Genomic DNA, 72,089 nt, shown 5'->3' on the forward strand with positions numbered 1-72,089 from the left:
CAAACGACGCATCCGTCATTTCACTGGATCCATCGCACACGTTTTCCACTATTTTCATGATGTCCATCGATATGTCATTTCACTGCACAACAACAGAAACCAGAAAACGCAAGTGTGAAAGTAGCCTTAGCGATCAGATTGCGCCAGATGGCCACACGTTTCATCCGTTTTTTGCTGGATCCGTAAAAAAAAAACAACTTTCCGCCGGACGGAGATAACATACAGAGGAAAGTTTTTTCTGTCCGGTGAAAAAAAGCGCAGCGACGCATCTGGCAAAAAATGTATGAAACAGATGTGAAAAGATGAATCCGGCCTCCGAATCTGGTTTTTCATTAATTTTTTCCATTGAAATCATGCACATTTTCCGTTCTCTCTAAAAAACAGATCAGTTGCATCCGTTTTTCCACAAATTCACCGGATCCTGCCTGACGGAAACAATCTGATGTGTGAAAGTAGCCTAGCTATCCATATATCTATCTACATCTATCCATCAGGCAGGATCCGGCAAATTTTTGAAAAAACGGATCCGTTGCAAATAGTGAAAAACTGATGCAACTGATCCGTTTTTTAGAGACAGAGAGAATGATTTCAATGGAAAAAATTCATGAAAAACCGAATTCGGAGGCCGGATTCATCATTTCACATCTCAGTTTCATACATTTTTCACCGGATGAAACGTGTGGCCATCAGGCGCAATCCGGCGCCAATACAACTCTATGAGACAAAACGGCTCCGGCGTAAAAAGCCGGATCTGTTTTTTTCAAAACTCGCCGGATTGTGCCTGACGGCAAAAACCTGATGTGTGAAAGCAGCAAGATATATGGATAGATACATCTATGCATCTATAGATATATCTATCTATAAATATATCTATAGATATAGCCATAGATATATAATAGAAAGGCCGATGTTCCGGCACTTAGCCCCTCTCTTCCCACTCCCGAGTAGCGGTGGGATATGGGGTAATAAGGGGTTAGTGTCACCTTGCTATTGTGAGGTGACATTAAGCCGGGTTAATAACGGAGAGGCGTCAATAAGACGCCTATCCATTATTAATCCTAGAGTAGTGAAAGAGTTAAAAACAAGACACAGCCAGAAAAAAGTATTTTATTCTTAATTTAACCATACTTCAGCGCCTGCAAAAAAACGTAAATAAACCGTATACTCCCTGTTCGACGCAGTCCAATTAATAACGAGTGTCCCACGATGATCTCCCCTATAGAACAGTGACACCCCTATAGAACAGTGACATCGGGTGATGTCACTGCTCTATAGGACCTCCAGTGACACACTGACAGGAGACAATGGCTCCTGCAGTGCATCACTGAGAGGTTACTGTAGTTCACTGGTCTCACTTTATGGCATTTGCTGCGTGGGAACTTTCTCACACAGCAGTGCCAAAAGTGAGACTAGGGTCTATTTTTTACAGTGGCGGAGGAATACAGTGCAGAAGGATACCTCCCTCCCGTCATTGTATTCCTGGAGCCCCTAGAGAGCGGTCGCATCAGCTGATGCTCTCCACGGGAGATCGTCGTGGGACACTCGTTTGGATTTCTGCAGATCAGGGAGTATATTGTTTGTTATTTTAATATTTTTTACAGGTGACACTGGCTTCGGGGATCAAAGTGACAAGTGATGGTAAGTATGTACTCTATGTTATATGTATGTATTGTATGAATGTATTGTATATGTATGTATGTATTATGCTGTATGTATGTAGTATGTATGTATGTTGTATGTATGTAGTATGTTTGTTGTATGTATGTAGTATGTATTTATGTTTGTGGGTTTTTTTTCACATTCAACACATTAGCCGGATGATGGGACTACTACTGTCCCATCATTGTCTAATGTGTCAATCACTGTCATTGTAGCAGGCATAGCCCGATGGGACTTGTAGTCCCATTGGACGATGCCTGCACACACCGGCACAGACCGACAGGCTCCCGAGAGGCCCGCACAGACCCCGCCCGCACACATAGATACGCACAGTCTCCGCCCACACTCTTCCCCCCTCCCGATCCGCAGCGTTTCACCACAGCTAAACCGCAGATCTTTTTTATATCTGCGGTTTTCCTGCGGAATTGCCCGACTCAATGCAAGTCAATGGGTGCAGAAACGCTGCAGATCCGCACAAAGAATTGACATGCTGCGGAAAAAACGCTGCGTTTCCGCGCGTTTTTTCCACAGCATGTGCACAGCGGATTTGGTTTTTCATAGGTTTACATGGTACTGTAGACCTCATGGAAAACTGCTGCAGATCCGCAGCGTAAAAAAACGCAACGTGTGCACATGGCCTAAACCTCCGAGCACTAAAAAAAATACTCGGCAGTCACCCGAGCGTGCTCGGGAAATCTCGAGTAACGAATATATTTGCTCATCATTATTAAACACCAGCGATCGACACTAGCACTGATCATGGGCATTACTGCATGGTGTCCGCTAAGATCATATAGTTGACATACTGATAATTGCGCCAGCTCTGTCAGTGAGCAGACAATTGTCATGCTGTACATGTACGCCGGTTTATGGGAGCGTACTTCCCGCTGCGCTGTCTTTGTAAGGTGGCTGTTGTGAAGGGGGTTAAACTGGCTGTCCGGGCATAGGTATTTAACTATCAGATAGATCATTAATGGCGATTGGAAACCTGTGCACCCCAACTGATCAGCTATATTTTACTCTAGCAGCCAGATGTTAAAGGGAACCTGTCACGCCTTTTTTTCGATTTGAGGAAAAAATATGGTTCAATTGTGCCTGAGCTCTGCTTTACAGCAGTACCTTTCATATTCCACGATTCCCAACCTTTGTAATCTCTCCGTTTTCCTATGTAAATTACCCCGGTCCAATGGGCGGGGCCTATTCACTGTTTCTCCTCATCTCCTGCCTTGCTCTACGCATTCATTTTTCTTCTTTCCTGCGTTAGCACTGTTTTCCTGCGCTTGCGCACTGAAGTGGCCTCTCGCGCGTGCGCAGTATGTTTTGCCCAACAGTGGGCAAAGCATAAAAATCATTATTGCACATGCGCCATTTTACATTACGTTCTGTGCCCTGGAAGTCTTGCCATGCAAGGGGGCATAGAACGTAATAAAAAATGCGGGCACATGCACAATAGTGATTTTATGCTTTGACCACAGTTGGTCAAAGCACACTGCGCAGGCGCTAGAGGCCAATTCAAAGCGCACGCGCAGAAACTATACGGGATCTGTGCTATTCACAGATCTCGTTACGTCGAGAATGCAGAGGAGCGGGGGCAGAGACAGTGAATAGGCCCCCCCTGGCGGAGGTAATTTACATAGGAAAACGGAGAGATTACAAAGGTATTTTCTCAGCAAAGGTGGGGAATCAGGGGATACGAAAGGTACTGCTGTAATGCAGAGCTCAGGCACAATTGAACCATATTTTTATCTCAAATAGAAAAAAAGGGGTGACAGGTTCCCTTTAACACTTTGAACAGAGCCAAGCTCAGCTCCATTATAAATGAAGGGGCTGCTACAAATGGTCACTGGGTATTGCAGCACAGCTTCTTATACAAAACAACAGGAGCGGTTCAGTAGTAGTCGGCAATAGTCGCTGCACTGACTGAACAGAGCAGCTGAGCACAGCTCCAAAGTGTTTACATCTGGCTGCAAGTGGAAGAAAAACCAGAGGGGGCGTGCGTCATGGCATACCATCGCTGCTCGGCTGTTGATAACCTATTCAAATACTTATGCCCGAACAATCCTTCAACAATTTTCAACATTCTTTAGTTAAAATACATATTTATAACAACAAAAAATGTTTATCCACAGTCCAGGCATAGCTCAGCACACAACATCAGTTGTTAACTTTTGTGGGTAGGAAATTAAAACTATTTTAAATTTCATCTGAAACATCAGAAATACAAACTTAATCTTTAGTTGTATGGATGGTGTACTTAAAGGTTCGAGATTTAAATGTGGGAAAATAAAACCTAAATAAAATTAATTGCTACAACTTAAAGAAGCACTCCTCCCATCAAAGTTTTTACCCACTTAAAGGGAACTTGTCACCCCCAAAATCGTTGGTGAGGTAAGCTCACCATCATCAGGGGCTTATTTACAGCATTCTGTAATACTCTAGATAAGCCCCCGATGTATCCTGAAAGAGGAGAAAAAGAGGTTAGATTATACTCACCCAGGGGCGGTCCTGCTGCAGTCTGGTCCGGAGCCTGCCATCTTCATTCAGGCCTCTGACGTTTCCCTGCGCCTGCGCACTGCAATACTTTGCTCTGCCTTCAACAGGGCAGACAAAATACGCCTGCACTGCTGAGACCAGAAGAGGACGTCATGGAATGAAGATGGGAGGCCCCGGACCGGACCGCAGCGGGACCGCCCCTGGGGGAGTATAATCTAACCTCTTTTTCTCCTCTTTCAGGATACATCGGGGGGGGGTGTTTATCTACAGCATTACAGAATGCTGCAGATAAGCCCCTGATGACAGTGAGCTTACCTCACCATCGATTTTGGGGGTGACAGGATCCCTTTAATATATTGCAGTCATATTATATAGCACTGTGTACCTACACAATTGCTCATTTTGCCTTTTTTCTATACCCAGTGAATTCTTCTCTTTGCCATTAGGTCTATGACCTCATGTGAGTAAAAACTGACTAACTGAATCCTTCTAAGCTCTATGTACAAACAGGAAGTCTCTTTTCTCTGCAGGAGTTATAACTGCATAAATCCCTGGCATGGGGGAGGTGGGAAAAGCTTGGTCAGGAGTTAATGACCGGGCCAATTTTTACAATTCTGACCACTGTCCCATTATGAGGTAATAACTCTGGAATGCTTCCATGGATCCCGGTGATTCTGACATTGTTTTCTTGCGACATATTGTACTTCATGATAGTGGTAAAATTACTTTGACATGACTTGCGATTATTTGTGAAAAAACAGAAATTTGGCAAAAAGTTCGTAGTTTTCCAACTTTGAATTTTCATGCCCTTAAATCACATAGATATGTCACACAAAATACTTAAGTAACATTTCCCACATGTCAAAATTTTTTTTGTTAGGAAGTTAGAGTTAAAAGTTAAACTCTTTTACAACACCATTTTTTGTTTTCGGGACCACATCACATTTGAAGTCACTTTGAGGGGTCTACACGATAGAAAATAACCAAAAGTGACACCATTCTAAAAACTGCAACCCTCAAGGTGCTCAAAACCACATTCAAGAAGTTTATTAACCCTTCAGGTGCTTCACAGGAATTTTTGGAGTGTTTATAAAAAAAAAAAAAAAAAAAAGAACATTTAACTTTTTTCACAAAAAATGTACTTCAGATCCAATTTTTTTTTTATTTTCCCAAGGATAACAGGAGAAATTGGACCCAAAAGTTGTACAATTTGTCCTGAGTACGCCAATACCCCATATATGCAGATAAACCACTGGTTGGGAGCATGGCAGAGCTCGGAAGGGAAGGAGCGCAGTTTGACTTTTCAATGCAAAATTGGCTGGAATGGAGATTGGATGCTATGTCACGTTTGGAGAGCCCCTGATGTGCCTCAACAGTGGAAACCCCCCACAAGTGACACCATTTTGGAAACTAGACCCCCCAAAGAGCTTATCTAGATGTGTGGTGATCACTTTGAATTCCCAAGTGCTTCACAGACTTTTATAACGTACAGCAGTAAAAATAAAAAATCATTTTATTTTATTTACAAAAATGATCTTTACGCCGATTTTTTATTTTCACAAGGTTTGCAGGAGAAATTGGACCCCAAAAGTTGTTGTCCAATTTGTCCTGAGTACGCTGATGCCCCATATGTGGTGGTAAATCACTGTGTGGACGCACAGAAGAGCTCGGAAGGGAAGGAGCACCATATGACTTTTTCAATGCAGAATTGGCTGGAATTGAGATCGGACGCCATATCGCGTTTGGAGAGCCCCTGATGTGCCTAAACATTGAAACAGTGGAAACCCCCCAATTCTAACTCCAACCCTAACCCCAACACACCCCTAACCCTAATCCCAGCCCTAACCACAAACCTAACCCCAACACACCCCTAACTTTAGCCCCAACCCTAATGGGAAAAAATGGAAATACATTTTTATTTTATCATTTTTCCCTAACTAAAGGGGGTGATAAAGGGGGGTTTGATTTACTATTTATAGCGGGTTTTTATGTTTGGTAGCTGTCACATGCTAAAATAGTTTTTGCATCACCACATTTTGAGAGCTATAATTTTTTCATATTTTGGCCCACAGAGTCATGTGAGGTCTTGTTTTTTGCAGGACGAGTTGACGTTTTTATTGGTACCATTTTCGGGCACGTGACATTTTTTGATCGCTTATTATTACGATTTTTGGGAGGCAGAATGAACAAAAAACAGAAATTCATGAATTTCTTTTGGGGGGGCATTTATACCGTTCCGCGTGTGGTAAAATTGATAAAGCAGTTTTCTTCTTCGGGTCGGTACGATTACAGCGATACCTCATTTATATCATTTTTATGTTTTGGCGCTTTTATACAATAAAAACTATTTTATATAAAATTATTTTTGCATCGCTTTATTCTGAGAGCTATAACTTATTTTTCGCTGATAACGGCGTATGTTCGCTCGTTTTTTGCGGGACAAGATGACCTTTTCAGTGGTACTATGTTTATTTATATCCGGCTTTTTGATCGCGTGTCATTCCACTTTTTGCTCGGCGGTATGATGATTAAGCATTGGTTTTCTGCCTTTTTTTTTTAATGGGGTTAACCCCTTTAGTGAACTAGTGGGACAGTTTTAGGCTATGTGCACACATTGCGGATTGGTGTGTGAATTTTTCCGCACTGTTTTTGCAAAATCCAAAAGGTAAACCGCACTGCGGATTACCCGCGGATTTGCGTTTTTTGTGCGGATTCCACCTACATTTTTACACCTGTGGATTCCTATTGAGGTGCATGTGCACTGCATAAAGAAATGTATTTATTGGAAAAATACATTTTTTTTTCTTTATGTAGGAATTTAAAAAAAAAAAAATTTTTGCACATGCTTTTTTTTTTCTCTTTAACTTTTTACATTGTCCCAGGATGGGACATCAGATCGCTGATCTGACACTTTGCACTGCACTGTATCAGATCAGCGATCTGACAGGCAGTGAAGGAGGCATGCCGGTGCCTGATCACAGCAGGCACTGAGAGGCCACCTCCCTTCAGGACCCAGAAGGACCCCACGGCCATCTTGGAGCTGGGGGTCTGAAAGGAGAACCTCACGACAACGCGGTGACAAAGAGAACCTCAGGACAACACGATGACAACGCGATCACATCGTGAGGGAAGCACGCAGGGAGCTCCCTCCCTGCGCAATGCCTCTTTATGCCTCTGCTGGCACCGGAACGCTGCGTTCTTGATTGATCGCAGTGTATCTCAGGGGTTAAAGTGCCGGGAGCGGTCCGTGACCACTCCTGGCACTAAGTGCCGAGTGTCAGCTGTGAGAATCAGCCAACACCCGGCCGCACACCACCCGTGTGTGTGGCCAATGACGCACTTTCCCATCCATGGTCAGACGGGCCCATGGCACATGGACGGGATAGTACGTCAGATGGCAGAAAGGGGTTACAGATTAGAAGGATTCAGTTAGTTAGTTTTTACTCACATGAGATCATAGACCTAATGGAAAAGAGAAGAATTAACTGGGTAGAAGAGCAAAATGAGCAATAGTAAAAATGCAGTGCTATGTAATAAGACTGCAATATATTAAGATGATAAAAACTTTGATGGGAGTGTCTTTAAAATTATATAAAGTAGTGTTCCTAATATCAACCATACATTAATAAATCAAAAGAAAAAGACCAAATTTGGAAAACATACTAATTTTTTTGTTACACAAAGTGGTGCAGCCATAATAGTTTTCACTTTTGACTCAGCTATCTAGCAACTGATGGTAATCTTTTTACTGATTGACAAGCTGACAAAAGGAGTTAGAAGTTATTTAAAAAGACAATCTAAAGTTACCGAACACAACAATCAGAAACGGTGTTAATATTTCTATAAGCAAGACATAATCAAACAAACTGGAATAATTGCTTTAATTTCCTCAGATTTGCTACCACCTGCTTCAATCTCCAGCCAGTGACTACCCTGAAGCCGGCACGCTGGTAGATCACATAATTGAATAAAAAAATAGAATAAGAAAAGAAAACCCCTTTTTCTTATTCTATTTTTCATTAAGTTGGGGCCCCTTACCTAAAGTTTTGAGCTCTTTCTTCTAGAGTGCATAACTAGCAGCTGTAAACAATGATCAGCCCTGGATGGCTAGTCGGTCAACAAGAGACTTAAGAATTGATTGTTTGGGTATTTTAGTACCTTTGATGCTTTTTTCCAATTTCACTGACAACCCCATTAGGTACCACTAAATGTAAACCTGCATCAAACAAGCTTTAAGAAACTACAAAAATGTAAGTTAGGTTTTAAAAATGGAGTCAAAACAGGGCAGCTTGGTTTACCCCTTTAATAAACATAATCTCAACATCCGGCAGAATTACAGAAGAACGGGCTCATTTCCCACAGTTTAAAGTTTTTTTTTCCTTTTTTATTTAATATTCTTTATGTTACAAACTGAAGGAGAACTTACCAAGTCCCACAAAGCACAGTGCAACACTGAAAGGAAAACTAAGAGCCGAATGTTCGACAATCCCCCTCCCTTTGGTGGGTTTGCATGGGCCATGGTTGTGTAATCCCTCCAAAGTCAGACATACAGAAGACAGATCTGACACCGAGAAGACTGCCAATGGGAGAGGAAGTGACAACAGACTAAAACCTAACATATAAAGGACCTTCGCCTGGGAGTGTTCAAAATTAGATGACAGGAATATTACCAAAGGTAAAAAGTAAAAAAACAAACAAAAACCCTAAGCGGTGCTACAGTTTAACCCCCATGGGAAAAAAAATACATTGAGATGTGTGTGTAATTTATTTCTTAATACAATAAATGAAAAGAAAAACAATTTCTGCAATTAAGAATGAAAAAAGTGATTATTTTTTACACAGAGAGCAGAACTGCACTCCCAATTTCACACATTTTTAATCCTCCTCTAACAGTTTTAAGTAGAGTTTAGCGAAAGCCGCGGGTTGACGCTGCGCCTCTTTCCGTGTTCCCGCGGAGTCCTGCCTCGTGTGTATTTTCAGGGTAAAGGTGAAGGAGGGGATTCTGAACTCACTGACTCCAATTCTTCAGTTGCGCTTTTTGAATTTGTGTTTGTATTTTGTGTATGTTTCCCTCTGGCGCAAGGCCTCAATATCTAGTCCACAGGTCGCTTCTCTCCGTATTTCTTTGTAAACTCTTCAGCATTCTTACAGAATTTTTTACGGTCCTTTGAGTATTCTTCCGCTAGATCTGCACGCAGTGGGTGCTCTGGTTGGGGATCGTTGACCAGGGCAATGAGCGACTGGATGACTGTGTAAAGAAAAAGTCTGAATTTACTACCACAGAACTAATTTCTACAAATACCAATCATTATACATTGGTTATAGAAATTCTCATTCCCTTACCACCCAATAAAAAAAAAAAAAAAAGATTTTGTCCCGCCTTTAGGGGATAGGTGCACTCTGTAAAACAAACCTAAGGCCATGTGCACACGTTAAGTATTTTTCGCGTTTTTTCGCTATAAAAACGTGATAAAAACGCGAAAAAAAACCGCTAACATATGCCTCCTATTTACAGTGTATTCCGCATTTTTTGTGCAAATGTTGCATTTTTTTCCGCGAAAAAAATCGCATAGTGGAAAAAAAAGCAACATGTTCATTAAAAATGCGGAATTGCGGGGATTCCGCACACCTAGGAGTGCATTGATCTGCTTACTTCCCACACGGGGCTGTGCCCACCATGCGGGAAGTAAGCAGATTATATGCGGTTGGTACCCAGGGTGGAGGAGAGGAGACTCTCCTCCACGGACTGGGCACCGTATAATTGGTAAAGAAAAAAGAATTAAAATAAAAAATAGTCATATACTCACCTTCGATGGCCCCCGGAGTGTTCCCGCCTCTCACCGCTGCATGCTGCCGCTTCGGTTCCTATAGCTGGTGTGGTTCAGGACCTGCGATGACGTCGCTGTCTTGTGATTGGTCGCGAGACCGGTCATGTGACCGCTCACGTGACCACGACATCAACGAAGGTCCTGAACCACACCATCTACAGGAATGGACGCCGCTAAGGATATCGGCTGTCTGCAGGTGAGTATAACCATTTTTTTTAAACATTCTATCTTTTACTATAGATGCTGCATATGCAGCATCTATAGTAAAAAGTTGGTCACACTTGTCAAACACTATGTTTGACAAGTGTGACCAACCTGTCACTCAGTTTTCCAAGCGATGCTACAGATCGCTTGAAAAACTTTAGCATTCTGCAAGCTAATTACGCTTGCAAAATGCTAAAAAAAAACACGCAAAAAAAACAGGAAAAAAAAAAAATAAATGCGGATTTCTTGCAGAAAATTTCCGGTTTTCTTCAGGAAATTTCTGCAAGAAATCCTGACGTGTGCACATACCCTAAAGGTTGCATTTCAGCACACAATATATGTCTTTTAATCTCTACTCATAAGATGTTATAGACAGAAAACACACAAACATTCCTTTCACTCTTTCAAGCGCCCCTGTCAGCAGGATTGTGCACAGTAACCTACACACAGTGTCAGATCGGCACCGTTATACTGAATAACATGATACCTATCACTATTCTGTAATGTGACCAGTTTCACACACAATCTGGCGATCAGTCCTCTTTAAATAAAAAAACAAACCAAAAACAATTACACAAGTTTACCACCAGCACAATCATACTAACCCAGAGAATAAGATTTCCATAAATAAAACTGAAGCATTGTGAGAACTTTTGCATAGCGAACCGACGGTATTATTGACACAACTTAGGGTACACATGATGTTTTGATTGCTTTTTATTATATTTTTTAGGCTAGGTTCACATTGCGTTAGTGGGTGATCGCTAACAGACAGCGTTGCACGGCGAAAATGTCGCAATTAACGCCGTGCAACGGGTCCGTTAGCGCATCCATTGACAGCAATGTAAATTTCGCCTGCAGCGCATCACTAGCGCGTGCCTTTTTCGGCTCGCGCTAGTGATGTGCCGTTCTTCTGTGACGCGCCTTGGACGCTGCTTGTAGCGTCCGCGGCGCGCCCGAGGTCCGTTCCCCGCTCTCGCAGATCGGGGATCTGCGAGAGCAGGGACGTTAACGCGACCCCTGAACGCGACCCCTACAAAAACATTGCGTTAGCGCAATCCGCTAGCGCTAAACGGATTGCCCTAACGCAATGTGAACCTAGCCTTAGGGAGGAGAGGTGAATGAAACCATGCAATTCTGGACTTTCTATTTTTTTTTGGTTATTGTGTTTACAACATGGGTTAATTTTGGTAGATTGGAATGTTTAAGTAGTAAACCCATTATTTAATTTTTATCATCTTTATTTTAATGATAGAAAGGAGGTAATTAGAATTTTCATATATTTTTTTTACATTCTTAAAAACCTTTACACTTTATTTTTTAACCCCTTCACCCCCAAGGGTGGTTTGCACGTTAATGACCGGGCCAATTTTTACAATTCTGACCACTGTCCCTTTATGAGGCTATAACTCTGGAACGCTTTGACGGATCTTGGCGATTCTGACATTGTTTTCTCGTGACATATTGTACTTCATGTTAAAGGTAAAATTTATTCGATATAACTTGCGTTTATTTGTGAAAAAAATGGAAATTTGGCGAAAATTTTGAAAATTTTGCAATTTTCCAACTTTGAATTTTTGTGCCCTTAAATCACAGACATATGTCACGCAAAATACTTAATAAGTAACATTTCCCACATGTCTACTTTACATCAGTACAATTTTGGAACCAACATTTTTTTTTGTGACGGAGTTATAAGGGTTAAAAGTTGACCAGCAATTTCTCATTTTTACAACACCATTTTTTTTTTAGGGACCACATCTCATTTGAAGTCATTTTGAGGGGTCTATATGATAGAAAATACCAAAGTGTGACACCATTCTAAAAACTGCACCCCTCAAGGTGCTCAAAACCACATTCAAGAAGTTTATTAACCCTTCAGGTGTTTCACAGGAATTTTTGGAATGTTTAAATAAAAATGAACATTTAACTTTTTTTCACACAAAATTTATTTCAGATCCAATTTGTTTTATTTTACCAAGGGTAACAGGAGAAAATGGACCCCCAAAGTTGTTGTACAATTTGTCCTGAGTACGATGATACCCCATATGTGGGTGTAAACCATTGTTTAGGCGCATGGCAGAGCTTGGAAGGGAAGGAGCGCCATTTGACTTTTCAATGCAAAATTGACTGGAATTGAGATGGGACGCCATGTTGCGTTTGGAGAGCCCCTGATGTGCCTAAACATTGAAACTCCCTACAAGTGACACCATTTTGGAAAGTAGACCCCCTAAGGAACTTATCTAGATGTGTGGTGAGCACTTTGACCCACCAAGTGCTTCACAGAAGTTTATAATGCAGAGCCGTAAAAATAAAAAATCATATTTTTTCACAAAAATGATCTTTTCGCCCCCAATTTTTTATTTTCCCAAGGGTAAGAGAAGAAATTGGACCCCAAAAAATGTTGTGCAATTTGTCCTGAGTACGCTGATACCCCATATGTGGGTGTAAACCATTGTTTGGGCGCATGGCAGAGCTTGGAAGGGAAGGAGCGCCATTTGACTTTTCAATGCAAAATTGACTGGAATTGAGATGGGACGCCATGTTGCGTTTGGAGAGCCCCTGATGTGCCTAAACATTGAAACTCCCTACAAGTGACACCATTTTGGAAAGTAGACCCCCTAAGGAACTTATCTAGATGTGTGGTGAGCACTTTGACCCACCAAGTGCTTCACAGAAGTTTATAATGCAGAGCCGTAAAAATAAAAAATCATATTTTTTCACAAAAATGATCTTTTTGCCCCCAATTTTTTATTTTCCCAAGGGTAAGAGAAGAAATTGGACCCCAAAAAATGTTGTGCAATTTGTCCTGAGTACGCTGATACCCCATATGTGGGTGTAAACCATTGTTTGGGCGCATGGCAGAGCTTGGAAGGGAAGGAGCGCCATTTGACTTTTCAATGCAAAATTGACTGGAATTGAGATGGGACGCCATGTTGCGTTTGGAGAGCCCCTGATGTGCCTAAACATTGAAACTCCCTACAAGTGACACCATTTTGGAAAGTAGACCCCCTAAGGAACTTATCTAGATGTGTTTTGAGAGCTTTGAACCCCCAAGTGTTTCACTACAGATTATAACGCAGAGCCGTGAAAATAATTTTTTTTTTTTTTCTCAAAAATGATTTTTTAGCCCCCAGCTTTGTATTTTTACAAGGGTAACAGAATAAATTGGACCCCAAAATTTGTTTTCCAATTTGTCCTGAGTACGCTGATACCCCATATGTGGGGGGGAACCACTGTTTGGGCGCATGACAGAGCTCGGAAGGGAAGGAGCGCCATTTGGAATGCAGACTTAAATGGATTGGTCAGCAGTCGTCACGTTGCATTTGCAGAGCCCCTGATGTACCCAAACAGTACAAACCCCCCACAAGTGACCCCATATTGGAAACTAGACCTCCCAAGGAACTTATCTAGATGTGTTGTGAGAACTTTGAACCCCCAAGTGTTTCACTACAGTTTATAATGCAGAGCCGTGAAAATAAAACATCTTTTTTTTCCCACAAAAATGATTTTTAGCCCCCCAAATTTTTATTTTCCTAAGGATAACAAGAGAACTTGGACCCCAGAAGTTGTTGTTCAATTTGTCCCGAGTACGCTGATAACACATATGTTGGGGTAAACCCCTTTTTGGGCGCACGGGAGAGCTCGGAAGGGAAGGAGCACTGTTTTACATTTTCAACGCAGAATTGGCTGGAATTGACATTGGACGCCATGTTGCGCTTGGAGAGCCCCTGATGTGCCTGGACAGTGGAAACCCCCCAATTCTACCTGAAACCCTAACCCAAACACACCCCTAACCCTAATCCCAACGGTAACCCTAACCACACCCCTAGCCCTGACACACCCATAATTCTAATCCCAACCCTAATCCAAACGTAAATGTAATCCAAACCCTAACCCTAACTTTAGCCCCAACCCTAACTTTAGCCCCAACCCTAACTTTACCTCCAACCCTAGCCCTAACCCTAACCCTACCCCTAACCCTAAACGTGACTGAAATACGTGGCACTGAAATACGTGGCACTGAAATACGTGGCACTGAAATACGTGGCACTGAAATACTTGGCACTGAAATACGTGGCACTGAAATACGTGATACGTGGCACTGAAATACGTGGCACTGAAATACGTGGCACTGAAATACGTGGCACTGAAATACGTGGCACTGAAATACGTGATACGTGGCACTTAAATACGTGGCACTGAAACACGTGGCACTGAAATACGTGGCACTGAAATACGTGGCACTGAAATACGTGGCACTGAAATACGTGGCACTGAAATACGTGGTACTAAAATATGTGGCACTGAAATACGTGATACGTGGCACTGAAATACGTGGCACTGAAACACGTGGCACTGAAATACGTGATACGTGGCACTGAAATACATGGCACTGAAATACGTGGCACTGAAATACGTGGCACTATGACTGTCAGAAAATGTTCATTAAACGGTTAGGGGTGAGGTTAGGGGTAGAGTTAGGGTTAGGGTTTGGATCTCTATCACCTTGATGGTGGTGGGTGGCTTTTCAGTGTGTTTTCTGTTTTTTTCGATAAAAATGCATGCGTTTTTAACGCAAACAAACGCATGTGCTTAAAAACGCAAGAAAATACTGCAGGTTGTATTTCTGAAAATGAACGCATGCAGAAAAAAACCGCATGCGTTTGAAAACGCGACCAAACGCGTACAAAAAAACCGCATGCGTTTTCAATGTTAAATATAGGGAAAAAACGCATGCGTTTTTTTGTGCAAAAAACGCTGCAGACAAAAACGCAAGTGTGAAACCAGCGACGCTTTTTATAGCAAAAAAGTTTTTGCGTCTCCACATTTTGAGACCTATAATTTTTCCACATTTGCTCCACAGAGTCATGTGAGGTCTTGTTTTTTGCGGGACGAGTTGACGTTTTTATTGGTAAAATTTTCGGACACGTGACCGTTTTTGATCGCTTTTTATTCCGATTTTTGTGAGGCAGAATGACCAAAAACCTGCTATTCATGAATTTCTTTTGGGAGAGGCGTTTATACCGTTCCGGGTTTGGTAAAATTGATAAAGCAGTTTTATTCGTCGGGTCAGTATGATTACAGCGATATCTCATTTATATCATTTTTTTTATGTTTTGGCGCTTTTATACGATAAAAACTATTTTATAGAAAAAATAATTATTTTGGTATCGCTTTATTCTCAGGACTATAACTTTTTTATTTTTCTGCTGATGATGCTGTATGGTGGCTCGTTTTTTGCGGGACAAGATGACGCTTTCAGCGGTACCATGGATATTTATATCAGTCTTTTTGATCGCGTGTTATTCCACTTTTTGTTCGGCGGTATGGTAATAAAGCGTTGTTTTTTGCCTCGTTTTTTTTTTTTTTTCTTACGGTGTTTACTGAAGGGGTTAACTAGTGTGGCAGTTTTATAGGTTGGGTCGTTACGGACGTGGCGATACTAAATATGTGTACTTTTATTGTTTGTTTTTTTTTATTTAGATAAAGAAATGTATTTATGGGAATAATAATTTTTTTTTTTTTTCATTATTTTGGAATATTTTTTTTTATTTTTTTTTACACATTTGGAAATTTTTTTTTTTACTTTTTTACTTTGCCCCAGGGGGGGACAATACAGATCGGTGATCTGTCAGTTTGCATAGCACTCTGACAGATCACCGATCTGCGAGAAGTGCAGGCTGCTTCACAGTGCCTGCTCTGAGCAGGCGTCTGTGAAGCCACCTCCCTCCCTGCAGGACCCGGATCCGCGGCCATCTTGGATCCGGGTCTGGAGCAGGCAGGGAGGGAGGTAAGACCCTCGCAGCAACGCGATCACATCGCGTTGCTGCGGGGGGCTCAGGGAAGCCCGCAGGGAGCCCTCTCCCTGCGCGATGCTTCCCTGCATCGCCGGCACATCGCGATCATGTTTGATCGCGGTGTGCCGGGGGTTAATGTGCCGGGGGCGGTCCGTGACCGCTCCTGGCACATAGTGCCGGATGTCAGCTGCGATATGCAGCCGACACCCGGCCGCGATCGGCCGCGCTCCCCCCGTGAGCGCGGCCGATCGGCTATGACGTACTATCCCGTCGGCGGTCATACGGGCCCACCCCACCTCGACGGGATAGTACGTCAAATGTCGGGAAGGGGTTAATCCTAAGATCATCTGATTGCTTATACTAGTCAGCTCCTGTGACCCCGCCCACCCAAATGAACCTCCTATGCAGGACATATGGTGACGATCATATACATAAAAGTGTTAAAGATGTCGTTATTATTAGCCTAAAGGATGCAGAGTATTTTTTGAAAGCCATAAAGCATTTTTTACCTAATTTTATGTGAGGTCTTGTTTTTTTCTTTTTAAAGCAGTTTTTGTTATATATTATATAGTGTTTATTTCAGACACTATACTCATACTAAATGATCAAAGTTTTATTTCATAATTTTTTCCCCCAGTTTTCTGAAAACCTTAAATTAAGTTTCATATTCAGTTAGGTCCATAAATATTTGGACAGAGACCGAATCATCATGATTTGTGCTCTGCATGCCACCATTTGTGGTTTAAAATGAAACAAGAGATGCAATTGAAGTGTGAACTTTCAGATTTATTTAAAGGGGTTAAATAAAACTATTCTGTGAAAAGTTTAGGAATTGCAACCATTTTTCTACTAAGCCTCCTCATTTCAGGGGGTCAAAAGTACCGTATATACTCGAGTATAAGCCGAGAATTTCAGCCCATATTTTTAGGCTGAAATTGCCCCTCTCGGCTTATACTCGAGTCATTCCCAGGGGTCGGCAGGGGAGGGGGAGAGGCAGCTATCTAATCATATTCACCTGCTCCTGGTGTGGTCCCTGGTTCTCCGGGCGCTGACAGCTTCTTCCTGTAGTGAGCGGTCACATGGTACCGCTCATTACGGTAATGAATATGGACTCCACTCCCATAGGGGTGGAGCCGCATATTCATTACTGTAATGAGCGATACCGTGAGACCGCTCAATACAGGAAGAAGCTGTCAGCTCCCAGAGAACCAGGGACCGCGCCAGGAGCAGGTGAGTATAACACAGTGCGCGATATTCACCTGCTCCTCGTTCCACCCTAGGCGCTACTGCGTCTTCCCCGTCCTCTGCACTAACGCTCAGGTCAGAGGGCGCGATGACGCGATTAGTGTGCGCGCCGCCCTCTGCCTGAACAGTCAGTGCAGAGGATGGGGAAGACACAGCGGCGGTCGGCGCTGGAACGGGGAGCAGGTGAATATAGCAAGTGCCAGGGGCCTGAGAGGTGAGTATGTAATTTTTAATTTTTTTTAATCGCAGCAACAGCATATGGGGCAAATATCTATATGGAGCATCTTATGGGGCCATGTGCAGCTTTATATGGGGCAAATATCTCTATGGAGCATCTTATGGGGCCATATGCAGCATTATATGGGGCAAATATCTCTATGGAGCATCTTATGGGGCCATGTGCAGCATTATATGGGGCAAATATCTGTATAGAGCATCTTATGGGGCCATGTGCAGCATTATATGGGGCAAATATCTGTATGGGGCCATGTGCAGCATTATATGGGGCAAATATCTCTATGGAGCATCTTATGGGGCCATGTGCGGCATTATATGGGGCAAATATCTGTATGGGGCCATGTGCAGCATTATATGGGGCAAATATCTGTATGGGGCCATGTGCAGCATTATATGGGGCAAACATCTCTATGGAGCATCTTATGGGGCCATGTGCAGCATTATATGGGGCAAATATCTGTATGGAGCATCTTATGGGGCCATGTGCAGCATTATATGGGGCAAATATCTGTATGGGGCCATGTGCAGCATTATATGGGGCAAATATCTCTATGGAGCACCTTATGGGGCCATGTGCGGCATTATATGGGGCAAATATCTGTATGGGGCCATGTGCAGCATTATATGGGGCAAATATCTGTATGGGGCCATGTGCAGCATTATATGGGGCAAACATCTCTATGGAGCATCTTATGGGGCCATAATCCAATTTGTGGAGCATTATACAGGGCAAATGTGTCTATGGAGCATCTTATGGGGCCATAATCAGCATTTGTGCAGCATTGTATGGGGCAAATGTCTGTATGGAGCATCTTATGGGGTCATAATCAACATTTGTGCAGCATTATATGGGGCGTATTTTAATATGGAGCATCTTATGGAGCATTATATGGGGCGTATTTTGTATGGAGCATCTTATGGGGCCCATCATGAACTGTATGGAGCATTATATGGGGCTCCTGATTCAATATGGATATTCAAAAACACAACCTACTGATGTCTCAATTAATTTTGCTTTTATTGGTATCTATTTTATTTTTGAAATTTACCGGTAGCTGCTGCAATTTTCTACCCTAGGCTTATACTCGAGTCATTAAGTTTTCCCAGTTTTTTTGTGGCAAAATTAGGGGGGGGGGTCGGCTTATACTCGGGTCAGCTTTTACTCGAGTACATACGGTATTTGGTCAAAATAATTTTACCAGACATAAAATGTTCATTTTGTTAACACTTTGTAGAGAATCCTTTGCAGGCAATGACTGCCTTAAAGTGAACCTACTGAGCACAATCTTGCTGACAGGTTCAATCTAATTCTGGAAGCCATGAACGTCCTTTGTGATGCTTTTCCAGGCCTTTACGGCAGCTGACTTTAGTTGTTGCTTGTTTGTCAGTCTTTTTGCCTTAAGTTTGGTTTTAAGCATGTGAAATGCTGCTCGATGGAGTTGAGATCTGGGTGATGGCCATTGCAGAAGGTTCTTAAAAAACACCTGGGCTACTTTCACAGGATATTTTGGGTCATTGTCCATCTGTCCTGTGAAGCACCATCCAATCAACCTTGCTGCACTTGGTTGAATCTGAATAGAAAGTATAGCCCTGTTCACATCAGAATTCATCTGTCTGATTCTGTCAGATTAAACACTAGCCATACATGCCCATGCCATCACACTGGCCCCACCATGTTTTACAGAAGATGAGGTTTGCTTTGGATCATGATCTGTTCCAAGCCTTCTCTGTACTTTCTTCTTCCTATCATTCTAGTACAGGTTTATCTTTGTTTCTTTTGTTCTTTTGTTTCTAAAGAAACCAGCCAAGCTGTGGAAAAGTCGAGTCTGGCCTTTCTATTTTAAGGCTGATTACTAGTTTGCACCTTGTGGAGAACCCTCTGTATTTGCCCTCATGAAGTCTCTTTATGGTAGACTTAAATAATTAAAACAGCTACTTCCTGGAGAGTTTTCTTCATTTGGATAGATGTTGTGAAGGGGGTTTTCTTCACCACGGAAAAGATTCTGGGATCATCCACCACTGTTTTCTGTGGACGCCCAGGCCTTTTTTTGAGTACCCAAACTAACCACTGCACTTTTTTTTTCAAAATGCACCAATGTGTTCATTTCACCATTCATATTTCTGTATTCGTCCTGATGGATTTCTTCAGCCTAATAATTGTGTTTCTCTTCCATTGAGATATCCTTTGGCTGGATGTTATAGGTTCACAGCAACAGCTTCCAAATGCACACATGGAATCGTCTCCAGACCATTTTACCTGCTTAATTGATGATGGTTAATGAGGGAATACCCGAGGCAGCCCATGAAAGAGCTTTTCAGATAATTGTTCAATTACTTTTGGTGCCTTTAAAAAGAGCTACATATTAAAGAGCTGTAATTCATAAACCCTTACTCCAATTAGGATGTGAATACTCTCATATTAAAGCGAAGTGTGCATTTTAAACGCATATTGATTATATAACTATAGTTGATTTTTTTTTTAGATGCTTTTTATATACTATTTATATGCTAAAAGTTGTGTCACTGTCCAAAAATTTCTGCATCTAACTGCATATTAAGTTGTAACACCCCAATGCAGTTTTTAATTAATGTTAGATCTTTCTTGCCCTTTAAATTTACAGTTTTTTAGCCAGCGACATAGCAATAACAAGCTTGCAGTTTATTGTGGCAGTGAAAACCATCCTCCTAAAGCAACACAAACCACCAGTAAATCTAGACAATTCTATAAATCATTGCAGACATATACAAATACAGTGTAAGCAATACCTTGGTCAGTTTTAGTTGCTGGTTTCCAGTTTTCAGCACTGATCACCGGCAGGCATACCTGGCCTTTCTCATCAATGTTCGGGTGGTAGATTTTGGTTTTGAAGGTTATCTTGGGTGGCTTGAATGGATACTCTGCAGGAAAGTTGATTTCAATCCGAAATGCTCCTTTGTCATATGGAGGATTGTCCTGATACAATATAAAAGAATAATATTGGGAATATTGTTAGATAAACATTAAATTAGTTCTGGACCACCCATAGACGTTAAACATCTAGGTGGCCTGCACTTTAATTTGCACTGATGTTGTAAAATGTCAATGCAAAGATTATGCATCTGCAAAAGTGGAGAGTATGCTGTAGACACATTCAGACGCAACACAGAGAATGCAGACATGGTTTATTACCGTCTCTGCCTTCCTAATTACTGTGCATACAATATAGGAAGCACCAATAGCTCTGGCTGCGACAGAACTTTTTTTTTAATTTTAGCAGGATCATACCTACCCATATAAATGTAGGATATCCGCCCAAGAATGAAATTACAATAAGGCCTCTTTCACACGTCCCTGTCTCCGGTATGTGTGGTGACAGTTTTAACACATACACACATAGACCCATTCAAGTGAATGGGTCTGTGACATGTCCATTTACCGTCAGCACGGATGGCAAAACGTCCTCCACACGTATAACACACATTGATGTCCTCCGTGTGACACGCATCGGCACCGGGGAAGAAGCGCTACAGTAAGCACTGTTCCCCGGTGGCAAGTGCTGAAGCCGACTCATCATTCTCCCCTGCTCTGCCGACAAGCAGAGGAGAATGATGAGCATTATAGTAAAGTCCGAACGACAGCAGGTGGGGCTTTGGGGACTTTTACCCCCATCATCCGACACCTGCTGCTGCTAATAAGAGTGACAGCAGGAGCGGATGGTAAGGGTATTCCACAGCCGCCGGCTGCGATCTAAGGAAATGAATGAAAAGACCGACATGGGTTCCCCCTTATTTTCTTAAACCAACCACACAAAACTCACAGCTGGGGGCTGCAATCCTCGGCTTTCAGCTTCTGCAAGGTTGGTATCAAGAATAGAGAGGTCCCCACGCTATTTTATAAAATTATTTAAATGATTAAAATTAACGGCGTGGGGTCCCCCCATTATTGACAACCAGCCTTGCTAAAGCTCACAGCTGGGGGCTGCTATTCTCAGGCTGGTAAGGGGCCATTGATATAGGCCCCCCAGCCTAAAAACAGCAGCCCACAGCTGCCCAGAAAAGGCACATCTATTAGATGCGCCTTTTCTTGCGCTTTGCCCGACTCTTCCCACTTGCCCTGTAGTGGTGGCAAGTGGGGTAATATTTGTGGGGTTGATGTCACCTGAAAGGTGACATCAAGCCCACGGCTTAGTTATGGAGAGGCGTCTATAAGACACCTATTACTAATCCTATAATTGTATTGTTTGTAAATAAAGACACAGCCAGAATAAAATCCTTTATTTGAAAAAAAACAAAAAAAAAAAACAGACTCCTTTAATATTCTAAATTAAAGCATACTTACTGCAACACCTAATTCCCTGAATCCCTCGATCTCCTGTAGTAAAAGTAAAATAATCAACCATCAATATACCATACCTGTCCGTCGTTGTGTCCACGCTGTAATCCATGTCTGGGGCTAAATAGTTTTCAACCTGGACAGTGCCAAGATGCGACCATCCCGGCTGAAAACCACTGGCGAATGAGCTGCTGAGAGGGCAGCAACATTCACCAGTGGCGACATCATGAAGGCCGGGCTGAACTGCAGTGACCTCAGGACCGTGGGAAAATGTCAATGATGATGTCACCGCTGGTGAATGATGCTGCGCTCTCAGCAGCTCATTCACCAGTGGTTTTCATCTGGGACGGTCGCATCATTTGAAATTCAGATTTCAAATCCAAAATGCTTCTATCAGATGAAGGCGTTTCTGCCAGTTAGCTTCCATGGGTAGATTATTAACCCGCTCTATACCATAAAGCTTAAAAGAAAAAAAAAAAAATCTGTGTTGTCACTCTAAATATTGTACAAATATATCGCAATGTGTCTTTTCAACTTTCTAATTGTGCATCTGATCTGATGCATATTGCACTTCTTGCACTCGATACAATAATACACAGTGTGGGAATAGCAACTGATTAAATTATCTATGGTACGACCTCCACCATGCCACTGAAGGAGCAGATTTTTTTTTTCTCCACAAAAAGGACAAACATTGCAACGATCTCCTCCACAGCTGAAAAAAAAAAAGAAGCCCTTATTGGCTTAATATAAAAAATATAAGCTGGGAAATACCAAATTGCCTATAAAGAGGCCTTGTTTTTCTACACATCTACACTCATTAAGCATTTGCCTAAGAGTGGGATCCTTATTTAATATAGGCAGGTATTTGTAGAATTTGTCTTTCACCAAATTACAAGCTATAGCGTGTACTAAATTTAATAGGTTGGTCACCCGTATTAGCCCATATTTGCATTTTTTATTTTTATTGGAAAGAACATCATGTCTGGATTTTGAATTGACTATCATAAGCATGATCAACTGTATTTTTTTTTTAATTATATCTTCAATTAACAGGTCTCTAATAACCACAAAAAATTCAGTTAACGGATAGCTTGAATAGTGTAAACAGGGCAACAGCTTGATGCTTCCAGTATACTGTTACCAGCAGTGCATTTGCTATTTAGTGCTGTGTGAACAGTCCCCAAAAGAGCATCACTGCATAATTCAATGTAAAAAAATTATTATACTATATCGTGTAATTATATACACGAATATAAGTTAACGACATCAGGTTAGAAAATATCCCTCCAAACAAACAAAATTGTCAAAGGATTTAAGGCGTATGTCAAACTCTGGTCCGCAGGCCAAATCTGGCCTGGAGGGTGAGTATACATGGCCTGCGATTATACAGTATGGAAAGCACTATGTGGGGCCATTATACTATACTGAAAGCAATGCAGGTTTCCGCTATACTGTATGAAGGACTATGTGGGGATTACTGTTGAGAATCCTACTGTCATAGGGTCACCATTCTTTGTCGGGGAGATTGAAGTAGGGTATCTTACTGTGTCTGGGGGCACTTTTGCTTGCATCATACTTTATTATTTAAGGTTTTATCCTTTTTATTACACATTTAAATTAGGCCATTGGGTCATATGCTTTTTACTGCACTTACATAGAATAAAGTATTGGAATAATATAATATGTTAAGATCTGTTAATTAAAATGTACTTTGTTCATGGGACAACGCCTTTAAAGGGAACCTGTCACCAGGTTTGGCCAATATAAGATGTGGCCACTGCCTTTCAGGGCATTCTATATTGCTGTAGATAAGCCCCCAATCTGAGCTGAAAGAGAAGAAAAATAAGTTTTATTATACTCAACCGAGGGGGGTGGTCCGGTCCAATGGGTGTCGCAGGTCCGGCACCTCCCATCTTCTTATGATCGCCACCCTCTTACTTGCTTCATGGCTCCCGCGCTCTATTATCTCTGTTGAGGGCAGAGGAAAGTACTGCAGTGCGCAGGCGCCGGGAAAGGTCAGAGAGGCCCTGCGCACTGCAGTACTTTGCTCTGCCCTCAACAGAGATAACAGATAAGTACGCCTGCCCAGGAGCGCGATTGCCAGTGAGCCATGAAGCAAGCATGAATGCGGCATCACAAGAAGATGGGAGGCGCCAGACCCGGACCTGCAACACCCATGGGACCGGACCGCCCCCCCCGCCCGGGTCAATATAATAGAAAAGAAAAATAATTTTTTTCAGGTCAGATTGGGGCTTATCTACAGCATTATAGAATACTGTAGATAAGCCCTGAAAGGCAGTGCCCGTATCTTTTATTGGCCAAACCAGGTGACAGGTTCCCTTTAAGTCTGTTTCCATATGAAACAGTTTGTTATTTTTTTTATAAGGAAAAACGTCCGTTTGTATACATTTTGTTTTAATAAATATCAAGCTTAGCCAGCAACTTTGTCCAAGCTCATAATTTTGGCCTTCTGTGTATTTGAATTTAACAAACCTGCTTTACGGACTGTGGAGCGGTCTCAAAAAACCTGGTAACCTGGAAATAAGGGTCTGGAGATTATCATCAACCCATGCAGTTTAAAGAGTCAATACCTGAAGTTATGGGGCAAAGTAATTTTAACGAGTTTTAGGTAACCCATGAAAGACAGTAATGAATGGTTGATCCTTAATCCCTTACCAACATAGGAGGTACAGGTACATCATATGACAGCTTGCATGCTGAGCCTACATCTTTCCCAGCACATTTAATCATCCACCACGGGCCTTTAACAGCCACAGAGAAGCAGAGCCCCACCTGCGGCTGCTCAATCCCGCTGTCAATCTCTGTCATTTCACTCGCCTATGACGTGATCGCGGGGCGCCAACGGGTTGTTATGACAGCCGAGGGTCTGCTGAAGACCCCTGTGCCTGTCATTTCAATCCTTTGAAGGCCAATGGTCTTAGGAGATTGTGTGATTTTCGCTATACATAGCTCTGCTGATACATTGCTATGCATAGTACAAGTGATCAGTTGATCCCTAAGGGGACTATTGAATACAGTAAAAGAAAAAAAAAAAAAAAAAAAAGGACCGTATCTAAAACTGAAAAAAAATAAAATAAAAACAAGTTCAAATCGCACCCCAATTTTGCCCCAGTAAAAACAATTAAGAAAACCTCCACATATATTTAGCATCACTGCTTTTGTAGAAGTCTGTTCTAACAAAATCTAAAATAAATTAATCTGATTAGTAAAGTATATAACGAAAAAAAAAATGAAAAAAGAAATGCTAAAATTACGTGGTTTTTTTTGCCTGCCCCAACATTGCAATAAAATGCAATAAGAGGCAATCAAAACATTAGATCTACCCAAAATGGTATCAGTAAAACATCTGTTCAAGGTGCAAAAAATAAGCCCTCACATAGTCCCATATCCTGAAAACCTCTTAGAAAATGGTTACACACAAAAAAATTTTTTTGTTAGTCATTTCCAAATTTGTTTTTCGCCACTTAAAAAAATAAAACCTAAACTATTCATGTTTGGGATTTGCCTACTCAAACTGACCTGGCGAGTCACAATGCCATGTTAGTTTTACCATATCGTTAACATGGTAAAATAAAAAAAAAAAATCTAAATCTTACAGATGTGCCTTTTCTGGGGCGACTGGGTGAAGATGTTTTTAGCCAGGGGGGAGGGGGCACTATCCATGGTCCCTCTCTGGGTTATTAACCCCTTACCGACTTCTGCCGTACTATTACTGCGGAGGTCGGTTTCCCTGCTTTGATGTGGGCTCCGGCGCTGAGCCCACCTCAAATCCGGGACATGTCAGCTGTTTTGAACAGCTGACATGTGCCCGCAATAGCGGCAGGTGAAGTCGCGATTCACCTGCCACTATTAACTAGTTAAATGCCGCTGTCAAATGCTGACAGCGGCATTTAACTGGCCATCGGGCCGGAAACGCGCGCATCGCCGACCCCAGTCACATGATCGGGGGTCAGCGATGCGTCGGCATAGTAACCAGAGGTCTCCTTGAGACCTCTATGGTTACTGATGCCGGCTTGCAGTGAGCGCCACCCTGTGGTCGGCGCTCATAGGAAGCTTGTAATTCAGCTGCATTGGAGCAATCTGATGATTGCTGCTACTTAGCAGAGCCGATCAGGCTATGCCAGCTTCTAGCCTCCCATGGAGGCTATTGAAGCATGGCAAAAGCAAAAAAAAAAAAAAAGTTTAAAATAAATATGAAAAAAAATAAAAAAATATAAAAAGTGTAAATCACCCCCCTTTCAAAATAAAAATAAATAAATAAAAAATCAAACCTACACATATTTGGTATCGCTGAGTTCAGAATCGCACAATCAATAAAAAAATGCATTAACCTGATCGCTAAACGGCGTAGTGAGAAAAAAAATTGAAAAGCCAGAATTAATTAAGAAAAATCGTATCTGCACCAAAATGGTATCATTAAAAACGCCAGCTCGGCACGCAAAAAATAAGCCCTCACCTGACCCCAGATCACAAAAAATGGAAACGCTACAGGTATCGTAAAATTGCGCAATTCTTTTTTTTTTTTTTTTTTAGCAAAGTTTAGAATTTTTTTTTACCACTTAGATAAAATGTAACCTAGACATGTTTGGTGTCTATGAACTCGTAGTGACCTGGAGAATCATAATGGCAGGTCAGTTTTAGCATTTAGTGAACCTAGCAAAAAAGCCAAACAAAAAACAAGTGTTGGATTGCACTTTTTTTTGCAATTTCACCGCACTTGGAATTGTTTTCCCGTTTTCTAGTACACAACATGCTAAAACCAATGATGTCGTTCAAAAGTGCAACTAGTCCCACAAAAAACAAGCCCTCACATGGAAATATTGACTGAAAAATAAAAAAAGTTATGGCTCTGGGAATGAGGGGAGCGAAAAATGAGAACGCTAAAACGGAAAAGGGCAAGGTCTTGAAGGGGTTAATATCTGCCCTCAGTCACTGACTTTCCCTCTCTGGAGGAAAAAAATTGCGCGGAGTCCACGCCAGTTTTTTCCGTGAATTAATCCTTTAATTTTACACCTACAGCTCCAAAAATTTACACACACAAACACTAACATTATTAGTGACGGACATATAAAAATATAACGGATATGAGATGGTTTACTGTATCTAAGCCATGTCTCATATCCTGTTGGGTACTGCAATGATTTTACAGAACTCGACAATTGAATTATCGGCTATTCTGCTATCTAACTCTCTATGAGATTATATATTATATATATACATACATACACTATATACACACACACATACATACACACACACACAAACATTTAGTTTATCTATTCTATTTTAACCTGTCAGTGTGATTTTACATTACACCGCACTGAATTGCCGGCTTTTCTAAAGGACACTGGTGCGTATTTCTCGCAAGTCACACTGATTGTTCATGTGGTGTGCAAGTTTTTCCTCGCACCCATAAACTTTCATTGGCGAGTCTCGGCCGTAATATGGTGCAAATCGCAGCATGCTGCGATTTCTCTCGCACATATAATACGGCCGAGAAAACAACTGATGATAGGAGCTGCCCCACAGATTAACATTGGTTCGAGTGCTATGCGATTAAAAAAAAAAAAAAAATTGCCGTTTTACGCTCTCGTGTAACTCCAGCCTTACTCGAGTTTTCTGAGCATGCTCAGGTGGTCTCCGAGTATCTTGGGTGTGCTAGTAGATTATGTTTGAGTCCCCGCAGCTGCATGATTTGTGGCTGCTAGACAGCCTGAATACATGTGTGGATTCCCTAACAAACAGGCAATCCCTGCATGTGTTCAGGTTGTCTAACAGCCGCAAATCATGCAGCAGCGGCGACACAATCTACGAGCACACCCAAGATACTCGGAGAACACCTGAGCATGCTTGGAAAACTCAAGTAACGATCACACTCGCTCATCACTTGTGATAGGTCCTCTTTACCATAGTTTTTAGATTTTAAACCTCTATTGGTCAGAACCAGGGCTGGAACCAAGAAAGGACAGTACCATTTTTACAGCGCTGATGAACAGAGGCCACAAATGAGTAGAGAACCCTTTTAAAAGGGGTTGAGACAAAACACTGCAATCACTCTGTCTGTAAAATCATAATTCCCGAGTATGAGTGAGCGGTCACATGTATATGATTTGCATATTTGGGGTCATGTGACATCTAGACATGGTTAACGTTTCTCAATAGAAGTGTATTGAGAAAAGCCAGAACAGTCTAGTCGGCACTTGACGGCAAGTATGCAAATCGCATATATTTGGTCACTTGCCCGACTGGTCAACCACTTTAAGATCTTTATACACAGCTGTACTACAGAACCACTGATAATGTATATTAACTCTCTATGTAGAAGCTAGTATGGCTATGAGTCCTTGTTTCCATAAATCAGCATCCTTGCCCATTTCAAATCAAGTGCCTTTTCCAGTTTTTAAATTCCATCTTGCTTTGCCTTTCTCAACCCTATGATACCACAGTATGGCTCTACTAGCTCATGCTGGCAGTCTGCTGACTCTGCAGTGGGAGGATAGTGTGATCATCTCCTAAATGTGCTGAGAAATTACAGCAATGGAGCCAGGGAGAGAACAGTGTGCGACATCTGTATACTTACTGGAACTATGAGCCCCTGCCAGGTCAGTAGATTGGCTTCATCAACCTGTATATTACGGAAATTTTTCATCCCAGATTTGCGGATCTCTTCAAGCTCCTACAGAGAATATACAAATAAATTAAAAAAAGGCAAAGTTGGGTTTACCTTAGAGAACAGATATAAACTCCATGGCTCTTCTGATGCTCATTATGTGATATTACCTGAAAAGGAAAATCATCTCAACATACACTGGCTCCTAAGTAGAAGTCATGAGTATGTATTTTTCCAACAGGGAGAGAGACCCCTGTAGGACTGCTCGGGCCCCACTGGAACAAAGGACCGGGCATGATGAAATTTATCATAGCTGACTTTTACCACATCGGCCATTACGGAGACTTGGAACCTCCATACACATAATATAGTCAGCTGACATCAATCTAATGTACATGGCTCCTTTGAGCTGCTATTCCATCCTGTGCTTACATTGCAGCTTTGACTGCCAGCAATTAAAGGGCTTATCTGGACTTTTTTTTGTTTTCTTCTTTGCTGATAAGCAGTTATCAGTAGGTGGTTACTTACCTCTTCTACAATGCAGCAATATCTCCCCGGACCAGAGCAATCGCAGAGTGCTGTCCCATCAACAGAGCAGGTCCTGCACTTCTGCTTTGCTGATGGTGTGTCACTGCTGACATTACACTACTGACAGCAGGGAATAAATGAACTAGATTAATTATTTTTGCAAGCATCCAGATTGTTGCCGACTTATCTGCAAACCTTGCTGAGATATATAGATATATAGATATATATATAGATATATATATATCTCTATCTACACACACAAAGTGAGTGCTCGTATATCCCCCCATTTGTCCACAAACTGTGACCTTTTGTAAAGCTCGTTTGGCCAAGGACAGAAGTGCAGCACAAGCAAACAAGTCAGAGGGGATGTTAGTCTCCGCAAGAGAAATGGACATGCTGCAGTCTGGAAAGATGCGCTGCATGTCCTTCTCCGCGGGTGAGCCACATCTGGACACTGCGGGTTTGACTTTGCTTAAGTACGCAGCGTCAAACAGAGAATAGCTAATCTACACAGTTCTTCTGGACTGATCTCATTGCTTTATAATGTTCTCTTAGACATTATATTGACAAACCAGCCGATGTGATCAAAAGAGAAATGGGAGAGTAAAATGGCACCCCTAGAGGAAAATCACTGGTCAGATATACTGGAAAGAGTTCCACAGCTGTCTTTAAGCGAATCCCATAGACTGTCCCAAATATATGTGATACACCAGGTATACAGGACACCTAAATTCTTATATAATATAGGATTTCGGTCAAGTCCCTACTGTCCTAGATGCAAAACTAACAAGGCAGATATGTTTCATATGATATGGAACTGTCCTAACTTGGTGTCCTTTTGGAAGAGTGTTGTAGCAACGATTAAGAGGGTTTATTCAGTTGATGTAGAGCTTACACCATTAGTATGTATATTGGGATATGTTGAAGATCTGTCTATTGATGAGTACGGTGAAATTGCGGCGGCACGTATGTTATATATGGCAAGAAAATTGATAGCCCAAAAATGGATAGCTGATCAGGAGCCTACGATATCAGAATTTATTGATAAAGTTAACTGGTTAGTACATTTGGAAAAAGACATATAACTAAAAAGAGATGCCATCTCTAAATTTGACAAGATATGGGGTCTATGGATTGATGACTCTGGTTCGACATCTAGGGAATTGAGATTTCGCCTCGGCTTGCTTTGAGATATGTTTATATGATGCCTCAAATTAAACTTCTTTGAAAATGAATAAAAATGTTATTAGTGTTTTCACAAGCTATATGTAATTGGTTTGACTACTGTTACTACGTTGAAATATTTGTTCATCCAATTATACTGGTTTTGCAGAGCCAAGATGTATAAATAACGCATGAATAATGTTTCTTAAAGGGAATCTGTCACCCCATTTTAGGCCTATAAGCTACAGCCACCGCCATCAGGGGCTTATCTACAGCATTCTGGAATGCTGTAGATAAGCCCCCCCCCCCCCCATGTAACCTGAAAGATAAGAAAAATAAGTTAAGGTACCTTCACACTAAACGATATCGCTAGCGATCCGTGACGTTGCAGCGTCCTGGCTAGCGATATCGTTTAGTTTGACACGCAGCAGCGATCAGGATCCTGCTGTGATATCGCTGGTCGTTGAACAAAGTTCAGAACTTTATTTGGTCGTCAGACCGGCGTGTATCGTCGTGTTTGACACCAAAAGCAACGATACCAGCGATGTTTTACACTGGTAACCAGGGTAAACATCGGGTTACTAAGCGCAGGGCCGCGCTTAGTAACCCGATGTTTACCCTGGTTACCAGCGTAAAATGTAAAAAAAAAAAAACACTACATACTTACATTCGCGTCCCCCGGCGTCCGCTTCCCACACTGACTGAGCACCGTAAAGTGAAAGTGAAAGTACAGCACAGCAAGTACAGCACAGCGGTGACGTCACCGCTCTGCTGTTAGGGCCGGCGCTCAGTCAATGCAGGAAGCGGACGCCGGGGGACGCGAAGGTGAGTATGTACTGTTTGGTTTTTTTACATTTTACGCTGGTAACCAGGGTAAACATCGGGTTACTAAGCATGGCCCTGCGCTTAGTAACCCGATGTTTACCCTGGTTACCCGGGGACCTCGGCATTGTTGGTCGCTGGAGAGCGGTCTGTGTGACAGCTCTCCAGCGATCAAACAGCGATGCTGCAGCGATCTGCATCGTTGTCGCTATCGCTGCAGCGTCGCTTAATGTGAAGGTACCTTTAGATTATACTCACCCAGGGGCGGTCCCAGTTCGGTCCGATGGGCGTCATGGTCCGGCGCCTCCCATCTTCATACGATGACGTCCTCTTCTTTGCTTCCTGCTGCGGCTCCTGCACAGGCGTACTTTTGTCTGCCCTGTTGAGGCCAGAAAATACTACTGCAGTGCGCAGGCGCCGGGAAAGGTCAGAGAGGCCCAGCACCTGCGCACTGCAGTACTTTGCTCTGCCCTCAACAGTGCAGATAAAGTACACCTGCGCCTGAGCCGCAGCGTGAAGACCAGAAGAGGACGTCATCTGATGAAGATGGGAGGCGCTTGACCTGGACCGCGATGCCCATCGGACCGGACCGGGACCGCCGCTGGGTGAGTATAATAAAACTTGTTTTTCTTATCTTTCAGGATACATCGGGGGCTTATAGAATGCTGTAGATAAGCCCCTGATGGCGGTGGCCTTAGCTTATAGGCCTAAAATGACAGATTCCCTTTAAGGTTGGGGGTGGAGAGCTGTGTTTCTCCAATGTTTGTCTGGATGTTGTTGTTTTTCTCTTTGTGCTACTCTTAATAAAATTAAATTAAAAAATTTGATTTAAAAAATAAAAAAGTATGCAGCGTCAAACCCACAGCAATAACTGATCGTTGCACCTACCCTTCTGCCTCAAAAACTCAGTGGATACGCTGGCATCTGAGAGATGCCGTGTGCAAATACTCTAATGTTGCAACTTACTACATAACTTTACCACAATTTTAGGATGCAACTTTTAAACTGTGCAATTTCTGCCAACATCAGACAAACTAAATAAATATGAGTCACAGATTTAAACAATTATATTTGCCCTCTGAGAAAGCTAAATAAACCTACAGCATTATATGTTGCCAAAATGACCAAGAGGAAGAGCAATTCCAGGCACTGGCTTGTAACTGACAGCTGAAGAACCTTTCATATCTTCAGTTAGCGGTCCTGAAAGCATAACTGTCATTTTAATTTCTAATAATGTAGCACAAGAGATTTTAATAAACTTTCAAATATACCGTATAAATTAAACCCAAAAGAAAACTTTTTAAAAACCATCTAGATGTCCCCTTATCCTGTTTTTGAACCAATTTGCTCATTGTCATAGTAAATATTCAGTTCCACAGATATGACTACTGCTTGCAAGAGTGGGGTGAGGGGGCGGGGCAGGGGGCGGTGCCTACACAGCGTGCGCGCTCCTGACTGAAACTCATGCACTGTTTGTCAGTACATCAGCAGGTTACCTCAGTCTTCAGCACAGTGCTCCAGCTCTTGTAGCTGTTATCAACACACAGCTCCTCCTTCACTGTAGGCCGGTTGTCCTGTGTGCTCAGTAACAATCAGCTTATAGTGCAGAAGGGGCGCAGCAACATCGGCACTTCTCCTGCCCTGTCAGCTGTTTCCTCAGTGACATCGGCACTTCTCCTGCCCTGTCAGATGTTTCCTGTGTGCTCAGTGACATCGGCACTTCTCCTGCCCTGTCAGCTGTTTCCTCAGTGACATTGGCACTTCTCCTGCCCTGTTAGATGTTTCCTGTGTGCTGAGTGACATCGGCACTTCTTCTGCCCTGTCAGCTGTTTCCTGTGTGCTCAGTGACATCGGCACTTCTCCTGCCCTGTCAACTGTTTCCTGTGTGCTCAGTGACATCGGCACTATTCAGTGTTCTTGTCAGATGCTGGCTTGTGTTGCCTATGAACAATTCCAACAAATGTGCCTCAGAACAATCAATAAATGTGTTATGCACTACACAGTCCAATTATGCACTCTGCTGGCATTAGAGACAGAGTAGTTAGACAGATATCTATAGTTAGATATGCAACAAGCTATCACACAGCTCGATCAACTGAAAAATGTTAAAGGGGTGGTTCGAATTGAACATTGATTTAATCCAAAATGTCTATTTATTGTAATAATCTAATTTCTTTTCTAACATACCTTGATTAAAAAGTATACAACAAAAGTCACTGTACAAAGTACCCAGAAAAACACCATTCAAAAAGAATATAACATGTAAAGATTTTTTTAAAGATTAAATGTAAAAAAGACATGAACCAGAGAGTAAATGGGACATGTAAGAGGATTCAAAAGGGGATAAAATCAAGTAGATTAAAGTGGGAGGGGTTTTCACAAAAACCCATACCCATATTAAGGTGAAGGGACCCCACATACAGCCACCAGTGCGCCATGGCGGTATGTGGTGGCTGTATGTGGGGTCCCTTCACCTTAAAATGGGTAAGCTCTATACTACCATTATGTTAGATATGGATTGAGGGTTTTTGTCTTCCAATATTATACTGAATGATATACATATAAATTAACAGATTATTTTTGTCACTATACTGTCTAAATAGTCTGTACTAGGATTTACGGTACCATGCCTTATATGCAATTTCTTACGTGAATCATGGAAGTTCATTAGTATTCCCTGGTTTGTCTGATATAGACTACCTTGCTACCCTTTACTTTTTGTGAAAACCCCTCCCATCCTTATCTATTTGATTTTATCCCTTTTCAATCCTCTTAACATGTCCCATTTACTCTCTGGTTTATGTCTTTTTTACATTTAATCTCTAATAAAAAGATCATTACATTTTATACTCTTTTGAGTGGTGTTTTTCTGGGTACTTTGTTGTATATGTTAGTAGAACCCACCGGTTATTGATCTTTATATGATGGGAAAACCCCTATAACCATGTTTAGATGCTTTTTTGATATTTTTATGGTCTTGATTAAAAAAGTCCCTATTGTTCCCTCTGTTTTATAACCTACTTCCGGTCTGATGAAATTTTGTTTGAAAATCTCCAGTGCATGCTGGGATACTCAACAGAGGCATCACCAGGGGTCCGCAGCCTCTGTCGCCACCCTGAAATGAAGAGTTAGGGTATGTTCCCACGGTCAGCAAACGCTGCGGGTTAGACGCTGCATACATCGCAGCCTCTGAAACCTGATGACATCTTGTTTGAGTAAGTACTGCGGATTCTCAAACGAAATGCCATAAAACCGTAAGTAGATTAAAAAAAAAAGAAAAGAAAAAAAAAGCAGTTTGAGTAGAGAGGGAATGTTAGGGACTTTTTCATAAAAGTACGGTATATTAGAAAAGCGATTAGATTACAATATATAGGCATTTAGGATTACATCAACATTAGTTTCGTTCCACCCATTTTTTCTTTCAAAGTTTTTTATTGAAGGATAAGATAATCATGTGCACAAAATTATGCAATACAGTGCTTCAAACATTAATATACATTTCAACAACTCATGGGCATCAAATAATTGAAATATATGGGAATACAATCAATAACCATGAGAGCATTAAACTCTACAGTACCACATATTCATAAGAAAAATAACCTTCATTTTAACATATTTTCTTTGTTTCATTTATAAAACAAACAATCAAGCAAGAACTTGTCTATTCGTAAGAGTATCATAACGAGCAAATAACAATTATTTAGTGTAATGTCACTTCCGTCACACACCATCATAGCTATCAAGCAAACCAACAGTATCCTTACATCGTAAAAACCATCCCGACCCCCTAGCAACGATTATTTAATGTTTTGTCATTCCTATCCCGTCCCGTCTCGTCTATCAGATCGAATCGGAGGATCACCTGCCACCATCCTAGTAATATACCATGGGGACTGTTCAAAACAAGCTATAAGATGAGTTCTCACCTCTTCAGAGAACGTGTCAATTAAACTCTCCCAAGTATCAAAAAAGCGGGGTACCAGGCGATCCCCCCCCACCTGTGTCTCTATCCACTCCATACGGAACACATGTTTTAGCTTATTTAAAAACATTATCAGTGTTGGAGGTTCCACTGTTATCCATTGTTGTAATATACATTTTTTCGCTACCATAGATACCATAGATGCCAAACGTTTAGCCCCTCTTGTAATTCTTAAAGCTTCCCCAGGCCATATTCCCAGAATCGCCCACTCTGCCGTGGAAGGCAAATAGTTCAAAAGATGATCTAGACAAAAGTTCCTTACCTCCTCCCAAAACCTTGCAATAGCCGGGCAATCCCAAAATTGATGAAAAAGATCTGCCCCAGGAGCCGCACACTTTAAACAATTATCTGTTTGGGATAAGCCCATGAGAAACGAACGATGCGGTGATATATATGTGCCATGATACACTCTAAGCAACATTTCCCTATAGGAAGAAGCCGGTAAAGCCTTCCAAGCATAAAACATTGCCTTGAGGATATATTCTGGGGTTAAGACTGGGAAACGAGTGCACCATCTTGGAAGGCCTGTTTTTCGTTTAGTGTAATCCAACTCCTTTTTCAAAAAGAGATAGAATCTGGAAGTAGAATGAAACTGTGAAGCCCTATTTCGTAGCATGGTATCAAATGGGTTGTCCCAATCTGTATCTGATAACCTCTCTCCCACCTTTGTGGCATAAACTTCCAGGGTCGCACAATTCGTGAGACACCCCATTGTCAAGGGAAGGTATCTCCTAATAATTGACCAGGAGTGTGGTCTGCGCGTCTCAGAGTCTAATATAGAACCCACTGTCACATTCCGATATCTGGCAACTAAGTCCTCTTTCCCCATGCTCAATCTAACATCTCGATTCCCAAATATTGGTAAGAAAAGTGAGGAATGTGCATTAAGAGAAAGACTATGTCGTATCTTATGCCATATCTTCCACATCACCATTAGCAAAGGATTATCTAGCACCGACGAGGGTAACAGTTCCTTATGTGTATGTAGTAGATATAATAAATTGGTATGAGGTATCAGATTTTGATCCACTTGAGTGTTAGTAAATATGGAAGTATCATGAATCCAATCTTTAAGATAACGAAGCAAAGCCGCCAGGTTGTAATTTTCTAAGTTTGGAAAATTAATACCCCCATTCGATGGATGTTGTTCCAATATATCCATACTAATAGCATGGTGCTTCTTTGCCCAAATAAAAGTACGAAACATACCATTTATTACCCGCAGATCGCAAAGAGAAAGCAATATTGGGAGGGATTGAATAAAATAAAGTATCTGTGGAATAACAATCATTTTTAACAGATATGCCCGACCCAAATATGAAAAGGTTAAATGTTGCCATCCTTCCAGTTCTTTTTTAATTTTTTGTACGAGGGGAAAAAAATTACTTCTCTGAAGATCATGAGGGTTTTTAGTTATAAGCACACCCAAGTAGGGCAACGCCTTTTTGCACCATTCAAAAGCATACAATCCTGCCCATGGCGGTTTGCGCGACGCGCGTAAATTAAGTGCCTTAGATTTAGTTGGGTTAATTGAATAACCAGACATAGCTCCCAGTCTTTCCATAAGGGCTAAAATTCCAGGTAGGGCCTCTTCTGGGTTAGCAATATAAAGCAGAATATCATCTGCAAAAGCCGTAAGCTTTAAACTAAGTCTTCCAACCCGTATCCCTTTAAACAAAGACAAGGACTCTAACGCTCGTATAAGAGGATCAAGGGCGAGATTGAATAGGATGGGGGAAAGTGGGCAGCCCTGACGAGTACCTCTGGTCAACTCCACCCCCTCCGTAAGTTGTTGATTAACTATAATGTTAGACTTAGGTGAATTATATAAAAGTCTAATCAATGTCGCGAATTTCTCACCAAATCCCTGATTCTCAAGCACCGCGTATATCCAATGCCACTCTACACTATCAAACGCGGCCTCCGCATCCAGACTGAGTAAAATATTAGGAGAGTTTTTGTTTCTAGCTGACACTATGGTAGCCGCAATCGCCGTGCGGATGGCAATGGTCGAATGCCTACCTCGAGTGAAACCATACTGGTTCGGCGAGAGAATCTCGGGGAGAAACATTTGTATTCTATTGGCTACAATTTTTGCTAACAACTTATAATCTAGATTCAACAAGGATATGGGTCTATATGATGTTATCTGAGTTGGGCTTCTACCCGGTTTTAAGATTAAAGAAGTTAACGCAGAGTTAAAAGAGGTTAGGGACGCGCCCCCTTCTAAATAATGGTTGAGTAAATCTTTGAGGAGGGGATCTATATCAGGAGAGAGCAATTTATAATACTCGACAGGTAAACCATCCGGCCCTGGTGATTTAAAATTTGCCATTGTTTTAATAACTGAGCGTATCTCTATTAATGTAATGGGCATCTCAAGGGTAGTGCGCTGAGAGTCTGTCAGTATGGGTAACTGTAGAGAACTTAAAGAATCTTTAATAGAAGATATGTCTCCTCCCCGTGTGGAATAAAGAGCCGTGTAGTGAGCATGAACAGCCTGTAGTATGTCCTTACTGTCAGTCAAATGAGTCCCTGAAATGGGATCCACTAGGAGTGGGATTTTCCGTCTGGGACCTCTTGGATTTGCCAGTCTAGCCAGTAAGGTTCCCATTTTATTGCCCCATCGGAAAAAATGTTGTTTATCAAAGTCCACTTTCTGTTGGGCTATCTTAGTCAGGTGTGCATTTAGTAGTGATAAAGCATCCTGCCATTGTGTCCAATCCTCAGGAGCAGTAGATCCCAAGTACCGTCTATAGGCTAGTATAGCCATAGTCTGGAGGTCACTCGTCTCCTGTCTAGCCTTTCTCCTTTTCCCTGCCACATATGCTATAATTCTTCCTCTCATAACTGCCTTACTCGTCTCCCACATGAGTACAGGATCATCCCAATGCTGAATATTGTCATCAACAAAATTACCCCATTCCTGTTTGAGGAACGTCTCAAACTCTCTACTCTTAGCCAAATAGGCTGGGAATCTCCACATTCCTGGCTGATGTACGCTCCGACCACAACGAAGAAGCAAAAGAATAGGTGTGTGATCAGAGATCCCAGCATCCCCTATAGTTGCTTCCACCACCTCCGACAAAAGGGACTCACCAACCAGGAACATATCAATGCGTGAGAGGGACTTATGTGCCTTAGACATACAGGTATAATCTCTCTCCGTCGGATGCAACACTCTCCATATATCCACCAAAGGAGTGTCACGCATGAGATTAATCAGGCCTGGTCCAGAACCAGAACTGGAAGTAGGCAGGCCCCCCGATCTATCCAGTTTAGAATCGAGCACAGCATTAAAATCACCTCCCACCACTAGATTAGGCAAGTTTTCCGTTAGGATCATCTGAGAAACGGAGGCAAAAAAGGCAGCATTATCAGCATTCGGGGCATAAATGTTTAATAGTGAAAAGGGGGTATCGTCAATAGTCACTTTCATAAGAAGAAATCTACTTTGGGGATCACTGACTATGTCTCCCGGGATTATCTGTAGGTGTCTAGCAAACATTATGGCCACTCCCCTCTTTTTGGATGAGTATGCAGTAGCATAGGTCTGGCCTAACCAGTTATCTCTCAAATGTAATGCATCTTTATGTGACCAGTGGGTTTCCTGCAAGAATATAACATCAGGTTTAGCACGTTTGAGTGCCTGTAGTACACGACGTCTTTTTACCGGCGAATTGAGGCCCGCTACATTCCATGATAAAATTTTTAAAGGATTACCTTTCCCTTTCCGACTTAATGATTGCGAAGTCGCCATCATGGAGGATGGAAGTGGCACCATGGCAGAGTACCTTCGATATATAATAACATATAGGGTTTCGGAGTCCCAGCTGCTCCGTGACCCTTCAAATTAAATAGGTGTGTGACATCATTAGCAACAATACACTTATACCAAAACATAGTAACCAATTTCGTGCTGTTATAAAAAAGTAAAGTTAACCAAAATATATTCATCAATACTATACAACTTATGTTCCTTATCATTTTAACTTATTCAAAGAGAAGTCTGTTAGTTTCATCTCTAGTCTCGCCCCAAATGTTCAAGTGTAATTTCAAGTGCCTGGGGGAGCAAGGTCTCGTTTCAGCTGATCTAAAGCAAGCTTAGGGTCTTCAAATACCTTTGTCTCTGTGCCCAAGGTTACTCGGAGTCTAGCCGGATAAGCCAAAGCAAATCGGACCCCTTGATCAATGAGGAGCCGACAAACCGGGCCAAACTCTCGTCTACGCTGGGAGATGGCTGCCGAAAAATCCTGAAAGACCAGGATCTTGGACCCCTGAATAGTAACATTTTTAAGTTTCCTAGCTGCTGCCAGAACCCTTTCTTTGTCATGGTAATGGAAATATTTAGTAATGACCGGGCGAGGTCTCGCACCAGACTCCTTCCTCTCCGGTCCCACCCGGTGTGCCCTCTCAATTTGTCTAGAAGAGCCAGGCTCTAGCTGGAGGGCCGCCATTAAATCAATCGTGAGGAACCGAATAAGGTCCGTACCTCTGCAACTCTCAGGGATGCCGATAAACCTGAGGTTGGACCTCCTGCTACGATTCTCAAGATCCTCAACTTTGTCCAACAAGGAACCAATAAGAATCTTTTGTGCCTCCACTGTGGTCTGAGTATTCACCACTGTGTCCTCCACATCACTAATCCGCTGCTCAGCTACTGTAATCCGAGAGGTATTAGCCGATACAGCCGTTACTGTTGTTTCAAGGGCCTTATTCCAGGCTTCAAATTTTTTGTCAAAATATGGAAGAAGAATATTCGAAACTGCCTGAGCCGTAGCAGTGTGAGGCCCGGGTGGGAGCTGCGGATCAGAAGCGTCCTGTGACCCCTCCTCCATTAACATCTGATCTAAAGACCCCTCTACCAAAAGCTCCCCCTCCTGTCCATTTTTATTTTTAGTTTTAGTCCGTCTAGTCATAGCCCCTTTCTGTGCAGGTGTTTGCGTTTTTTCCAGGTATTTTTCCATAAAGCAATAACCCTAAGACTCTCTCAACACTAGGGGCTTCAATGATAAGCTTTGGTTATGGACCAATTAGATGTAACTACACCTGCTATTCCACCGACTATACTAAAATTCTTAAAATAGCGATAGCGGAGACAAAGAATCCGATCCACTCAGTGGAGAGGGATTACACCAAGAATAACGTAATTACTTATATAACAAAATAGCTGTCAGAAAGGTCTAGTAAATATGAACCCCCTGTTAATACAGGCAGTATATAAGACGTTATTGAACTTGAATACTGTAACCAGCCATATACATATAAAAAAGGAAAAAAATACAATAGATACAATAGGTTTTTACAATGCAGTGACAAGAATCTATAATGTTAAAAGGAAAGGGCCACTAGATGGCGTTGTTGGGCAGCAAACCTAAATAACGACTTCAAGAGCTGTCCACTAAAGGCAGGAAAAGGAGAGGACAGAACCAACGCAATCCAAGAGCTATCAACTCTCTGTCTCCCCTATTTTCCCGCCACAATGCAGATTATGATAAAACTTCCTTCCCCTCTCCCTCCTCCACAGAGTCCTCCGTCACACACTCAAAAGGGAGAATAAAATTATGAGGGAAGGAACCAGAACTGCAAAAAAGTAAAAAGAAACGAAGAAAGAAAAAAGAAAGAAACTTAAAACAAAAAGAAAAAGTTCAGTAGAAAATAAAATTAACTCTGCCTATGCTCCCCAACGGTAAGGGAGTCCTTATTCTTCCTGCAGGTTAAGTCCCATGAGCTTTCACTTAGGGTTGAAACAAGATCCTGGCTGAAGTGATGGGGTTTATAGGCTGTTTCAGGGATCTAACAGGCCAGTAAGGGCTTAATAAGTCCGGAGAGCCCCCTATCCTCTGGCACCCCGGGATGTAAGGAACTGAGCAAGACCGCTCCGCTCACCTCCGCCCTGTCCGGTATTACACTTCCAATGGCGCCCCCCAGCTCCAGGCAGACTCCAGACTCCAAGATCAGCCGCTGCACCAGAAGACCAAATGACCAGCCCCAATCTAGAGCGCAATATGGCGGGAAGGCATCTTCACATCGCAACCGCGGTGTCTTCCTGCCTTCAGCTTATACAGAGCCTCTCACCGCCTCTCCGCTTCACAGGTGCCTCACTCCGTTCCAGCGATCTCATCCAGGGCTCACCAGGACCAACCGGCAGGTGCGACGATCAGACGTAGCGCCTATGCGTCCTCCAACCCCCGTTCGTTCCTCTGTGAGACCGCAACTTCTCCACGTCTCTCCCAGTCGTTCTCCGGTCACAGCTGAAGTCCGAATCCTCAGGAGCCGCGGATCCCGTTTCTCAGCCAGGTATCTCAGGGGACTTTCTCGCCTGCACGTGTCTCACTCTCAGGCCTCAGGTCAGGTCCCTTTCTCCAGGAAGAATAGTAGACGGCAGGGACTCCCGGGTACAATAATACATGTACCCCTATAATCCTCTTTTCATTGCAAATCACATCCAGTATGATCTGCCAATATTAGAGGGTTGAAATCAAGGATGGTTCCCGATTAGGTTTCTGGATGATAGGGAGCACTACTAAAATGCGGCCATCTTAAATGGCTCCACCCCCGGAAGTCTCGTTCCACCCATTTAAAGGTCTCAGAAGGTAGCGACAAGCCAACAATTATATGTTCACCATTTATATGAAAAAAATAAATACATACAAGTTTGGTATTCGTAATATCCTGGAGAATCATGCTGTCATGTTAATTTTACCGTACAATGAATGGCATAAACACAAAACACAAAAACAATAGCTTTTTTTTTTTTGCATAATTTTTCCAGATTTGGAATTTATTTTCCTGTTTTTGAGTATATTGAAAGATAAAATGAACAGTATCAATAAAAACTACAACTCATCCCACAAAAAGACACCTGATGAAAAAATAAAATTATAGCTCTTAGAAGGGGGGGGGGGGGGACGGAAAAAACGGAAAAAGGAAATCGTCCACTCAGTAAAGGGTTACAAAAAATTCAGTGTGAATCAGATCCAAAGCAACTTCTAGGGTAGAGTCCTAAAACTGAGATAAAATCGATTTAGGATGGATGCTATGCATGACATGTTTGCTGCAAAAAGGTACAAAACCCTCAGCACAGCAGGACTGGAGTCAGAACGCTAAACTTCTTCACTGCTTTTTGATAAATAGGAGTCCAATGGGGCATGTGCACATAACTTCTTTCAAATTCAGGTGAACCCTGCAAACGTTTCAAGCAAGAGAGGATTCAGGAAACGGACGTTTTTATTTTTCCATAACACATTCATGACCAACGTTTTTCGCTCCCCACCTTCCCAGAGCCATAACTTTTTTATTTTTCTGTCAATATGGCCATGTAAGGGCTTATTTTTTGCGGGACGAGTTGTACTTTTGAACGACACCATTGGTTTCACCATGTTGTGTAATAGAAATCGGAAAAAAATTCCAAGTGCGGTGAAATTGCAAAAAAACACAAAACCCTGCAATCCCACACCTGTTTTTGTTCGGCTTTTTTTGCTAGGTTCACTAAATGCTAAAACTGACCTGCCAGTATGATTTTCCAGGTCATTACGAGTTCATAGACCACAAACATGTCTAGGTTATTTTTTATCTAAGTAGTAAAAAACAAAAAATTCAAACTTTGCTAAAAAAAAAGTAAAAAAAAAAATTGTGCATTTTTCCGTTACCGGTAGAGTCTCTATTTTTCGTGATCTGGGGATGGGTGAGGACTTATTTTTTGTGTGCCGAGCTGACATTTTTAATGATACCATTTTGGTGCAGATACGTTCTTTTGATCGCCCGTTATTGCATTTTAATGCAATGTCGCGGCGACCAAAAAACGTAATTCTGGTGTTTCTAATTTTTTATCGCTACACCGTTTAGCGATCAGGTTAATCCTTTTTTTTTTTTTAATTGATAGATCGGGAGATTCTGAAAGCAACGATACGTTGGCATGACAACAAGAAGTCTATCGAGGACCTCTATGGTTGTTGATGCCGGATTGCTTTGAGCGCCACCCTGTGGTCGGCGTTCATAGCAATGCAACAATTCTACTACATAGGGGCGATCTGAGCATCGCTCCTATGTCGCAGAGCCGATCAGGCTATGCCAGCTTCTAGCCTCCCATGGAGGCTATTGAAGCATGGCAAAAGTAAAAAAAAAAAAAAAAGTTTTAAAAAATGAGAAAAATATAAAAGTTTAAGTCACCCCCCTTTCGTCCCATTCAAAAAAAAAAAAAAAAAAAAAAAAAAAAAAAATCAAACATACACATACTTGGGATCACTGCGTTCAGAATCGCCCGATCAATATATATAAAAAAAAAAAACTTGATCGCTAAACTCAGTAATGACAAAAAAAATCAAAACGCCAGAGTTACGTTTTTTTGGTCACCGCTACATTGCAATAAAATACAATAACGGGTGATCAAAAAATCGTATCTACATCAAAATGGTATCAACAAAAACGTCAGCAAAAAATAAGCCCTCACCCGACCCGAGATCATGAACAATGGAGACGCTAGGAGTCTCTGAAAATAGCGCTTTGGTTTTTTAAACAAATTTTGGAATTTTTTTTTAATCATCACTTAAAGGGAACCTGTCACCCCCAAATTCGAAGATGAGCTAAGCCCACCGGCATCAGGGGCTTATCTACAGCATTCTGTAATGCTGTAGATAAGGCCCCGATGTCACCTGAAAGATGAGAAAATGAGGTTAGATTATACTCACCCAGGGGCGGTACCGCTGCGGTCCGGTCCGATGGGCGTCGCGGTCCCGTCCTCTTCTTCTCGGTAGGCGCCGGGAAAGGTCAGAGAGGCCCAGCGCCTGCGCACTGCAGTACTTTGCTCTGCCCTCAACAGCGCAGACAAAGTACGCCTGCGCCGGAGCCGTAGCGTGAAGACAAGAAGAGGACATCATCCTATGAAGATAGGAGGCCACGGACCGGACAGCGACGCACATCGGATCGGACCGCAGCGGGAACGCCCCTGGGCGAGTATAATCTAACCTCTTTTTCTTATCTTTCAGGATATATCGGGGGCTTATCTACAGCATTACAGAATGCTGTAGATAAGCCCCTGATGCCGATGGGCTTAGTTCATCTTCGAATTTGGGGGTGACCGGTTCCCTTTAAATAAAAAAGAACCTAGACATGTTTGGTGTCTATGAACTCTTAAAGACCTGGAGAATCATAATGACAGGTCAGTTTTAGCATTTAGTGAACATGGTTAAAAAAAAAAAAACAACAACAAAAAAACTGTGGAATTGCACATTTTTTCCATTTTCCAATTCACGTTATGTTAAAACCAATATTGCTTGCGTTGAGAAACACGTGATGGTGTCTCCGCGGCTTTTCTACATGTATTTGCATATTTCCCATAAGGGATGGGGGCAGTGTTCTGGATCACTGCATTGAGAAACACGTGATGGTGTCTCCGCGGTGTTGGATGTTTTGATCTCCCCGAGGTCATTCACCCTTATGTTTATAGTCTTTTCACAAGGCACTGCTCCTAATAGCCAGTTTCCTACTCCACACTGATGAGGGGCAAATACCACGAAACAGCTGTCTGTGGATGGATACCATGTTTTGGCATAGGTGGTTTTCCTTTATTGGATGATGCCCTATCCGTGGTTGTTCCTTCCCAGTGAAAGACCTGGCTATTCATTGCTTGCGTTGAGAAACACGTGATGGTGTCTCTGCGGCTTTTCTACATGTTAAAACCAATGGCGTTGTTAATAAGTATGACTTGTCCCGGAAAAAACAAGTCCTCATAAAGCCATATAGACTGAAAAATAAAAAGTTGGGGCTCTGGGAAGAAGGGGAGCAAAAAACAAACAAAAAAGGCAAAAACTGAAATACCCCTTGTTGTTAAGAGGGTTAAATTAACTGTTTGCTGGAGAACCCCTTTAATTACACAATATTCATAATTTATGAAGGGAACCGGTCAGCAAATTTTTATATATGGAAGTAGTGGTATGGCTGTGCAGGAATTTAATCCAATAAAAATGATACCCATTTTGTAGAAATCCAATGTGCCAGTCATGAGACATATAGCGTAGAAGCCATATGCAAGTAGGGTTGGAAGTGCTTTAGGGACGTGTCAGGGCACTTGGATGACCATTTCACTCTTCAATAATTCCCACCCAACACCATCCTCTTCTCCCTGATCGACAGCTCTGGTATCCGTTATGGAAATTCTGTTGCTGGCTGACATCCTGCACATGTATAGTTACTACCTGGGTTGGTGCATACTCAGTATGTTCTCATGAACATAATGGAAGCCACACCTGACTATCAGGGAGAGAAGTATGAACTAGGTTGGGAGTACTAGGAAAGAAGCGGTGCATGTATATGTCTTCAGTTCGATAGATAGAGGCACAAGCACTTACAAAGCCATATAACTACTTCTATATGTAAAACTGTAATAACTGGTTCCCTGTAAAGGAAATTTGTCACCAAGTCTTTGCTATGCAATTTGAGAGCATCATGATGTAGGGTGTGAGATACTCATCCTAGTGGTGTCTCATGCTGGTCTGCATTTTGATAGAACCAATGTTTTCCTAGCTGCAGATGTGGCAGTGCTCAAAATGCTGAACCCTGTATAACTGCACCAACACCACTGGTTGGCAGCTTTTGGTGCAATGACAGAAAGCTGCTAATCAACGGGCGTGGTGCTACACAGAGCAGTTGACTAGTATGGACGAAGCAGACAGTCCTGTAGTGATAATCTCCTGCTGATAAAACACTTTTTTTTTTTAGAAACAAGCAACACACAGCCTGTTAAGTGATATCACTGGAAACATGCGCTCAGCACCCACATTATGCTGTTCTCAGATTACATAGCAAAAACCTGCTTACAGATTCCCTTTAAGATTCTGTGGCTGGAGCTGCAGACATTTCTACAGAGTTCAACTTCAACCTAAAACTGAGACCAACTCCAAAGTCCTGCACAACAGGAGAAATATGTGTAGAATTTCCAAAGGACATACAATAGTAGACTGAGGGGGAATAGATCTAGGAGAAATGGTCATTTCGGTGTGTGTTCAGTTAAGGGACAACAGTTTTTGGGCATATTTGTCTGGTAGCCGAAGGAATGCTTTTCTTCTTGCACTATCAGATTATACCGCTGGGCCACTGCCTGGATATTGCAGTAACAGGAAATTGATAACGTTTTATGCAAAGTGACATTTATGGAAAGGATGGTTATAGAGTGGTGGACATATTTAAGAACATACTATAGCTGAATGTAATATGTCACGGACCTCCTGATACAGAGAGCAGTGTATGGGAGCTCATAAGACAATCCCATAGCTGTAAGGTCAAATCATTCTTCACAATAAAGAGGAAATGGAAGAATTTTCAATCTTAAGGGGTGTGTGTGTGTGTGTGTGTGTGTGTGTGTGTGTGTGTGTGTGTGTGTGTGTGTGTGTGTGTGTGTGTGTGTGTGTGTGTGTGTGTGTTGCCATGTTATTTATGAGTAAGAGGCTGTGCATCCTCAGGTGTGCAGAGATGAAATACAGCACCCATAGAAGACCTCAGGAACCTAATGTTCCTTATATTTCACACAGACTGTTGCTGATGAGTTCCCTTTAAATCCAGAGGTACTATCCCAATAGACATTAATACATAAGTAACTTCCTGTAGAAGCGTATATATGCAACATACACAACATTTCACCATACAACCTACAGTCTAAAAAGTTTGTAAGTAAGAGCAAACATTAAGTTATTGAAAAAGAGATACTGCTTATGACATCCCTTAGATTACACAGCCAGAACAGACAGTTTGAATGAAGGAAAGAATTACAATACCTGTTTAATATGTTGCCTAAGAGTGACAGCTCCAAGAAGGCAGCTAGACCAAGTCACTTGCTGCTGCATCAACCATTTGCCATTGGAAGTAATGTATTTATTCATGCATCAAACAATTCTTTCATAAATTGGCAAAAGTAAAAAAATATATTCAGCATAACTTGATATGAGGGATGTATACATGAAAACTTTCCATGTATCCTAAACATGAGAAAGGCTTTATACAGCCCACTTCTTTTCTGGAGCGGACTATTAATGTTGGAGCACGTTGTCATCAGTCCCTACTAGTTGTATATGAAGTAGGACTTTATAAAGATGTCACATGGAAAGCTGAAGTAAACACTAGTGACTTACATATGAGTGTCTGAGCAAAGGGTCTGAATACTTATGACCATGTGATATTTAAAAGTTTTTACTTTTTAATAAATTTGCTAAAATTTCTGGGGTTTATTTCAGTCAATATGGGGTGCGAAATGTGTACATTAATGAGAAAAAAAATGAAGTTTTTTGAATTTACCAAATGGCTGCATTGAAACAAAGAGTGAAAAATTTAAAGGGGTCTGAATACTTTCCGTACCCACTGTAAAATGATCTATCCCACTGTGTGTAATAGCTGCTGGATATAACATACATATTTATATGGTAATATGATCTAATAGGTGTTTAGAAGCAAGAAGAAAAGGAAGTAATTTATAGAAAAGGAATAATGGTTCCGAATAGAATATATAGCATGACGGCTGGATTTACTGAATGGTGTGGCATGAAAACATGTTTTTACTTTCAGTTTCACTTGTAAAGCAAATGTAAAGTTAATGGGACTGGATTGTCAGGCTATGTTCTCACGGTCAGTAATTGGCAGTGTTTTGGATGCAGCACATGTCCGCTCCGTCCAAAGCGCTGCCGGCTTTTGAACACAGATTATTCCACATGCGTTTACTGAACCGTGCGGAATCACCGCATCCAATACATTGTACAGGAGATATTTATCTTGCAGAGACTCGCGTCTCCGCAAGATAAATTTACGTGCTGGGATCTGGAAAGGACGCGCCGCTTGTCCATCTCCGTACTTAAACCTCGGGCATTGGTGCACGCATAGTGGAGATGGGGTTTCTTAAAATCCCATTCACTATGCTGTAACATCTGGGGCTGCGGAATGGACGCTGCTGATCTTTGCAGCGTCCAACCCGCAGCGTTTATTGACCGTGGGAACCCTCAGAGTGCAGCACCTGGTAATTCCATTAGCAGTAAGAATGGGAGTCCTAGGGGCGTATTCTAATGATTGTGGGGTGTCCCTGCAGTCAAGACATTTCTATCCTATGAAGATGTCAATTGTGGCGCAACTTTTATAAATCAATTTTGGTAAAACACATAGATGTCATAAAATAATGAAGACCGACATGTCAGATTTAAACGTGCCCTATACATTATGTTCTGTCATCATGATGTATCTACCGAGCCTATTTAAAGTTCTGGAGAGAGTGATACTGTTCTTCATGCTATTATGAAGGCTATAAAGATATTATACCTAGTTTACTTTTGAAATGCTGTGGCGGTGGGTGGGAAAGGGTTGGAGTGATCAGATAATTGTTTCAGGTCCGGTGCCTAAGGCTATGTGCCCATGTTCCGGATGTAGCAGCGCTTTGGACGCACTGTATTTTCACTGCACCCAAAATACTGCCTTCTACTGAACGCAGATAAAGCCGCATGTGCTCACTGAACCGTGCAGATTTACCGCGTTCAATACATTCTATTGATGTAATTTCTGTTGTGGAGACTAGTGTCTCCACAAGAGAAATTGGCATGCTACAGATCTGAAAGATGTGCCGCATGTTAGTTACGGTAGGTGATCCGCTGGTGCACAGTCACATAGTGGACATGGGAGTTCTAGAAATCCCATCCACTAGGCGGTCACAGCTGGCCGCTGTGGGTTTGACACTGCATAAATACACTACGTCAAACCTGCAGCAATTCCAGAACGTGAGAACGTACCCTAAAAGCAATATGGTATGGTGCTTATAGAGCCAAGCAGGTAACGACTTCCTATCCCCCGATAGGTCACAGGAATGGTTTGTTCCATGAAACAATCCTTTCGGCACTTACAGCAGTAGACATTGTAGAATTATTGGAAAAATGTGGTCAAAAATTTATGGCAATTTACTGATGTTTTAAGATGTTGCTCAAAAGAAAAAAAAAGACAAAGGGGCGAGTCATACTCACCTTTTTAATCCCGGTTTGTGATCACGTGTTGTAATTACTACCATCACTGCTGAGAATGGCGACTGCCTACAACTGGCAGATTCCCGTGATGTGGACCACCAGAGCAGTGGCAGAGGGGTGAAACGATTGTAAGTTAGCGAAGGTGTTACTTTATTTTATACCATTTCTTCCTCATTGGAAATTTCAATACTTGAGTGAAACAGTCATGGAAAATGACACGATTTATAAAGTCACTGACACTGGGCAAGTGGATCTTAGTCTTGTTCCCTGACCTGGGAGGAATCAAGGAGAAAGAAAATACAAACAGATGCCCAACGCTGCGTACTTGACCCAAATTGTCAGATCAATGTCTACAAGGGGTCTTACCGACATGGAAGTATCACTGACATCCAGCAGCTCTCCCTCCATGGACATTATAGGAGTCTCCTGACAGGCAACGGGATATGGAAGGGTGGCGGGTGTCATACGGATGACAACTGTATATAACGTAGGTGATTTTTATGGGAAACTATCAAGTGTTAATGGACACAAGTTTCACCCCCCATCCCAGGCCGATGATCATGAATGACTCCATTATAGGTGTTATTTTATTAAGTTACTGCTTCCCATCACAGGTAAATATCTAGAATGAGCCATACACATCCCAGTCCATAACAGAACGATCAGCACGGAGACATATACGGGGTCATTCCCAGAGCGGGGCTGCTGATGGAATCACTGCAGGTCTGTAGTACATAGATGTGAGGTGTCAGCAAGCCCAGGGCCATGCTGACAGTGAGCCCACCAATCAGAATGCAGGGGCTGTGGGTGAGCCGGCTCCAGATGCCGGCAGGTGAGAGCTGCGCCGTGGAGGCACCGGCAGATCCCGTGCTGGTCACTAGATCCCCGGCCATTCCTCCACACTATCTGAGGGGGCTCCAGCCGCCGCCCCGCACTACACGGACCCCAAGTCCTCGTCTTGTCGGCGCAGTTCTCCTCTCCCGCCGCTTCCCTGATACTCCCCACAACGCGGAAAAGGGAGTGCCGGAGTCGGCGGGCGGCGCGGGGTGAGGCCGGGGATTCTAGGCCTAGTCCCGGGGTGAATAGTGCTACTAATTAGTGCCTTTAGTTACCCTACAAGGGCTGAGAGGTCACCGCAGGGCAGTGTCCACCCGTAAAATTGCTTTTTCCGAATGAAAGAGCCGCCCTATCCCCCCATTACCTTCATCAGCCTCCTGCTGGCCGCCATCTTGGATCTGAGGAGAGTTCCCACAATGCATCGCTGCTAAAGGGCCGGCACTTCCTGGTGCGCCCAGACCGGGTCACCGAGCAACCGAGGGGGGAGCTGAAAACATTCATGTGCTGAGCGCGTGGTGCCGTGTGCCGGTCTCCGGTGTCAGGACTCCGTGCACACGGTGCAGTGTTGTGAGCCTGCGTTATTCTCCGGTGTCAGGACTCCGTGCACACGGTGCAGTGTTGTGAGCATGCGTTATTCTCCGGTGTCAGGACTCCGTGCACACGGTGCAGTGTTGTGAGCCTGCGTTATTCTCCGGTGTCAGGACTCCGTGCACACGGTGCAGTGTTGTGAGCCTGCGTTATAGTACAGCTCCGCACTGACATGTCATGTATTATCGTGTGTGCACTCCTCTGCATGGAAACTACAGCACCAGGAAGGAAAAGTCTGGAGTCAGGGAAAACACAGGAAGGAGAGACATGTTAGTGACATGGAACTGATGGGAAAATAGAAAATCCATTATTAAATCGTCTCCATTTATTCAGTCTGGAGACTGAGGGCCACCCAGAAGTCGCCGACTTCCCTGCTGTCAGTGAGGGGATCACTGGTGTACGTGTAGGCCACGCAGGCTGTGCACAGCAGCTCGGGAAAAACGGTTCTTGGAGAAATGGCCACTGGTTCCACCAAGTCAGTGCACCGAGGTGTTCGGAATAATGACTAGAGGGGTCCGGCTACCGAGTACTATGCCATCCTACACCGTAATCCAAGAGGCAGGATGGTGTGACAGCCCCACATGACATCCTCTTTATGGTGTTGCCCGCGTGGTCTCATCAGACTAGGGGAATGGTGCCCATTGATCTATTCTGTACTGGAAGTGAAATTGAAGGTTTTATACCCAACCCGTGTCCACACAAACCATCCTAAAGTGTTTGCATGATGACGACGAGCCAGATGTCCAGCTACAGGTGCTCCATTCACCTTACAATGCTCTTAGAGACCACCATGGTGCAGCACAAGACAGCAGTGGAGTCTATCATCTTTGACGGGTCCCACTTTTGAATCGGAGATTGGTCTGGAGACCACGTATTCAACTCCATGAAGAGGCCCTCACAAGGTAACTTGAAAGTGTCCCAGGAGCCATTTTTCAACTCTACAATACCAGGTTCCATATTGCTCATGCTACTGTGAGCAACCTGCATGGCCTAAATGTGCTACCATGGCCTGCAGCACCTCCAGACTTGCCTCCCTTTGAGCACATCGGAACATTATCAGTTAGCAATGGCAAAGGGAGCTGGCAGCAGCGGATCTTGATGATTTGCCCATGTGCACCTGGATGAGCATTCCTCAGACAACCTAATAATCTGACTAATAACATAACAAGGTGTGGGTATTTGTGGTATGAGACAAATTACCCAGCAGGAATTGACAACATTCCTATTAATTGTACGATTTTGGCTATTTCTCCAGTGTCAATGTTATTAATGACAGTTGTTAGTCCCTTTAGGAGTGATTGAGCATGGAATGGTGTGAGGGACGAGGGAGACTCCATTTTGGATTTATTAATTCAGGCCCCATAGATTATCCAGACATCTCCCTTCCCACTCCTGAAGTGGCCCCCACCCTTGGGATAAGTACACAAATCCCCAAAAGAATAGAACTTTTGCCACATGGCCAGAGAATTAGAGGCCACTTGTTAATGAAGGCAAGGAGGAGCAGAGCTGGGATCCCTTGCTGTCTGTTGTGCAAGGCTGCTCACATCAAGGGAAAGCTCTAGACACTTGATCACCGACACCTAGAGATGAATTATGAGAATACCGTGCATCTCAGGGTGAAGTCCAATATACCACCAGAACTGGGAGCCCTCCGCACACAGTCCTGCATCTCATATTTCTCTAGCTGTCCCGGATACCGAGCTATCGGGACTGGCTCTCAAGAACCTCTTAGCCAACCCAAGTTTGGACTCACCGTATAGGTCCAACCCCAATGAACCCGTTGAGACGTCAATCCCGTTTGGACCTCCCCCTAGGAAGTTATAACCCATACTAGATATTGTGAATTATTTCAGCTAGGAGGTCAAGGGAGGAGAATTCAGTCCAACCCAGAGGGGCGGTGGGAAATATGGAAGGGGGCGAGCTAGGGGTTAAAAGCTAGCTACACACTTTTAGCTTTTGTCATTGTTCTGCCATGGAAGCCACGTCACGTCACACATGGAGATGGACTAGAAACTAAGAAGGTGCCTGTGGATACGAGAGCTTCCCTCCATCCACAAGTGATAAGAAATGGTAACTGACACATACAGCTGCTATCCCCAACCTGTACCCTACTTTTAGCTGTACTTCTGGCTGTAATATCTGTATATTACTCTGTTTATATTGTAGATTCTAGTGCGTCTTTCGACAATTAAAATAATTAGTTTTGGGCCGCTCTTTTATCTCGAGACCTGATTTCCCACGTCCGTGATTTTGGCTAGTAGTTACACGCTACCTGGGGTTGGTTTCTGACCTGATATAAGCTTGTTAACGAACTGGGCCTATATCTAATGGGGAACTGGTGGCAGCATACCGTTCTGATGTTATTGGGGGATCCTGGCAGTGACGGATCCGAAGTTTATATGTATATTCCCAGCCTGAGACTGGTGATATACCGCCCTCACTACAGAGTGCCCCTATAACCAGTACGTGACAGGGCAGCCTCTCCAGTGACTACTTATCCTAGGAACAGTTCCCTGACTGACCTGAGGGTAAGGGGGCGCCAAAGAACTGTGACTGTGTAAGCTCTGTCACAGATTGGTGACAACGGGGATATCAGTATCCCCCGGCTCCCCTCGTGTGTGTTTCTTTACAAATGGCATTAGTAATTACATTAGTCTCTCTATTGTATGTAAACCAGCTTACAATGTGTGGTCTTTAGTGAGTTGCTGTTAGGGTACCGTCACACAGTGCCATTTTCATCGCTACGACGGCACGATCCGTGACGTCGCAGCGTCGTATGATTATCGCTCCAGCGTCGTAGACTGCGGTCACACTTTGCAATCACGGCGCTGGAGCGATGCCGAAGTCCCCAGGTAACCAGGGTAAACATCGGGTTACTAAGCGCAGGGCCGCGCTTAGTAACCCGATGTTTACCCTGGTTACCAGCGTAAACGTAAAAAAAAAAACAGTACATACTTACATTCCGGTGTCTGTCCCCGGCGCTGTGCTTCTCTGCACTGTGTAAGCACCATAGCCGGAAAGCAGAGCGGTGACGTCACCGCTGTGCTCGCTTTCCGGCCGGCAGGCGCTCACAGTGCAGAGAAGCTGAGACGCCGGAGGACTGACACCGGAATGTAAGTATGTAGTGTTTGGTTTTTTTACGTTTACGCTGGTAACCAGGGTAAACATCGGGTTACTAAGCGCGGCCCTGCGCTTAGTTACCCGATGTTTACCCTGGTTACAAGCGAACACATCGCTGGATCGGTGTCACACACAACGATCCAGCGATGTCAGCGGGTGATCAAGCGACGAAAGAAAGTTCCAAACGATCTGCTACGACGTACGATTCTCAGCGTGATGTCTGATCGCAGTAGCGTGTCAGACACAGCGATATCGTAACGATATCGCTAGAACGTCACGAATCGTGCCGTCGTAGCGATGAAAATTTCACTGTGTGACGGTACCCTTAGTGTAATGTTAAGGCCACATTCACACGTTAAGTATTTGGTCAGTATTTCACATCAGTATTTGTAAGCCAAAATCGTGAGCGGAAAAATCAGAGGAAAAGTATAATAGAAACACGTCACCACTTCTGCATTTTTCATCCACTCCTGGTTTTGGCTTTCAAATACTGAGGTAAAATACTGAGACCTACAAATGAGACCTAGAGATTAATAGATACAGACCTACAGAACTCGTATTATCAATATATTTAAGTAAAATAATTTTACAATAGGATCATGGTCTATATGAAATAAGGCCCCCTTCACACGTCAATGTCTCCTGTAGGTATGGTGACAGTTTTCACATGTACCGGAGTCACTAACACACACAGACCCATTCAAGTGAATGGTTCTGTGCACATGTCAGTGGGGTAAACATGCTGACATATTTATTTTTTTCAGCAGCATGGGCCACAAAATGTCCCACACGTGTGCACACTGAAGAAATTGTTGTGTTATCAGTGAGACCTGTACTGGCGCCTGGGAATGAGAACATTTCCTGTGATTGAATGGGTACTGTTTGCCATGATCCCGGGTGCTTGAGGCAGCTCTCAGCATTTTCACGTACTCATACTGAGATCAGCAATAGCAGGGGACAATGTTGAGAGTTGTATTCAGCCCCCGCTGTCTACATTGATTGTAAGATGAAGAATAAAATTAAAAAACACATTACACTCACCTTAACACATAATCCCCTGAAGCCATTGTCCCCTGTAAATAAACTAAAATAAAAAACAATATCCCTCACCTCTCCGAAGTTGAAAGAATCCACAGTGTCCCACGGGGTAATCCATGAGTGTGACATTTGCGGTGGCCTGAGGCGACCGCTCATGCTGAAGAGCAGAGGACAATGAATTTCTGCAGCGAGAGCAGGTCCATAAACTTTGCTGACCTCAGTGACATCATCTCAGTTCACCAGGAGAGTTCTCACGATTCATGCGCCCGCTTTCGCTGCACGATACATGGCGTAGCACACGTTCGCTCTGCCAGCACTATTATAGTCTATAGCCCCGTCGGCACATAAGTCCAAATCCCGTTATGCAGGGTGATGACAAGCACAATGTGAAATCACCCTAAGGTCCATTTGGAATTAAAAAATAGTCATGAACAAGCATTTCACGATAATCCTACTGTGTAAACAGGCTGCCAGTTACACGATGATCGAGCAAAGTGATCAATACTCTTGTGAAATTATCAAAGCGAAATATGGTCTGTCTACAGGCTATTAACCCCTTTCTGACATCTGACGTACTATCCCGCGAGGTGACCTGGGCCCGTATGACCATTGACGATCAGCCGCGCTCACAGGGGGAACGCGGCCGGGTGTCAGCTGATTATCATAGCTGACATCCAGCACTATGTGCCAGGAGCCGTCACGGACCGCTCCCGGCACATTAACCAACGGAACACTGCAATCAAACATGATCACAGTATTCCGGTGGCATAGGGAAGCATCGCGCAGGGAGAGGGCTCCCTGCGTGCTTCCCTGAGACCCTCAGAACAACGCAATGTGATCGCATTGTTCCGAGGGTCTCCTCCCTGCAGGCCCCGGATCCAAGATGGCCGCGGGGGTCCTTCCGGGTCCTGTGGGGAGGTGGCTTGAGAGCGCCTGCTGAGAGCAGGCGCTGTTAAGCCTCCTGCAATGCCTGTCAGATCGCTGATCTGACACAGTGTGTAATAATTATAGGGGATAACTCAGGAGACTCTTTGCGTGGAACAAGACAACTACAGGACACAGTTTTATAAGTGGTAAAGTCTATATTATCACACGGTGATTCAAACAGGTGCAGAGAGAAACTCAAGTCCACAACACTTATAGGAAACTTCAGAAGAAAATGCAATCAAGCAGAAAGTCTATGAAGCACAGTTATTCTTGAGGATACTTGACACGAATAAATCCTTGTCTTAGTCCAAACACAGATAAGCTTATAAGGCAGTTCAAATCATATCGTAGCTCAACCAGGGAGGCCTGGTTAATAGTCTCAGGTTTTTGCAGAGCAGAAACAGCTTACATGTCCAGCAAATGCAGATGGAAGTAAACATGAGCAGCAAATGAAGGAGGATTACTGGAAACTGGTGTATGCAGCAGGAACTCAGAGCAGAGTAGCAGGATCACCACACAGGTTCACAGGAGCAGGTATATAGCCAGGGAGTAATCAGAGGTCAGGAGCTGGATGCAAGGCAGAATACTCTAGCACAGACTGAAGGCTGGGGTGGAGTTTTATAGCAGGAAGACACATGCACATGAGACCAAAGACGCCATCTTGGAAAAGGGCAGTAATGCGCAAAAGGTAAAAAATGTTCAGAGTCCTGACATTACTCCCTCCTTAGAAGCGGCCTCAGGACGATCCTGGACCTGGTTTCTCAGGGAATCTCTGATGAAAACGAGAAATCTTCTGTTGGGCATTGATGTTTTCCACAGGTTCCCAAGAGTCTTCCTCAGGGGGATATCCCTGCCATCTTATCAGATATTGGAGCCGATTCCTGCAAATCCTGGAATCAATAATTTTCTCCACCACAAATTGTTCTTGCCCATCAATCACCACAGGCTGCGGAGGTGGCACAACACGTCCCTGGAAGGTATTAGGAGATACAGGCTTTAGTAAAGATACATGAAAAACTGGGTGTACCTTCATAGTCCTAGGCAGCTTCAGCCGGCAGGCCACAGAGCTCACAATACCGTTGATCTTGAAAAGGCCAATGAATTTCTGTCCACGTTTTTGTGAAGGAACATTTAACTTCAGATTCTTAGTTGCTAACCACACGGAATCTCCTACCTTGAACATGGGTGCAGGTTTACGGAATCTATCAGCCGATCTCTTATAACGTTCTTGAGCTGTGGTCAGGGATTCCTTCAGAACTTCCAGATTTTGTCTCATCGCAGTCAGCCTTTCCTCCACTGCCAGAACCGGAGAATTAATTGGAGACCTAGGTAAAATACACAGATGATAACCCAGATTGGAAAAGAAAGGTGTAAATTTAGTGGAGGCGCTCTGAGAATTATTATATGAAAATTCGGCTAACGGCAGCAACTCCAACCAATCATCCTGGAGATGGCTGACATAGCATCTTAGATATTGTTCCAGCATCTGGTTGGTACGCTCAGTCTGACCATTTGGGGATGGTAAGCGGAAGAGAGACAGACATTAATATTGAGTCCAAAAAAGAAAAGAATGTCCAGCTTCACCGAATCCGTAAAAAAGAGTTTTCTTTATTCACAAACTTTTAAGCATAGAGGATACAAACTTCAGCACAAGCCATATGGGTAAGAATCTCAACCCATATGGCTTGTGCTGAAGTTTGTATCCTCTATGCTTAAAAGTTTGTGAATAAAGAAAACTCTTTTTTACGGATTCGGTGAAGCTGGACATTCTTTTCTTTTTTGGACTCTATACGCCTGAACACAGCGGGTCCGTGCTCCCGAGGATTGGTTTATGCATCACGGGTGAGCTGGTTTATATTCCTTCTTTCAAAATTAATATTGAGTGCAGAGCAAAACCCCTTCCAGAATCTTGAAGTGAACTGTACTCCACGGTCAGAGATGATCTCATCCGGAACCCCATGCAACCGAAAGACATTCTGTATAACCAAGTTCACTGTATCTTTAGCTGAGGGGAGGCCGGTGCATGGAACAAAATGAGAAGCTTTAGTCAGGTGATCAACTACCACCATGATTGTATGCATGCCCCCCCCCCCCGATGTAGGCAGCTCCACAATAAAGTCCATTGATATATACCCCCAAGGGCGGGACGGAACAAGTAATGGTTGTAGAAGACCCGTAGGTGCAACATGAGGAGTCTTGTAACGGGCACATACCTCGCAAGAGAGAACATAGTCCTTGGTATCCTTCAGGCAAATAGGCCACCAGAAGAATCGGCTCAGGAACTCTTGTGTCTTCTGTACCCCCCTGTGACCAGCCAACTTGGAGTCATGTACCAACTTGAGGATCTGCAGACAGACGACCTCAGGGACGTAGATACGTCGATCTCTGAACCACATGCCACCCTTAAAGACAAGATTAATATCCACAGGTGGGTTGGCCAGAAATACATCACCGTCATAGGCCTCCCTGCACTCCTTCCACAAGTCCTGATCGTGGATAACTCCGATGAAATTGGCATCAGATAGAATGGTCTTGGACGGGGCTCCAGGTACGGAATCCGCAGCATGGATTCGGGATAAAGCATCAGCCTTCCCATTACGAAAACCTGGACGGTACGAGATAACAAAGTTAAATTGATTTAAAAATAAGTTCCAACAAGCCTGACGAGGAGAAAGACATCTAGCGGATCTAAGGAACTCAATAGTGCTGACTGACCATCACAATTTAATCTGTTGTGCAGCTCCTTGCAGATGATGCCTCCATTCTTTGAAAGCCGCAATAATAGCCAGCAATTCCTTGTCTCCCACGTCGTAATTCTTCTCTGCTGAGGTTAGTCTACGGGAAAAGAAAGCACAAGGATGTAGCAGACCCTTCTCTCCAGTTCTTTGGGAGAGAATAGCCCCCAAAGCATTATCAGAAGTGTCCACCTCCACAATGAAAGAAAGTGTTGGATCTGGGTGTATCAACAGCGGTGCTGAGGTGAAACAGATCTTAAGCCGATCAAAAGCTTCTTGAGCCTGTGATGACCACTTAAAGGGCTTTTCCTTCTTTGTCAAGGAAGTAATGGGACGGACAATATCAGAAAAATTTCGAATGAAGCGTCTGTAGAAATTTGCAAAACCAATAAAATGTTGGACCTCCTTAATGTTCTTGGGTACCGGCCAGTCAAGGATAGCCTGAATCTTACCAGATTCCATGTTCAGCCCCTGGGGAGAGATGATATAACCTAAGAACTGTATCTTAGAACGATGGAACTCGCATTTCTCCGGCTTAATATACAGATGGTTCTCTTTCAGACGTCTTAAAACAGCTTTGACATGTTCTTCATGTTCCTGTAGAGAGTCAGAAAAGATTAGAATATCGTCCAAATAGATCACCACAAACTGGTCCAACAAATCTCTGAAAATGTCATTAGCAAGGTGTTGAAACGTTGCAGGGGCATTACAAAGCCAGAAGGGCATCACAAGATATTCAAAGTGTCCATACCGGCATCGGAATGCTGTCTTCCACTCATACCCTGGACGAATACGCACCAAATTATAAGCCCCACGAAGATCCAGTTTAGAGAACACCTTAGCATGGCGGACTCTTTCAAGTAATTCGGGAATCAGAGGCAAAGGGTAACGGTTTCGTACGGTTACCTTATTGAGTTCCCGATAGTCAACACAGGGTCTCAGGGTCCCATCCTTTTTTACAAAAAATATAGGTGCCCCTGCTGGTGAGGAAGAAGGACGTATGAAGCCTTTGGCCAGATTTTCATCAATATACTCCTTTAAGGCTTGAAGCTCAGGTGCCGCCAAAGGGTATACGTTACCAAAAGGAATTGCTGCCCCAGGAAGCAGCTCAATGGGACAGTCATAATGCCTGTGTGGAGGAAGCTGATCTGCATTCTTCTTGTCACAGATGTCAGAGAACTCTTTATATGCTGGAGGTAAAGAAAATACCTGTACATGTGGTTCCGTAGCCGTGGACTCAGGGACAGCTTCTGTTAACGCTGAGTTGCTCCTTGTTGGAAAGATAATCTCCTTGGTCTCCCAGGTGATAATTGGGTTCTGAGAACGCAACCAAGGAATGCCTAAAATCACAGGAAAATGAGGAGAAGAAATTAGCAAGAAAGAAAGTTGCTCCTGATGATTAGGCTCCCAACAAAATTTCAAGGGGTACGGTATCCTGATCCACAGGCCCAGAGAATAAAGGTGACCCATCCACTGTTTCCATGGTAATTGGAGAGGCTCTTTGCTGAATTTCAATACCATGTTCCTTGGCAAATGCGATATCCATGAAATTGCCACCTGCACCAGAGTCAATCACAGCTGCACTGGAAATCCACTCTCCTGAACACAGGATCTTAATAGGGAGAGAACAGTGAGAGTTCTTCTCCTTCAGCTCCTTGGGGGGTGAAGTCATAGAAAGTGAATGGAATACAGCGTTTAAAGGCAGGCTACATTCAGAGATGTCAGATTCATCATCACAGTTGTCATGCTCCCCTACTGCTGCTAGCACCTTGTTAGGCCGTCTAGGACACTTAGGACAATTGATCAAGAAGTGGTCAGACTGGCCGCAGTAGAAACATAGACTTTCACGAAGGCGATGCTCCTGGTGCTCATTGATCTTGCGCCTCTGAACGGAATCAATTTGCATGGGCACCTCCTCCACCTCCCGAGAGGTCTTACCTGCAGGCTCTTTGGAAGGAAGGGAAAAGTTAGAAATACGGTTATATGCAGCAAATTTCTCCTGCCTACGCTCAGTAAGGCGAATGTCAATGCGCACACAATGCTGTATAAATGTCTCTAGCTCTTGTGGTGACTCAGAGCGAGCTAGTTCATCTTTTATAATACTAGACAGACCCCTTTTAAAAATAGGCAATTGTGCATAACTGTTCCAATTGGTTTCTACCGCTAATCTCCTGAATTCAGTGGCATACTCAATAACAGAACGTTTAGCCTGGCGTAAAGACAACAAAGCAGATTCAGTGGTTGCACGGCGATTAGGGTCATCAAACATTAATGCCATAGCGGCCAAGAAATCATCCAAGTTTTTTAACCGTGGGTCACGAGACTCAATCATCGGATTCGCCCAGGCGAGCGCTTGTGAGGTCAGTAGCATTATTACACACAATACTTTGGATCTATCAGTAGGAAAACGGTCAGCATGCACATCAAAATATAGCATACATTGATTCACAAAGCCATGAAATTTGTCGCGATCACCATTAAATCTGAATGGGGGCAACTTAGGTGGGCTAGCTGGTGGCGGTTGCCCAGAGGGTAAAGTTACTTGCTATTTGCGTGCTTATGTCCTGAAAAGCCCGTCCATACTGGGACTCTATGCCAGCAAGTTTGTTTTCCTGGGCTGCCATGCGGTTGCTTAAGTCCTGCAAAGTTTGTCCAAACACTTGTTGATTGTGTTCAAAGCTTCCAAACTTCTTTTGCAGACCTTCCACATCTTTCTGCAGTGATCTAATTATGGAAAACACCTGCTCTAATCTGCTTTCTGCAGTCATTGTTCCAGCAGTCTCCTTTTTTTTATGGCTAGAGTGTCCTGTAATAATTATAGGGGATAACTCAGGACACTCTTTGCGTGGAACAAGACAACTACAGGACACAGTTTTATAAGTGGTAAAGTCTATATTATCACACGGTGATTCAAACAGGTGCAGAGAGAAACTCAAGTCCTCAACACTTGGTGTAAATATTAAACGCAGCTTAGCAGTCTATAGGAAACTTCAGAAGAAAATGCAATCAAGCAGAAAGTCTATGAAGCACAGTTATTCTTGAGGATACTTGACACGAATAAATCCTTGTCTTAGTCCAAACACAGATAAGCTTATAAGGCAGTTCAAATCATATCTTAGCTCAACCAGGGAGGCCTGGTTAATAGTCTCAGGTTTTTGCAGAGCAGAAACAGCTTACATGTCCAGCAAATGCAGATGAAAGTAAACACGAGCAGCAAATGAAGGAGGATTACTGGAAACTGGTGTATGCAGCAGGAACTCAGAGCAGAGTAGCAGGATCACCACACAGGTTCACAGGAGCAGGTATATAGCCAGGGAGTAATCAGAGGTCAGGAGCTAGATGCAAGGCAGAATACTCTAGCACAGACTGAAGGCTGGGGTGGAGTTTTATAGCAGGAAGACACAGTGCACATGAGACCAAAGACGCCATCTTGGAAAAGGGCAGTAATGCACAAAAGGTAAAAAATGTTCAGAGTCCTGACACAGTGCTCTGCCAGGTGTCAGAACAGCGATCTGACACTATATAGTGATGTCCGACGCTGGGACAATGTAAAAAAAAAAAAAAAATTACACTGTAAAAATATTTTTAAAGGCAATCTGTCACTCCATTTTAGGCCTATAAGCTAAGGCCACCGCCATCAGGGGCTTATCTACAGCATTCTATAATGCTGTAGATAAGCCCCCAATGTAACCTGAAAGAGAAGAAAAACAAGTTATATTATACTCACCCAGGGGGCGGTCCCGGTGCAGTCCGGTCCGATGGGCGTCGCCATCCGGATCCGGCGCCTCCCATCTTCATACGATGACGTCCTCTTCTTTGCTTCCTGCCGCGGCTCCTGTGCAGGCATACTTTGTCTGCCCTGTTGAGGGCAGAGCAAAGTACTACAGTGCGCAGGTGCCGGGAAAGGTCAGAGAGCCACGGCGCCTGCGCACTGCAGTACTTTGCTCTGCCCTCAACAGGGCAAATCAGTACGCCTGCGCAGGAGCCGGGACAGGAAGCAAAGAAGAAGACATCATTGTATGAAGATGGGAGGTGCTGGACCTGGACCGCGAAGTCCATCGGACCGCATCGGGACCGCCCCTTGGTGAGTATAATATAACTTGTTTTTCATCTCTTTCAGGTTACATTGGGGGCTTATCTACAGCATTATAGAATGCTGTAGATAAGCCCCTGATGGCGGTGGCCTTAGCTTATAGGCCTATAATGGGGTGACAGATTCCCTTTAAAAAGAATTCCTAAATAAAGACAAAAAAAATATTGTTCCAGTAAATACATTTCTTTATGTAAATAAAAAATAAATAAAACGTTGCATCCGTAACGACCCAACCTATAAAACTGTCCCACTAGTTAACCCCTTCAGTGAACACCATAAAAAAAAGAGGCAAAAAAACAATGCTTTATCATCATACCACCGAACAAAAGTGGAATAACACGCGATCAAAAAGACGGTTATAAATAAACATGGTACCGCTGAAAACGTCATCTTGTGCCGCAAAAAAAAAGGCAACATTCAGCGTCATCAGCGAAAAAAAAAGTTATGGCCCTCAGAATAAAGCGATGCAAAAAAAAATATTTTTTTAAATAAAATAGTTTTTATTGTATGAAAGTGCCAAAACATAAAAAAATATAAATGAGGTATCGCTGTAATCGTACTGACCCGAAGAATAAAACTGCTTTATCAATTTTACCAATCGTGGAATAGTATACACACCCCCCACAAAAGAAATTCATGAATTGCTGGTTTTTGTTCATTCTGCCTAACAAAAATTGGAATAAAAAGTGATCAAAAAATGTCATGTGCCCGAAAATAGTAACAATAAAAACATCATCTCGTCCAGCAAAAATCAAGACTTCACATGACTCTGTGGACCAAAATATGGAAAAATTATAGCTTTCAAAATGTGGTGATGCAAAAACCTGCTATAAAAACCCGCTATAAATAGTAAATCAAATCCCCCTTTATCACCGCCTTAGGGAAAAATAATAAAATTTTAAAAAAAATGTATTTCCATTTACCCATTAGGGTTAGGGTTGGGGCTAAAGTTAGGGTTAGGGTTGGGGCTATAGTTAGGGTTGGGGCTAAAGTTAGGGTTAGGGTTTGGATTATGTTTACGGTTGGGTTAGGGGTGTGTCAGGGTTAGGGGTGTGGTTAGGGTTGTGTTTAGGGTTAGGGGTGTGTTGGGGTTGGGATTAGGGTTAGGGGTGTGGTTGGGATTAGGGTTTTGGGGTGTGTTGGGGTTAGGGGTGTGTTTCGGTTAGTGGTGTGCTTAGGGTTGGGATTAGAGTTAGGGGTGTGTTAGGGTTGGAGTTAGAATTGGGGGTTTTCCACTGTTTAGGCACATCAGGGGCTCTGCTAACGCAACGTGACACCCGCAGACCATTCAATCAAAGTCTGCATTCCAAAAGGCCACTTTTTCCCTTCTGAGCCTAAACGGGGGCCCAAACAGTGGTTTACACCCACATTTGGGGTATCAGCGTACTCAGGACAAATTGGACAACAACTTTTGGGACCCAATTTCTCCTGTTACCCTTTGGAAAATAAAAATTTTGGGGCTAAAAAATATTTTTTGTGGGAAAAAAAAAGATTTTTTTTTTCCACGGCTCTGCGTTACAAAACTTTAGTGAAACACTTGGGGGTTCAAAGTTCTCACAACACATGTAGATAAGTTCCTCGGGGGGTCTAGTTTCCAATATGGGGTCACTTGTGGGGGGTTTCGACTGTTTAGGTACATCAGGGGCTCTGCAAACGCAACGTGACGCCCGCAGACCATTCCATCAAAGTCTGCATTCTAAAACGCCACTTCTTCCCCTCCGAGCCCTGATGTGTGCCCAAACAGTAGTTTTCTCCCACATATGGGGTATCAGCGTACTCAGGACAAATTGGACAACAACTTTTGGGGTCCAATTTCTCCTGTTACCCTTGGGAAAATACAAAACTGGGGGCTAAAACATCACTTTTGTGGGGAAAAAAAGGATTTTTTATTTTCACAGCTCTGCGTTATAAACTTTAGTGAAATAATTGGGGGTTCAAAGTTCTCACAACATATCTAGATAGGTTCCTTTGGGCATCTAGTTTCAAAAATGGGGTCATTTGCGGGGGTGTTTCTACTGTTTAGGTACATCAGGGGCTCTGCAAATGCAACATGATGCCCGCAGACCATTCCATCAAAGTCTGCATTCCAAAACGGCGCTCCTTCCCTTCCGAGCTCTGCCATGCACCCAAACGGTGGTTCCCCCCCACATATGGGGTATAAGCGTACTCAGGACAAATTGCACAACAACTTTTGGTGTCCAATTTCTCCGGATACCCTTGGGAAAATAAAAAATTGGGTCAAAAAGTTAATTTTTATGGAAAAAAATGATTTTTTTAATTTTTACCGCTCTATATTATAAACTTTAGTGTAACAATTGGGAGCTCAAAGTGCACACCACACATCTAGATAAGTTCCTTAGGTGGTCTAGTTTCCAAAATGGGGTCACCTGTGGGGTGTTTCCACTGTTTAGGCACATCAGGGGCTCTCCAAACGCGATATGGCGTCTGATCTCAATTCCAGCCAATTCTGCGTTGAAAAAGTCAAACAGTGCTCCTTCCTTTCCGAGCTCTGCCATGCGCCCAAACAGTGGTTTACCCCCACATATGGGGTATCAGCGTACTCAGGACAAATTGCACAACAACCTTTTTGGTCCATTTTCTCCTGTTAATCTTGGAAAAATAAAAAATTAGGGCGAAAAGTTCATTTTTGTGAAAAAAAATATGATTTTTTATTTTTACGGCTCTAGATTATAAACTTCTGTGAAGCACTTGGGGGTTCAAAGTGCTCACCACACATCTAGATATGTTCCTTAGGGGGTCTACTTTCCAAAATGGTGTCACTTGTGGGGAGTTTTCACTGTTTAGGCACATTCGGGGCTCTCCAAACGCCACATGGCGTACTATCTCAATTCCAGCCGATTTTGCATTGTAAAGTCACATGGCCATCCTTCCCTTCCGAGCTCTGCCATGCGCCCAAACAGTGGTTTACCCCCACATATGGGGTATCGGCGTACTCAGGACAAATTGTGCAACAACTTTTGCGGTCCAATTTCTCCTATTACCCTTGGTAAAATAAATCAAATTGGATCTGAAGTAGTTTTTTTGTGAAAAAAAGTTAAATGTTCATTTTTTTAAGCATTCCAAAAATACCTGTGAAGCACCTGAAGGGTTAATAAACTTCTTAAATGTGGTTTTGAGCACCTTGAGGGGTTCAGTTTTTAGAATAATGTCACTTTTTGATATTTTCTATCATATAGACCCCCTCAAAGTGACTTCAAATGTGATGTGGTCCCTAAAAAAAAAATGGTGTAAAAATAATAAGCCTCCTTATCTTGACAAGCCAGCCGGTATGTCACTCCAAATATTCTCCATAAGGAGAAACGTTACCCCTTAGACCCCAGTCCAGAGCCTCTCACCTAGCCAAATTAGTTCTCATGCTTCACACTGACGAGGTCCAACAGCCCGAAACACTGTGTCTGCGAATTGAGATACTGATTTGGCTTTTATCCTAAGTCATACTGCACGACTCGTTAAAGGGTTGATTGTGATTTGTAGGATCACTACTTCCAACAGGTGGCGCTATAGAGTTTAAGTCCTCTTTTTTTCAGAAGAGGCAATTTGAATATGCAAAAATAATAAATCGCTGGTTAACTTTCAACCCTTATAACTCCCTAGCAAAAAAAATGTTGGTTCCAAAGTTGTGCTGATGTAAAGTAGACATGTGGTAAATGTTACTTATTAAGTATTTTGTGTAACATTTAATGTAATATCAAAGAAATGTTACCACTGTCCTGAAGTACAATATGTCACGAGAAAACAATGTCAGAATCACCGGGATCCATTGAAGCGTTCCAGAGTTATAACCTCATAAAGTGACAGTGGTCAGAATTGTTAAAATTGGCCCAGTCATTAAAGTGCAAACCCACCCTTGGGGGTAAAGGGGTTAAACGAAGTCTGATAGGTTAATATTTACAGTTTGGTTGTAGTTAAATGTAAACAAACCTTTAGTTGTTTTTATGTATTTTCCTTTTAATCCAAATACACTGAAAAAGATTACAGCCTCAATATATTTCTGGACAGTACTATGACTCCTCAAATCTTATTAGCAGTCCAAAATAGGAACCGAGGCATTGTGAATGACAATGTATGAGAGTCCTGCCCATTTTGACTCAGCAGCTGAATCAAGCTGAACTGGTTGGATTCCTCTCCATTATAAAGTCAAACAAATTAACTGACATCATAACCGCTTCCCGTCACATCACTGCCTTTTCAAGTTTTGGTACAACGTTCCAGTTTTCTTAAGGACATAAAAATTCAGTGCATCTGATATTCAAATACCTTGGGATTGTGTTCCCAAGGCTCCACCTTTCTGACCCTACTTACTCCTGCTGCTATGCTAGCACAGATACAGCACAGATACAGCAGTGGAGAATGAGCAGCCTCAGTGAGTACAATGGCTCAAATGCTCTGATGCACGTTACTCGAAACGAGCAATTCCGGATGCTCGTTTCGAGTAACGAGTATGATGAGAGTCAATGGGGAAGTCCAGCATTTTTCACCGCTGAATGGAAGGAGAATATCATGTGGAAAACCCCTGGAAGCATCTCTGACTCCAAGATTGCTGCTGAGAACGATGGTGTCACATTTTTACTCCACTTTAAGGACTGACAATAAAACATTCAAAATCAAATAGAAATTGGAGTTTTCAGGAAAAAAAAGTTAAGAAACATTCTTTCCTGCATAATGACTTGTATATGGCAAAATTTAAAATGGATTTAAGAAAATAATAAGTTAAGTAAACTAAAAGTGAAATTCTTATTACAAAATTGGAAATTCCAGTGTAATTTATGAGGGAAGCAAGAACTGCTAAAAATTTGATGGAGGAGTGACTCAGAAACACCCTGTAATAGACATAAAAGAGGGCCTCATACACATTCTGTTCAAATTGTCATGTGGTGGTACTTCTAGACTCATAAATGCTATGCACTAAGTGCAGAGCCTGCCTAAAATTACAAGCAAGGTCATCTATACACCCTTGAAGGCACCAACTGTACTGCCTCATTCAAATATTGTGAACAAAGTGTAGTTGTGGTACTCCTACATTTATAAAAGCTCTGCGCACAGTGCAAAGCCTGCCAAAAATTACAAGCAGGGCCATCCATACACCTTTAAAAGCACCAACTGGAAGGCCTCATTCAAATATAGAAAAAGTGTAGTTGTGATACTTCTACACTCATAAAGGCTCTACACGCAGTGCAAAGCCAGAAAAAAATTGGGGGTCATCCATACACCCTTGAAGGCAACAACTAGAGGGCCACATTCAAATATTGAAGATTAAAAACACAGTTTATGTGATGCTGTCATCTGGTGGTGTGGAGAAGTCGGAGCTAATCCAGGCTTTGTTCATTATTATCAGACTGAGACTGTCCTCATTTTCTGTTGACAGGCAAAAGCGTCTGTTATGACCCCTCCCCCCCTGGCAGCACTAAAACCTGCTCATACAAGGTGCTAGCAGCAGGGGAGCACATCTCCAAGGCATATGAGGAAAGCTCATGCCAGGTGTCCAGCTTTGAGACCCAATAGTTAAAGGTCGCAAATGAATTAGGGAGTGCACTGGTTTTGTCACAAGGTATTGCTTAACCATCTTTAAAAACTTTTCATCTCCTGGTCAAAAATACCCAGTCATCAGGGCCTGGATGCTGAGACTGTGTTATGAAATTGGCACAGGCTTTTGACAGTGTCCCTGTCAGGTTTACCGCAACAGAGAGAGGGGCCAGAAGACCACGGTGTCTGATTCCACGTACCCCTGAACTGATTGGAAGCACTTCACTATCATATTAAACGGTGCAGGTTTCTGCTAGCAGTGCAGTGGTTAAATCTGTTCAGTTTAGAGTCTCTGAAGCTTTCCTGCTTTGATGATCTCAGCTGTTCAGTGTTGGCTACTCCTCTCTGCTATATATACTTGCCTCTGGCAATCAGAATTGTCAGCGTTCGTTTTATACTGCCAGGTGTGGAGTTGGAGGTATTTGTTTTAGAGGCATTTGGAATTTTGTTCTAAAGACTTGCTTGGTGAATTGTCTATGTGCATACGCTCATCATCTCCTATTTAGTTTTTTCTTCCTTTATTTCCCAGTGTTCCACTCGGTTATTTGTGAGTGTATATTTGTATTATTGATATTTTCATTTATCCCTGTCCGTCATCCCTTGTCAGTCTGGTTTTGTATTCTTATATACAACTACTTCCCTGGGTGGGGAGGGGACAGATAAGGGCTGATTCAGGTGCTCAGGAAGGTACCTGACCCCAGCATCTTCAACACTGGAAGTAAACCGGGGAGCAGGGATAGCTAGATCGCCTCTAGCTTTAGGGATGGGGAAGGAGCCCCTTGCCCGCCTATGAAACTACTGTCTCATGACAGTACCCCTGCCTCTGCTGTACCTGGTGTGTGTCTTCCTTGCCTCTCCTCCTTGGAAGCTTGCCCCCTGCTACCTACGTGTTATGGGAATTTTTTCCACATATTTTCACAATGGATTTATGGTATAGCACCATTTTAGTAGACCTCTCCGCCTCAGGAAGGAGAAATGCAAGGTTGTCCTTGTAGCATGGGTCTAGCAGGGTGAATAATCAGTACTCTTTTTAGGCCAAGATGAATATAACGCAAGAGTCAAAAGAAAGGCAGCTGTACATAAAGTTGGCCATATGTGCCAAGGTCTCTACAGCCAACAATTCCCTGTCTCCACCATGATGACAACTCACCATCTCCTCTTCCCTCTCTTCCTCAACAGTCCATTCACGTAGGAGAGACGGGATGAAGCTTGTGTGGGTACTAGCGACCAGCTCTTGTTCCTCCTCAAACTCCACATCCTCATTGTTAACCAATCAGCTCTGAGCAGGTGAGATGAGGCTGGGCTGGGTAGTATCTTCCTGTCTCATGTCTTCCTCCATCTTCAAAGCTTCATGTTTAATTGTCAGCAGCGACTCTAAGTAGGCACAGAAGCGGGTTCATTGTGCGGATTATGGCATCATTTCCACTCACCATCTTTGTGAAGTCCTCAAAGTCTTGAAGAACCGCACAAATGTCAGATATCCATTCCCACTCTTCAGTTGTTATTTGCGGAGGCTGATCAGACTACCTGCTGCCTCTGCTGTTCACAAAGTCTTGCCAGCATGTGCAGTGCGGAGTTCCAGCACATTGCCATGTCGCACAACAGTCACTGAGATGACACTTTCATGCGCTGCTACAGCACTGACAGAGCAGCGGCAGATGTAGCTGACTTGCTGAAATGGGTGATGACGTGGTGTACTTTCACATGAAGCTCTAGCAAAACTGTCTAGGTTTTCAGAAACTGCTGAACTATCAAGTTGAGCACGTAGGCCAAGCATGGTACATGTGTGAGCTTGCCAAGCTTCACAGCTGCCACCAGGTTACGGCCATTATCACACACCACCATGCCTGGTTGTAGGTTCAGGAGTGAGAGCCACAGATCTGTTTGGTCTGTTATTCCTTTCAGTAACTCTGCCGTGGTGTATGGTTTGTCTCCTAGATAAAATAGCTTTAGCTGAGCCTGTTGCCGCTGCACATCGAAGATAGAGGATGAGGAGGAGCAGGAGAGGTTGCAGGAAAAGGTGTAGGAGGTGGAGGAAACCCTGCTAGAAGTCGGGCCAGCAATCCTCGGCAAAAGTAGCACATGTGCCATGCCAGGGTAGGAATCGGCCCCTGCCTTCAAAATATTCACACAGTGTGCCATCAGGAAAATGTAGTGTCCCTGTGCACAAGTGTTTTTCCATGTGTCGGTCGTTAAGGGGACAATTCCAGTTACTGCCTCGGTAAGGGCACCAGTGATGTTTCTGGACACATGCTGGTACAAGGCAGGGAGGCCACACAGGGAGAAATAGTGGCAGTTGGGGACTGAGTACCGAGAGATGGCTGCCACCATAAGTCGGCAGAAGTCCTCCCTGTCTACAAGCCGAAACAGCAACATTTACACAGCAAGCAGCCTGGAAATGTGTCCATTTAAAGTTTGGGCCTGTGAGTGAAACATTAGGAATTTTCTTTTTCATTATAAGGCCTGGTGTAGGAACAGCTGATCGCTTGTGCTGGGACAAGGATTTGGAAGTGAGTGATGATGGTGCTTCAGAATGTGCCAGGACAGATGCAAGGCGGGAGGCATCTGCGCCAGTGTCATGGACGGGATTGGAAAGCACCTAAAATGGGAAGAGGCAGTGGTGTCACCCGCTGGCACCAATTGTGGACCCAGGCATTCAGCACACCGAGTTGGGTGCTTAGATGACATGTGTCTGATCATGCTGGTGGTGCTTAAGCTCTTAGTAGTCAGGTCCCTGCTGATATTGGCATGGTACAAGTTGCAAATAATCATTTTTTTTTGTCTCGGCACTCTCTTTAAAAAATTCCCAGACTGGGGAACACCTAACTCTTTGACAGAGAAATTCACAAATGTCAGTGCTCTGCGGAACAGTTTCCCGCCTTCTCACTCTGGCCACCCCACTACCTCTTCCTGCCTGTTTATTTGCTGCCAATCTTACCCACCTCAGCACTGCTGGCCTTGCTCTGCATGCCAGCTTCCCAGGTTGGGTCCACCAACCAGGTTGGGTTCCACCAACGCAACCTAGTCCTCTTGACTTGGTGACTTAAAGGGAACCTGTCGGCAGGATTGTGCACAGTAACCTACAGACAGTGTCAGTTTGTGCCGTTATACTGATTAAAACAATACCTTGGTTGATGAACTCCGTCTTGTGGTTGTTGCTTAATCTTTATTTTCAGTTTTTGAGGTAATAATATGCTTGTGCTCCAGGCAGCCTGTGGGGGTCTTCATGTTGTGCTCTGCTTAGGTATTCATGTGTATGGCTTCTGACAGGTCACTGATCCCTCAGTGACCTGCCCCCTCATTTACATAATGAATATCATATATAACTTGGAAAAAAAAGCCAAAGTTAGGTGCCGGCGGTGGCGCCTGCACTGCAGCCTGATCGCATATGTAATGTGTTTATAATTAATTTTCTTTGCCTAACTTATCGGCAACTGTGTCTCATCATCTACCTCGTTAAAATTTGCCGTTTACCACCGTCATCTTTTGATCATGGCTGCTCTAAGTTTTGTGCATCACTAAGGCTACGTTCACATTTGCGTTGTGCGGCGCAGCGTCGGCGACGCAACGCACAACGCATGCAAAATGCAGCTTTTTGTGACGCATGCGTCCAATTTTGGCATGATTTTCGTCGCAAAAAAAATGCAACATGCAACATCCTGTGCGCCCTGACGCTTGCGCCACAAATGACGCATGCGTCACAAAACGCAAGACAACGCATGTCCATGCGCCCCCATGTTAAATATAGGGGCGCATGATGCATGGGCCGCTATGCGTCGCGGAACCTGCGCCCGACGCAACGCAAATGTGAACGTAGCCTAAACTGCATGTCCTCCTGTCCCACTTGGAACATGCAAGGTGAGAGGCCACAATCAAGAAATGATTATATAAGGAGCTCCTTGGACTATCCTAGTGTTGGATCACTGGTCTCCTGGGACTCTTATTCCTAAAACTGTGAACACAGGCCTGGACAACAACTCTCTCCCTCCAAAAAGAACCGTCCCTAAGCTGTGCAACAGTGTCAGTGTGCCGAGTGTGGTGGTACCAGTCCTTTTATAAACTCTGATGAGATAATGCAGCCAGCCAATCACAGTAATGCCACTACCAAGATAGCTACGGCATTACAGTGACTGGCAGGCATGTTTATTCACTGTGTAACAGACACCAAACATGTGGGGCAGGGATTTGAGCATTCAGTCCGAGCACCAGCTAATGCTCGACGAGTCCCTTGCATATCTGTTGTGAATTCTGTTTGTGGGCTCCCCCGGTGGTGTTTTATGGTAGTGCCACTTATTTGCCTTCTTCTA

General features: G+C 43.2%; 1 protein-coding gene across 1 annotated transcript; it reads right to left on the reverse strand.

Annotated features, from left to right (window-relative positions):
• Positions 1 to 8,441: 8,441 nt before the first annotated feature.
• Positions 8,442 to 50,229, reverse strand: UBE2L3 (ubiquitin conjugating enzyme E2 L3). Its single transcript, XM_077293441.1, has 4 exons — positions 50,102 to 50,229; positions 28,384 to 28,479; positions 20,234 to 20,420; positions 8,442 to 9,400 (listed from the first exon to the last, which is right to left on the reverse strand). The coding sequence occupies exons 1-4, from the start codon at positions 50,126 to 50,128 to the stop codon at positions 9,246 to 9,248; spliced, it is 465 nt and encodes a 154-aa protein (XP_077149556.1). The 5' UTR covers positions 50,129 to 50,229; the 3' UTR covers positions 8,442 to 9,245.
• Between the last annotated feature and the right edge of the window lie 21,860 nt (positions 50,230 to 72,089).

The sequence above is a fragment of the Ranitomeya variabilis genome, chromosome 1 (genome assembly GCF_051348905.1).
Source record: "Ranitomeya variabilis isolate aRanVar5 chromosome 1, aRanVar5.hap1, whole genome shotgun sequence".
NCBI classification, from domain to species: domain Eukaryota; kingdom Metazoa; phylum Chordata; class Amphibia; order Anura; family Dendrobatidae; genus Ranitomeya; species Ranitomeya variabilis.

Coding starts and splice junctions, on each gene's coding strand:
- UBE2L3 (XM_077293441.1), bottom strand. CDS start 50,128: ATGGCGGCCAGCAGGAGGCTGATGAAG. Junction 20,421..28,383: donor GGCAGGGGCTCATAGTTCCA/GTAAGTATACAG, acceptor ATATTGTATCAG/GACAATCCTCCATATGACAA. Junction 9,401..20,233: donor AGCAACTAAAACTGACCAAG/GTATTGCTTACA, acceptor TTCTTTACACAG/TCATCCAGTCGCTCATTGCC.